The sequence below is a fragment of the Gadus morhua genome, chromosome 10, assembly GCF_902167405.1.
Source record: "Gadus morhua chromosome 10, gadMor3.0, whole genome shotgun sequence".
NCBI lineage: Eukaryota > Metazoa > Chordata > Actinopteri > Gadiformes > Gadidae > Gadus > Gadus morhua.
The window spans coordinates 6,957,458-7,029,546 of NC_044057.1; the positions used below are offsets into that span (position 1 = coordinate 6,957,458).

General features: G+C 44.7%; 3 protein-coding genes across 3 annotated transcripts in view; 1 reads left to right on the forward strand and 2 right to left on the reverse strand.

Annotated features, from left to right (window-relative positions):
• Window positions 1-8,316, forward strand: part of LOC115551870 (unconventional myosin-XVIIIa) — a 10,501-nt gene extending 2,185 nt beyond the window's left edge. The window contains exons 6-10 of the mRNA XM_030367450.1: window positions 468-524; window positions 1,105-1,164; window positions 1,341-1,484; window positions 6,668-6,732; window positions 7,609-8,316. Of these exons, the coding sequence (XP_030223310.1) occupies window positions 468-524; window positions 1,105-1,164; window positions 1,341-1,484; window positions 6,668-6,732; window positions 7,609-7,849 (567 nt within the window). The 3' untranslated portion in view covers window positions 7,850-8,316. The remainder of the gene's footprint in view (window positions 1-467; window positions 525-1,104; window positions 1,165-1,340; window positions 1,485-6,667; window positions 6,733-7,608) is intronic.
• Window positions 8,317-20,934: 12,618 nt separating this feature from the next.
• LOC115552724 (uncharacterized) lies at window positions 20,935-35,252 on the reverse strand. The gene is made up of 7 exons (XM_030369031.1): window positions 35,229-35,252; window positions 34,907-35,015; window positions 34,470-34,743; window positions 29,019-29,046; window positions 28,698-28,806; window positions 28,266-28,534; window positions 20,935-21,446 (listed from the first exon to the last, which is right to left on the reverse strand). Exons 1-7 carry the CDS (start codon window positions 35,250-35,252, stop codon window positions 21,330-21,332), a joined length of 930 nt encoding a protein of 309 aa, XP_030224891.1. The 3' UTR covers window positions 20,935-21,329.
• A 741-nt stretch (window positions 35,253-35,993) lies between these two features.
• Window positions 35,994-53,072, reverse strand: LOC115552727 (phospholipase A and acyltransferase 4-like). The gene is made up of 4 exons (XM_030369033.1): window positions 53,061-53,072; window positions 51,752-51,860; window positions 51,320-51,588; window positions 35,994-38,107 (listed from the first exon to the last, which is right to left on the reverse strand). Exons 1-4 carry the CDS (start codon window positions 53,070-53,072, stop codon window positions 37,985-37,987), a joined length of 513 nt encoding a protein of 170 aa, XP_030224893.1. The 3' UTR covers window positions 35,994-37,984.
• Between the last annotated feature and the right edge of the window lie 19,017 nt (window positions 53,073-72,089).

Below are 72,089 nucleotides of genomic sequence, written 5' to 3' on the forward strand. Positions count from 1 at the left end.
GAGGTCTCCATCTGTCCTTCCCAACAGTCGCTGTTCCTTTCCGGAATCTGCTCATGGATTTTAAGGGACGGGTATTGTACAGTCAATTTCTTTATTACTTTAGCAACACGTCTTGGCAAAACCTACCTGCAGAAATGTTGATCCAGATAGTGTAAATCTGCCCGTTTGGGAGTTTTTCCTTCATATTAAGAACGGGTGTTGTCTGGTGTTGGCATTGGCCTTCCCGAAGGCACGGTCTGAAAGCCATATCTGCAGGAGCCCAAGTTGACAGACTGGCTTGTTCCAGTGGTAACAATGACCACAGAAACCGGGCTGTATAGTAATGAGTCACACTATTACGTTTTAAGTCATATCCTAGAAAGCCTGCACCACCAGACATAGCTTTTTCACCTCTTACCTAAATAATACATGTACCTAGTTATTTTTTAACACATTTTTGTGTATGATTAACACATGCGGTTCTTCAGATTAAAATGGAAGATATTCGCCAGGAGCTGAAACTGAAGGATGAGGATATCCACCAGGTAGGGACAGTACACACCACTAACCTTCCTTCACTGGGGACAAGACAGAGCTCCCACTGTTAATCTGATTCTATATATATATTAGGGCTTTGACTTTTGCCCAAAAATCATATTCGAAGTTCGTTTGTTTATTAATATTAATATTAGAATATATTAGAATATATTTATTAATAATATTTTGACCATTAAATGCCTTCAGTAAGACCTGGATTGGGCTTTGCAAGGTTTGTTTACCGGCGTTGCTATGGTTACCGGTCTTGCGTGTTCCAATGGTTCATTAGGTTTCTAATAATTCGATGTCTAATCAATACTTCATTCACTGCCTCTTCGGTGGTCATTACAATATTATGAATAGACTGCGTCGGGTTCTCCGACGTCTCTATCTTGGCCTGCCCATAACAGGTTCGAATATTAAGGGCTGCCTAATATTCGTTCGAATTTTGATTTATTTTTTGATATTCGAATTATATTCGAATAACAAAGTTCGGAGTCAAAGCCCTAATATATATATATATATATATACTGCATTAAGTCACTGATTGATGTTAAACCACCTAATCAATGCTCAAAACTGTGATAGCAAAACTGGCAGTTGATGCAGCTTGAGGAGATGAGGGAAGAGTACACAAACATTATACGGGTAAGTCACTTGTTCCGGTCACTCGCACTTGTGGGGGGTTTGTTTTCTTCTCTAAGATGAAATGTGTTTTAAGCAGTAATTGAGGGGTTTTCCACTGCTGGAGAGCAGAAGTGCCGCGGGTTCTGCTCTTGCCTTTAAACCAAGCCTACCCTCCCCTCGCCCTCTCCCCATCCCAGGACCTGCGGCTCAGGAACAAGGACCTGGAGAGCCAGGTGGAGCTCCAGCAGGAGGAGGCCGCCCGCCTGGTGAATCACCAATCCCCCCGCAACCCCCTCTCCATCGCGGACGAGGTGGAGCTGCAGGCCTACCTGGCGGTGGTGGTGAGTCCATCTGGGCAACTTATTTAGACTAGAAATACAAAGCAGGATAAGAAGCATAATACCCCAACAACGCACCTCATCTTACATTGTGAACTCTCTATTATGTTAAGGGACCCACACACAGCCAGACTCAAACCCACGGCCAACTGCCTTTATCCCACCACTCCGTTGCCTCTCGTCTGACCCTTAGGCAGAAAAGTTACATTGAAACCTACCGCGAAGACTACTGCCAACCACACAGCGGCGTCTACGTTCTGCGCTTGCGCGAGATGCAATAAGTTTCCTTAAAGGTCGCATGACATGCTATTTTATGTATTCTTTAATATAGGTATTAGTGGGCAACTAACACAGTATTCAAAGACGTTCCCGAAATTCAGCCGCGGTGCAGAGTTACAGCCACTCCGAGCCAGTCGCACATTGAGCTTCCCCCAAATGCGCTGTTTCGGTGGGCGTGTCAAGGAGGAGGGTGGGGGTGTGGCCCTGAGCAGCTTGCAGCCACGGTACCATGCGCTAGTGGTGGATTCAATGATTCGTTTCCGTGACCCAGTTCGCGTGATTCAGTTCGCCACGAGGAGTCGTTCGCGAATCGTTCCTTCGTTCGTTCGTTCAGTCGAGTTTCCGGTAGCACTAACTCCCCTGAGTCTGACTGACTCAGCTGAGAACCGTGCAATGGGGTCCATTCCATGATGCGATTTACCGCTACCGGAAACCATTCTGAACGAACATACGATTCGTGAACGACTCCTCCACGTTCAGTCGGGTTTCCGGTGAATCTGTAAATATTCTAGAACACACGGGAGTCCTGGAGCTCTATATCTAAATATTTTCATATAGCCTACACAGATATCTATATCATATAATATATATTATCACGGCCAAAAGCTGTGTGAGCCGATATTATGAATCTCAAACAACCGCGTTGGGTTCTCCGACGTTCCTGGTTCTTCAACGTCCACATCAATGTGAATACACACACTGTAACGCAAGTGTTTCTTGTCGGTTCTTTGACGTGTCTTGTATTTCCACAACAAGACTGTCGTGGGGGTTATCTGAGCCATGGTTGAGAAGGAATTGGGGGAAAGGAACTTTGGTTTGACTCGCTGAAGTACATGAACTGCGACATGCCGCCGGTTGCCGCGAGGCACCATCGCCCGGCAGCGGGCAGCCGGCAGCCGGCAGCGCGCGGTTCAGTCGACTTCAGGTTGATGTGAAAGTGGAAGAACCAGAGACGTCGCAGAACCCGACAAAGTCGTTTGTGATTCATAATATCGTCTGGAGGCGCACACAATATGTTATATTATATAGATATCTATGTATTATATGATATTATTTAGATATAGAGCTCCAGGACTGTAACGCAACCTTGACTGAGATAACCCCCAATACGAGTCTCGTTGTAGAAATACCAGAGACGAGAGTCCGACGTGTTATGCGCCATCACACCAGCAGCAGAACGGTTATCCAAATAACAAGGAAGTGTACAACACTTGCGTTACAGTCCTGGAGCTCTATATCTAAATAATATCATATAATACATAGATATCTATATCATATAACATATTGTGTGCGCCTCCAGACGATATTATGAATCACAAACGACTTTGTCGGGTTCTGCGACGTCTCTGGTTCTTCCACTTTCACATCAACCTGAAGTCGACTGAACCGCGCGCTGCCTGCTGCCGGCTGCCCGCTGCCGGGCGATGGTGCCTCGCGGCATGTCGCAGTTCATGTACTTCAGCGAGTCAAACCAAAGTTCCTTTCCCCCAATTCCTTCTCAACCATGGCTCAGATAACCCCCACGACAGTCTCGTTGTGGAAATACAAGACACGTCAAAGAACCGACAAGAAACACTTGCGTTACAGTGTGTGTCTTAGGGATCGACCGATATATAAGTCGGCCGATATTATCGGCCGATATTCGCGTTTTTTACGTGTATCGGTATCGGCCGATACGCGGCTGATTTTCGCCGATATTTTTTCGCTTTTTTTTTTTTTTTTTTTTTACTTGTTCTACCTCACCTGTTTTTAATATTTGTTAAATATTGCTCATCTAATTTTTCTTACTTGTTTTACCTCACCTGTTTTTACTATTTGTTAAATATTGTTTTTTATATTGAAGTTCAATAAATGTTCATTTTTTTAAATTGAGACTTGTAACATTTGTTATCAGTGTAATTTTTATGATTGAGGGAGCAAAAGCAGTACCGGCTCTAAATATCGGTATCGGCGTATCGGAGTATCGGCTAAGGCTGATGAAAAAATATCGGTATCGTATCGGCCCTAAAAAATCTGTATCGGTCGATCCCTAGTGTGTATTCACACACACACATGTGGCGCTCGCACGGTCGAGTCTCATTGGCGGGCCAACGTCTCTGGGCGGGCCAGGCAGAGTAAGGGGAGGAGCTGAGATTCCTGATGACGTCATGAATACAGACATTCCAAATCAGCGCGCTTGAGCCTCCGTTTTTTCAAAGGCGAGCAGAACAGCTAGTGCTCGTTTTACACCAAACGCAAGTTTTAGCCACTGGGGGACCATAGGCAGGCTAGGGGAACTCATTTTTATGTTAGAAAACCTCACAAAGTGAGATTTTCATGTCATGGGACCTTTAAGGGTGCCATGACATGCTATTTTATGGATGCTTAAATATAGGTATTAGTGGGCCACTAACACAGTATTCAAAGACGTTCCCGAAATTCAGCCGTGGTGCAGAGTTACAGCCACTCCGAGCCAGTCGCACATTGAGCTTCCCCAAAATACGCTGTTTTGGTGTCTGTAGCTATAATGCAAATGAGGAGGAGCGAGGCGGGTCAAGGAGAAGGGTGGGGGTGTGGCCCTGAGCAGCTTGCAGCCACGGTACCATGCGCTCTGTTTACAGTGGATGTATCGCAATGGCGAGGCGCACACAGCCTTTAGCCGTGTTCTGTAAATATTCTAGAACACACGGGAGTCCTGGAGCTCTATATCTAAATAATATCATATAGCCTACATAGATATCTATATCCTATAATATATATTATCACGGCCAAAAGCTGTGTGAGCCGATATTATGAATCTCAAACGACCGCGTTGGGTTCTCCGACGTTTCTGGTTCTTCCACGTCCACATCAATGTGAAGTAGACTGAACCGCGACAAGGAGGAGAAAGGGATTGTTGCCGGGCAGCGCTTATGCACCTCCGCCTCCTGCAGCGCCGAGGCGGTGGTCCCTCGGCAGCGGGAAGCGGGGCTCAAGCGGGAGACATTCGCCACCAACAATCCCTTTCTCCTCCATGTCGTGGTTCATGTTCTTGAGGGAGTCAAAGCCAAACTAAGTTCCTTTCCCCCAATTCATTCTCATCCATGGCTGAGATAACCCCCACTACGAGTCTCGTTGTAGAAATACCAGAGACGAGAGTCCGACGTGTTATGCGCCATAACACCAAAAGCAGAACGGTTATCCAAATAACAAGGAAGTGTACAAAACTTGCGTTACAGTCCTGGAGCTCTATATCTAAATAATATCATATAATACATAGATATATATCATATAATACATATTATCACGGCCAAAAGCTGTGTGCGCCTCCAGACGATATTATGAATCACAAACGGCTTTGTCGGTTCTGCAACGTCTCTGGTTCTTCCACTTTCAGCAGGCAGCGGGCGGATAGCCTGCTGCCGGGCGGTGGTGCTTCGCGGCGGTGGTGCCTCGCGGCAACCGGCGGCATGTCGCAGTTCATGTACTTCAGGGAGTCAAAGCCAAAGTTCCTTTTTCCTAATTTTTCAAAGGCGAGCAGAACACCTAGTGCTCGTTTTACACCAAACGCAAGTTTTAGCCACTTGGGGACCATAGGCAGGCTAGGGGAACTCATATTTATGTTAGAAAACCTCATAAACTGAGATTTTCATGCCACGGCACCTTTAACATCGGCTGGCGCTAGTCTCGTGGCGCTGATTGGTTGTGTGCTAGCAGCACACACCCAATCAGTATCGGATGGCTCCGATCCTCAGACCGCCAACGCTCTCAGCCTTTGCATGTTGAATCGGACCAGACACCGTCCGCGCGGTTCCAAAGCTTCCAACACAGCTGAACACAGCGAACAAATTTGTTCCCGAACTCGTCCGAGTCTCCCCAAACGCCTCAGAAGGTCAACGGTTGGGCCAGTGTGTTCCACGCTTTACACTGTGGTTCATTATTGCTCTGTCCCATTATTATCTTTTGCCATTATCCGTTATTACCCCATGATAATGTGTCCCCGTTGCTTTCTGTTACTCTCTCCCATTACGTGAGGCTAAAGGTCTGACTGCATTTCCTTTGGACGTGCCAAATACAAAACTTAATAATTGACCGCAGCTCAGCCGCCAGCATGACACTTCATTATGCCAACGAGTGCACTTTGCCTTTCAATTTGTAAAATACTGAAGGGCACTATTAAGTTGATGAATCTTCTTCTGGGTTTGTTTAAATTACACTTTACATAGAGGTCATTAACCCGTAAGCTACGCTCGGATCTTGGCGAGTGGCTCTGCTCATTCAGACTCCCTTCTCAGGGCTGTTCAGCGTACAAATCTTTATTTCCTCTTCAGTATTTTCAGGCTCAGAAAGTACCAGCTGCATTTAAAACGAAACACTTGTTTTCATGTTTTATTGTGAAACGCTGCGAAAGGTTGAATTTGAATAAGCTACGCTAGAAGCTTCCCCCACTTCCATGCAGTGTGCTAACGTACATCCTTAGAGATCGCTTTACCGGAGGCACACCGATGGCATGGATTTGATCTTCTCGTTTGGGTTTGAGCCCATTCCCCCGGACTTAAAGTCAGCCAAAGTCGGCCTTATTGTCAATTTCTTAACATGTGACAGACCTAATCGGAAATACGTTTCTCACTATCCCACGGTGAAAGAGATAAATTGCACAGGCACAACAGATAAAGACAAGACATTTACTAACACTTAAGTAAACAATAAAGTGAACAACTGATAAAGACATTTACTAATCCTAAAAATAAACAATAAAATGTAAATTGTAATAGTGCCAGAAAGACATTCAGTCTGAAGGTCAGGGTTCAGAGTCCAGAGTGTTTTTGGGGGGGTTAATCCTGAAAGCTTTTAACCAGGGAACTATTGGAATGAACCAGTGAATCAAATGACAACACCAGTGGAGGTGGAGGTCATTCAAAGGAGACATCTCTATTCTGCCCATTCAGGAGAATTGTAGGCGAGAAGAGAAAGATGATGGGAAAAACACTGCTGTCAAGCCTTTTCCAAAGAGGTACCTTTGCAATGTTGTTATCAATGTGATCAATGTTGATAATGCAGCTACAATATTTTCATCCATAACCCTCCCACTTGGCAAATGTATATCACGGTCGAGGATTTACATTGTTGTGTCGACGTGTAACAGAATTCTCAATTTTATTAATAGGATGACTAGTGTTCCATATTCTCAGAGTCTTGCTGTATTGCATACTTTATTTGTTCTGGCTATTTTGGTTAATCTAGTCGCACAAATCCAATTTAAGAGAAAAAATCTAAAGTCTGATAGCAGACTAGCTCAACTTTGAGTTTTACGTACCAAAGTTTTACTTACCTGATATCTGTTTGTTACAAACGATCTGTAAGCTTGTAATTGGCTTACAGCGAACACAAACTCGACAACTTTTCCGTGGTAGAAAGACAAGCTAAAACATTTTATGCATGCATAATACATATCCGGACTGTATGTGCTCAGAAAAAGTGTGTGTAATGGTCAACACCATGTAGACTTACACTGAAAAAAAATACACTGACAGAAGTCCTGGAGCTCCATCCGCTTACAAACAAACCAGGGTTCGTCTTGTAGGATTATCTCTCGGCAACGAAGCCGGACCAACATTTAACTAAGCCTTTTGGGTCGATTGTTCCCCCATCATATCTCATTCCTTCCCTGTGTGTGTGTGCGTGTGTGTGAGGTTGTGTGTGTGTGGGTGTGAGTGTGTGTGTGTGTGTGTGTTTGTGTGTGTGTGTGTGTGTGTGTGTGAGGTTGTGTGTGTGTAAGAGGGTGTGAGAGCGTGTGTGTGTGTGTGTGCGTGAGTGTGTGTGTGTGTGAGGCTGTGTGTGGGTGTGTTTGAGGTTGTGTGTGTGTGTGTGTGTGTGCGTGCGTGTGTAGCCAGGGTCGTTCAGGTGGCCAGCTGCTGCACGGCGTGCTGACCAAGGGCCTCCTGGCCCTCGGAGGTGTGTCTGTCCTGGCCCTCGGAGGTCTGTCTGTCCTGGCCGTGACGGCCCCCATGCTACTGGACAACTGGGGCTACAGCGCCGACCTTGTCTCCACCAACGACCTCTGGAAGACTGTGCATGACTTGTTCTTGCGTAACTGTGACAAACAGTACAAGTGTTTGCCTCCAGTCTAGACTCCACCTAACTGGTAGGACTTGAAGCAGTTGTAGAAGATTAAATTGAAGTGTCTAACTGAGTGAAATATGTCTGGTTGGAGTTACCTTACATCATTCTTACCTGAAATACCTCCTTCGTTCGACGTTATTTTATTGGATTTTTTATAGGCTGTTATTGAACTGTTATTACTATTACTATTACTATTTCTATTACTGAACCATATATCAAATGGGCAAAAAATGTGTAAACCAACCCATAATAATAAAACACAAGAGGGACAGAGAGCTCAAATACAAACTTACAAAGGGCATAGACTAAGTATTAAATCATAGAAATATTCACATCGCATGATTACTTGTAATGTGAGATAAATAGAGAACAAAGTCCAAGTGCATGGCGCTCTTTAATTAGTATTTTACGAAGGACAAAGTCTAGTACAAAAGTGTACAAAACTTTTTTCATTAAACATTTGGTTTACATTGTGTATAGTTAGTGGTTTTTGCGAACAGCAATCATCCCCACGACCGCGGCACCAATCGTCAACACTGGATGTTGCACCAATCGCCACAACTGTGGACAGACACACACACACACACACACAAACACACACACACACACACACACACACACACACACACACACACACACACACACACACACACACACACACATACACAAACAGAGGTGTGATGATAAATATACTGGGTACTTATACAACTTTCTAGAAGGAAATATAGAATATAGAAAATCAGGCACCAAAATAAGCTAATTCTCTGTGACACATTTACTATGATGCTGTGTAGTACGTGATACATACATGTTGTCCAAAATAACAGTATAATACTAATTAACTAACTAACTCATAACGGATTTGGTAAATTGTGCTACACATAGATAAATTTTCCCATCCCTTGCCACCTTATAATGGTCGTCTACAACATTACACACCAGGAAGACTCACCTGTCGAGATTCACCCTTGCCGTAGTGTAGCCATGTAGAGAAGTCTTCGCAGTTCTGTTCCAGGAGATCGGATTGCTTCTCTGTGCCCACCAGGCTGAGGGCTTCCTTCACGATGACGTAGGCGTCCTGGGGTATGTACTTGTCGTCCATTAAATTGTTGATTTTCCACTTGCTATCTTGAATAGCATCTTTCAGTCTTTCTTTCTTTACAATGGCTTTCTTATTGGTCTGGCCTGACTCGAGAATTATGCTTGTTCCTAGTAGATCTTATAAAAACAAAAGAAAAATGTGTGCATATCCCTTACATGTCTTGTATTTTGGTGACATTAAAGAGCTGGATTATGTTTTATTGTTTAATCACTTTATACAAATATAACATGAAGACTTCTTGAAGTAGGAAGTGTGCAAAATATGTAAAGATTTCATCTTCATTTGGTTCATGATTTAAGAAATGTCTTGCGTTATTGGGCCTACTTACGGTCTGATGCGGTCGTATGAACCACAAAGATTTCTCCAACCTATACCTCCCAATGCAGGTATCAAACACGAAAGACTTCTATCAGGACCCCGGCTGTGGGGCCCTTGGATTCTTATAAATCCCTCTAAAAGCAGTCGGCAGACACCAGTGGTTTCCTTTGACAGGTTTTATTGCAGCCTTTTACTCCAACTTCACCGTGAAAACTATAGATGAACCCACAGTACAACAGAAATCACGGCATTAGCTTTGCATAAAATCATAAATTACACGGCACACAAAGAGCCAAACAAGCAAAACAAAATACAGGGAAACAACAAAAAACATACCTCATTGGCTACATGCTATTTACAGGGACTTTGAAACTAGATTCTTCTCGGCGATGCATATCACAAGCTGTTCACCTTCTCTCATGCCGCATCTCTAGCTGACAGAGTAATCTTCTAGAACATCCGCCTTACAAGTGACGTCATTCAACTAACTATTTAAATACAATTTTAAACCCAAATAACGAACACCATTATTGAATTACTAATATAAACAAAAATTAATTTCCTTAAGGCTTGTCTTATAATATGAAAATACTAATTAAATTACAGAATCTTTTTAATGATGACAGTTACACTCCCACCAAATCACAAACCAGTAACAACACTCTGGTTTTAACATTATCAGCATGTCAACCCTTCATCATGAAATGTCATGCCAACGTTAACACTCTAGTATGCCTCAAGCAGAGTAACAACCTTATGTATTGGTCTCTCAAGAAACACAGTTTTAACTGTGTGTTTCCCCTTTTTGTCAAATGTTGTGTTGCTAACCAACAATCTTAGCTTTCTGACTTTACTGTCTAACCCTGGATAGACTTCTGTCACAAGGGCCAACTTCCAATCATTGCGTGGTGCAAGATCATTTGTAGAAGGACAATGTCGTTGACCTTTGAGTCTCTTCTCTTTTGCCATTTTTGTCTTAATTGCAAGCTTAAACCCAAAACTCAATGGCCAAATACTGGACTCGACGCCACCTCTTCTGTAGATAAAGATCTTCTTTGAAAAATTGTTCGGGTGGGGGTAGAATAACAGTTGGCTTCATGGTAAGGATATGATTTGGGGTTAAAGGTTCGGGTCCAGATGGGTCATTCAAATGTTCAGTAGTTAGAGGTCTGCGGTAATAATGGCCATAACCTCGTACAGGAAGGTCCTTAGGGAGGCGCGATCAAGCCTTTTTGACGACTGGTCGAGAATAACTGTCAGAACACTTCTTACACTTCTTATTTGCCTCTCCCAGACGCCACCCATGTGACTTGCTGCTGGGGGATTCATAAGAAATTCACACCCTAGATCCTTGACCATTTCTGTGTCCATTCCTTTCACGAGTCCTGCAAACTCTTTTCTTGCACCGACAAAATTGGTGCCTTGGTCACATCTTAGCTGGCGAACATTCCCTCTGATGGCAATGAATGCTCTTAGCGCATTAATGAATGCGTCAGTCGTCATGTCATCAATGACCTCTATGTGTATAGCCCTTGAACATAGACAGGTGAGTAAAAGACCATACCTTTTGAGCTCTTTACGTCCTTCCTTAACATAGATCGGTCCAAAACAGTATGTTCCAGGAGATCACTTACGTGAAAGCACCACCTTTCACGTAAGTGAAAGGTGGTGCTGCCTCGATCCAGTCCTGTGGTAAGTCGCCCATTTTCTGTTCTTCAGTACGCCTTCTGTACTTTCTGCACTTAACACATCTGAATAGGTGTGATGAGACTGCACTGGAACATCCAATGATCCACCATCCATTAGCTCGCAGTTTGTTTATCGTCATTCCACGTCCTTGATGATAAACCTCATGAAAGTGCTTGATGAGTAAAGCTGATATGTGACCTCTACTAGAGAGTATAGCCGGATGCTTCACGTGTGGATGTAACGTGGCTTGACTGAGACGTCCTCCCACCCTTAGAATACCTTCTGTATCCAAGAATGGACTCAACTTGTACAGCTTACTGTCTTTGGACATGAGAACTTCTCCCTTTGCTTCCAAGCGCTTTTTCTCATCTGAGAATGCTTGTTCTTGAACTAGTTTGAAGATTGTTTGTTCTGCTTCTTCGCTTTCTTCTAGGCTTGTGCTTTCGTTCGTTATTTGCTTCAGACCTTTGTGTTCCTTGACTTTCCGCTTCAATCTGGCAACTGCTCTTACTGCTTTTTTCCAATCAGAGAACTTCTGTAGGCGATCCAATAATGATCTGTCTTCTTTTGAGTGTTACACACTAGAGCCTTGCGAAGTTCAGGATCGTCTTCCTTTATCTCTTCTACCTTGCATTCTCTGTTAGGAAGTTTAAGTTGCCGAAGAAACTTTGGTTCGGTGAACCAGTTTGAAGTCTTCAGCTGCTCAGCTGTCAAACCTCGAGAGGCATGATCGGCCGGGTTGTCTTCAGAAGCTACATAAGCCCATTGTTCAGGTTTTGTGCTTGTATTAATCCACTGTACGCGATTCGCTACAAACACTTTTTGCATCATCACTGATGTAGCCCAGGACAACTGTGGAATCTGTCCAAAAGAACTCTGGCAGATCTTGGATTTCAAGTTCATTTCGAAGCATGTCGCTGGTTTGAACTGCAACAACTGCTGCTGTAAGTTCTAGTCGTGGTATAGTTGTGACGCTGGTAGGCGTAACTCTCGCCTTTCCCATTACCAGACAGCAATGGACGTCGTCGGATTCGCTAATGGCTCTCTGGTAGGTACATACACCGTATCCGGAGACACTCGCATCGGCAAAATGGTGAAGCTCTTACCTTTTGATATTGCCGAAACTTGAAGGTAAGAAGCATCTTTTGATTTGCATTTCAGCTAGATGAGGTAAGTTTCTGATCCACGATTCCCACTGAGGTCTTAAGTTTTCAGGAATTTCATCATCCCAGCTTATCTTCTCTCTGCACATCTGCTGGAGAACTTGTTTCCCCAAGAGGACAAAAGGTGCGATGAATCCCAAGGGATCGTAAACAGAAGCTACCGTAGAAAGCAGACCCCTTCTTGTGAGTGGCTTAGGTTCAATGTCCACTCTGAATTTAAAAGAATCGGAGGTGATACACCACTCCACTCTAAGAGCTCATTGTGAGAGCTCTTGGAGTGGAGTGAGAGTACACTCCACTCCAAGAGAGTCAAGAGAGTACTGAGTGAGAGTACAGTCAGTTGTTCTTTCGCGGAAGTTCTCAAAGAAGTTTTCAAAGAACTCCCATAATGCACTTCAGTTCGGAGGTTGACCGAGGGCTCCAAACTTGGTATTACTTCTCTCACTATTATGTGATGGCTCACTCCAATGTTGTCACCGTAGTCCACATAGGGATTCCCGTGGCCAATAATGCTCCATCCGAGGTCTGTACGCTGTGCGTAAGGATGGTTATCCTTGCCATGAACAACTTCCCTTGGAAGTAAGGCTTGTGAGCAGTTGTACCCGATGAGCAAACCTACTTCACAGTCTGGCAGAGTTGCAATCTCTCCTTGAAGGTGGTCTAAATAGGACCAGGACTTGGCGGTTTCGTCAGTTGGTATGTGAGTTATGTTGGCTGGAATAAATTCCCGGGTGTAGACTGTTGGTAGGGCAATCTTCTTACCAGAGAAAAACCCTCGACCTTGTAGGTCGTTCACTTTTTGAGAGCTTACTACTGTTGTTTTTGAGCTCATTGTAGAAAGCTTCAGATTGACTTGTTCTTTGGTTACTTCCAAGGCTTCCACTACTTCACTCAAGGCAAAGGTTGTGTCGCTTTGCGAATCCAACAGAGCATATACAAGGATTTCTCATGCTGGTTGAGTTGTTGCTGAAATCCAAACAGGAATTATTGCCGCTGTTTGCATGTTCAGTTCATGAAATAGCACTCTGTTGGCAGTAGCAGCTGTGAATACCCCTTGGTGTTGTGTTGATTGAGTACTTTCATTGTTCCTCTCTTGACTTGGTCTGGGCTTTTCTTTACTTGGATTTCTTTCAGTGCGTGGTTGTGTTTGTTGCTCTTTAGATCGCTCCTCATGCAGACAGGTTGGATGTCGCTTGGAGCACATGTCGCAAACACTCCTACTGTTGCAGCTCTTTGAGTGGTGACCTAACTTCAGACAACCAAAGCACAGTTTTTCAGCTTGAATAAATTTTGATTCAACAGAAAATACACATTGTAACAAACTTTTCATTGGAACTTGTGGTCAGTGTCTTTGCTCCGACACTGTGTTGTCTTTGGGACTTTTCAAGCTCAGCTTGTTTCAGTGACTGCAGTGAAGTAACAGGGTTACAGGTGATTTTTACTTCCCTTGTCAGAAATCTTAAGAACTGGCTGAATGAAGGGAATTGGTTTCTATCCTCTTCTTCATCAACAACCTTCCGGTTCCATCCTGCTGTTAACCAATCCGGTAACTTTGACAGATTCTCCTGTTTTCATTACAGTCATTCAATATTTCCAGTGCTTTTATATGGACCATGGCAGCCTCGCAACTTCGTAGAAAATCTACAAACTCTCTGAGTTCAAAGTTGTCTTTAGATCCCATCTTGGGCCATGCTTGTAGCTTGTCTCTGTAAGCCTTTGCAACTGTGAATGGGTTTCCATATCGCTCTTCCAGAATCTTCCATGCACTAGCGTAGGCCGACTCAGTCCCAAGTAGGAAATAGCCATCGATTGCTTTCTTAGCTAGTCCACTTACGTACTGACGGAGGTAGTTTATTTTATAAAGTGTTTGAAATGAAAGTTTCCAGTCGTTGTACTTCAGTGGATCACCGCTGAATATTGACGGTTCAGGGATGGGAACTCTGTTAGCGCTCAGAGCATCTGCTAGCACCTTGACAAGCTCTGCTGTACTTTCATTTGAGCCGGTACTCACACCTTGTATGGGAGACCTTTGCATGGACATACGACTTGAAGATGGAATAACTGGGTTATCTGCTACCAGCTGCTGTCCCAATGTGTCCATTTGATCTTCTTCTGCGGCCCTTCGTTGATCATACACCTGCATTCTGGCTCTTGCTGCATTGAGATTCTTGACTGCCTCCAACTTCTGCACTCTTCTCCTCTTTTCTTCCAGAGCTCTTAGAAGAGCTCCATGCTCCTCTTCTAGCTGAGCTTTGATTTTAACTTCCTCTGCCTCTCGCTCTAAGCTGTGCTTAACAATTCCTGCCGTTCATTAGATATCTTCCTTTTAACTTCTGCTTCTAGACGCTGCATTTCCTGCTGTTCCTTTTCTTGTTGTTCTAACACTTTAAGAACAGCTTGGCTTGCGGCAGCCTCTGCGGCAGCTTCTTGGCGTTTTATAGAGGACCTGGAGTTGATTGAGGGAACTTTTAACTCAGTGGTGAAAGAACCTGACTTAGAGGAGCCTGCGCGTGTCTTGATCCGGAGTTGAGACATTGCGCAGCTCATCATAAATTAGCCGGACATCTGCAGAAAGACCTGCGATATCACCAATGATATCCTTGAGCAGCTCTTCAGTTAGACACTCCTTTAATTGCTACAATGACTTCTTGGCTCTATATCTAAATATTATCATATAGCCTACATAGATATCTATATCATATAATATATATTATCACGGCCAAAAGCTGTGTGAGCCGATATTATGAATCTCAAACGGCCGCTTTGGGTTCTCCGACGTTCCTGGTTCTTCAACGTCCACATCAATGTGAAGTAGACTGAACCGCGACAAGGAGGTGAAAGGGATTGTTGCCGGGCAGCGCTTAGGCACCTCCCCCTCCGGCGGTGGTCCCTCAGCGGGGCTCAAGCGGGAGACATTCGCCGCCACAGTCCCTTTCTCCTCCATGTCGTGGTTCATGTTCTTGAGGGAGTCAAAGCCCAAGTTCCTTCCCCCCAATTCATTCTCAACCTTGGCTGAGATAACCCCCACTACAAGTCTCGTTGTAGAAATACCAGAGACGAGAGTCCGACGTGTTATGCGCCATAACACCAAAAGCAGAACAGTTATCCAAATAACAAAGAAGTGTACAACACTTGCGTTACAGTCCTGGAGCTCTATATCTAAATAATATCATATAATACATAGATATCTATATCATATAATACATATTATCACGGCCAAAAGCTGTGTGCGCCTCCAGACGATATTTTGAATCACAAACGACTTTGTCGGGTTCTGCGACGTCTCTGGTTCTTCTGCTGCCGGCTGCCCGCTGCCGGGCGATGGTGCCTCGCGGCAACCGGCGGCATGTCGCAGTTCATGTACTTCAGCGAGTCAAAGCCAAAGTTCCTTTCCCCCAATTCCTTCTCAACCATGGCTCAGATAACCCCCACGACAGTCTCGTTGTGGAAATACAAGAGACGTCAAAGAACCGACAAGAAACACTTGCGTTACAGTGTGTGTATTCACACACACACATGTGGCGCTCGCACGGTCGAGTCTCATTGGCGGGCCAACGTCTCTGGGCGGGCCAGGCAGAGTAAGGGGAGGAGCTTAGATGCTTTATGACGTCCTAAATAAAGACATTCCAAATCAGCCCGCTTGAGCCTCCGTTTTTTCAAAGGCGAGCAGAACAGCTAGTGCTCGTTTTACGGGGTCCTTTATGGGACCTTTAATGCAAAGCAATTTTAACGGCGTTACATCTTTTTATCGTGTGATTAAAAGCTTTTTTTTTAATTATTATTTTTTTGCTCAAAACACAGAAGCAGTAGCCTGACTGCTATGTCCAAGGCAGTATGTTTGTTTGTTCATCGTTTAATTGCACTAAAGGCTTTTTTTTTGTATCGTCCTGTTTTGATCAGTATATGCCAATGTTGTTATCAATAAAAAAACATTTGCACAAGGCAAGCCGATGCACCTCTCCATATTGATAAGAGCATTAAAATGCGAAAAAATGTATGGGACAAAGAAATCAAGGGATATTTAGCATAGAAAAAAAATTGCGAGTTAACTATGACATTAATGTGATTAATCGTGATTACATAAACCCCACTACTCATTTTAGGATGACATACACCGAGGGGAGTACCCACTGGACCTAATGAGTTGCAGACTCTGGAGCCACTCTATTAACCCCTTCAGACCCTGTGTCCATTACAATGGACGTCACATGACGGGGGCTTTTTTTTTTACTTTTTCAACGTTTTACACCACTTGAAACCTTAAGTCCATACAAGTGGACGTTTAACAACCAATCAAACGGCAGTATAGCTTTGCTTGTTGACGTATGAAAAAAATCCACCACATGGAAGAGAGGCATGGCAGGGCTTCACCCCACACGTCGAAGTAAGGACCATTTTCAACAGTTATATTCATATTTATAGATATTTTATAGAATATTTCATAGTTTTGATACAATATTGAAAGATGGAATGTATAAATAGAAGTGTAATATCGTATGTTTCAGTGTTAGTTTTTACACAGGATTTTATCAAATATCGCTGTCCATTAGAATGGACATTGGGTCAGAAACCATGTTATTGAACTCAATTTACCAGTATTGATGAATGACCTTATTACTATAAAAACAGTACATCAGAATAAGAGAATGAGTTGATAATCAGTTGAAAATATTCCATATGCAGAATATACAGCCCTTGAAGTCCTTGAACTGATCGACAATGGAAATATCTCTGATATTGACATTTTTGGAAGCGATGAGGAAGATGGAGATGCTAATAGATTTCCAAGAGTGGGTGAGTGTAGAAAGTCAGTGAATATCATATAAAAAAATAGTCATGTTTTAGTATAAACATCGCATAATATCACATATAAGATTTTAAATAAATAAATAAATAAATATATACAGACAGATATATTTGCTAATGATTTCAGGGGAAGACAGGGATGAGGCAGAGGTACCATTGGTAGGGGAAGAAGTTGAGATTGAGGCAGTGGAAGGTCAGGATGAGGAAGACGGAGAGAATTATGAGCTTGAGGAGGCAGATGGAAACCTGTTACTTGAGGATGGCCCTTTTGCAAACATCACAAAGAAGAGTGATATTGAGTGGCGTCGCACCCCCTTTACCCCAGTAAACACGACATGGGAAAGTCCTGCTCCTGCTCCTGAACCCCCTGAGCCACTAACACCATATGGCTACTTCAAGCAGTATGTTCCCAGTGAGATGTTCCAGCTGATGACAACAATGACTAACATCTATGCAGAACAAAATGCAGTCAGGGGGTATAAACATGCATCAATTTCTGAGATTGAAGCCCTTGTTGGTCTACATTTGGCAACTGGTGCATTGGGTTTGCCAAGAGTGCGAATGTACTGGTCTTCCAGTATCAATATCGGCCTTTTCCGGGATACTCTGTCTCGAAACCGATTTTTCCAGCTTCGCTCCAACCTGCATGTGGTGAACAACAATGAGAGGCCTTCTGAAAACACTGATGTGTTCTACAAGGTCAGACCACTCTATGATTCCATAAGGAAACGCTGTCTAGAGCTGCAAATGGAAGAAGAACTCGCAATTGATGAGCAGATTGTGCCTTTCAGGGGGAAACTTTCTGTGCTTCAGTATATCAAAGGGAAGCCAGAACCATGGGGAGTCAAGATATATTTCCTCTGCGGCAAAAGTGGCCTTGCTTATGACTTCCTCATCTATCAAGGTGCCACAACAGAGCTCTCTGAGCAGAGCAAGAAGGTTTTAGGACATGGAGCAGGTGTGGTTGCCCACCTGTGCCAGAGAATCCAGAATCCTAACCACAAGCTCTTTTTTGACAACTTCTTCACTACCTACAATGTCCTTGAAGTGCTGGCTGAAAAGAAAATCCATGCGGCTGGCACAGCTAGGGTTGTCCGCTTTGCAAAGCCTCCACTGAAGAGTGACAAGGAAATGTCAAAAAAAGAGCGAGGGAACCATGATGAAGTGAGGAGTAGGGATGGAAAGGTGGTTCTAGTGAAGTGGTTTGATAACCGCTCTGTTGTGCTGGCCTCCAACTTTGTTGGTGTAGGAGATGAAGATGAAGTTGCTAGGTGGCAGAAGAAAGATGGGCAGTTTGTTACGGTCAAGCGTCCAGAGGTGGTGAAGAAATACAATAAGGCCATGGGAGGGGTGGACAAGCTTGATCAACTCATCAGCCTTTACAGGATTGCCATCCGGTCCCGCAAATGGTCACTGCGCATGATTACTCATGCCTTTGATGTTGCTGTAGTGAATAGCTGGCTTGAGTATCGCAGAGACAAAGAACGTCAGGGCACTCAGCCACCGCTAGTCATGGATCTCCTTGACTTCAAATTGAATGTGGCAGAAGCTCTTGTGCGTTTGGGGAAGCCCCACGCATTGAGAAAACGAGGGAGGCCGAGCAGTTCCAACACACCCAGTCCATGTATGAGTCCACCTCACCATGATGAGCCCCCAAAAAAGAGGGGAGCCATGGAAAAACGGCCCCTTCAAGAGGTGCAGACCGACATGCTGGACCACATGCCAAATTATGATGCAAAAAAAGAAGCAACAAGGTGCAAATTGCCAGGCTGTTCAGGAAAAACGCATGTCTACTGTGACAAGTGTCAGGTACACTTCTGTTTTGTGTCACAGAGAAATTGCTTCAAATATGCCCACAGAAAATGAGACTAAAATGACCGAAATGTGAGACCCTCAAGTTATTTTTGTTGGTAAATTGTAACCAAAAAAAAAAAAAAAAAGCTATGATGTTATATTTTAAAACTGTTGGGACCTTACAAAAAAACATCATTTGAAATGTTCAAGTTCATGTTCCATGTAATGTCCATGTTATGAGACAAAAAATAGGTATGATGTTGTCATATGATGTTCATATTTTAACAACTGTTTGGACCCGATGACCATTGAAATGGACAAAAAAAATAACAATTAAAGAGTTATGATAAAAAAAAATAATAATTTGATTCTCATTTCTGGTTGCATTAAGGATGGGAAAAAGTCATTATTATATTTTTCACAACCTTGGAACATAATTGGGGTCTGAAGGGGTCTCTATTGTCTCTATTAAGACACAACAACACGTCAACTTTCACCCAACACACACACACTCAAGACTACGGTCAACTTTCACCCATATAGGCATGCCCCCTCACGCGCACACACACACACACACACACACGCACACACACACACATACACACACACACACACAGAGGCCCCCCTCAAACACCCGCAGAGGCCTCCCAACCCCGCAACCCTGAACGGAAACAGAAGTCCTCTCGAATTGGCATTAGGGGTGTACCTTATGTACTACTAACGATAAACTCAACTTAAGCCTCATCCTAGAGAAAACCGCGGTGGATGCAGCCTATGTCTGAATTTAAATTGTTGGCCTATTTATTCAAAACTGTTTTTTTTATCTTACCTCTAGGCTTGTCAGTGTAGATCTGCGTGTAACCGAAGAGGAAGCAAATATGTGTGAAGAGCCCGGCCCATAACACATACAAATCACCTTTGGCAATCCTTTTCTCAGAAATAGACTTGGCTTATATCCAACTTACTATAGTGCTAAATCAATAAGGTGAATGCCCTAATAATTGCACTACCTGCGATTATTAGGGCATTCACTTTGCACTTTGCTGTATAACTGTTGTAATTAACTTTTGCTGCACAGATATTATACTGTAAACATGTTGCTCAAACTGATGTTTGTACTCTGGTTAGACCCACCTACATTTCGTTGCATTGTAACCTGTTACTGTGCAATGACAATAAAGTCAATCTAATTAATCTAATCTATTCATGACATAACATTCTTCACATTACTGGGATGCACATCTTAATGAAACAAAAACATTTCATATACATTTTAATTCCTAATTTGTTGTTCTTTATCAGTAGTTTATAAATGTAGATGTAATGGCAATTGATGATTTTTTAATTAATTTGGGTCCCGGGGAGACACCAAATCTGTCTTTTGGGTCTCGGGAGAGAGGGTTTGGGAGCCCCTGATACATATATCACCCAAAGAAGATGAATCAGACAATTCTAATGGTAACTCTTTATTGATATAAACACGGTTTTGTGTAAAAGTGTAAAAGAAATGTTTATCTACGTTAAGCATGTTTATTTATTCTGAAAGAATCTTTATTATGAAAGAATCTTATGAAAGAATTATCAATATTTATATATTGATAATTATATATCGACAGTCCGGACAGTTTCATGGCTGTCCCAGCCAGAGAGCAGGAGATCAAAACTTATTGTAAAATAAGTTAATTACGAATACATCTTAATCAAACCTTTTCTCCATCTAAGTAGGTTTGATTATTTCCCTTCATTAAGTTTTAACGCAGAGTGCAGTGGAGACATTATGCTTGGGCTCTGTCACATAGTTAATCTCAGAAAGTGCTTCAAACAAGATGATACATTCGTTTTCATAGGAAACTTGTTGCCAATACTTAACATAACACTCCTGCACATGTGTGCAGGAGTACTTAACACTCCTGCACATGTGTGCAGGAGTAACATATTATCATATTATGGTTGTTTCATGGGGAAGTCTGCAGTAAGAAAAACATAGGCCAGCCTCTCTTAAAATAGATTGAAAACAGGTTATATTCTCTCTATTAAAGGGTAATTCCGTTGTAAAATGGATTTGGGTTGTGTTTTGTATGAAGTGTCGGGCTACTTTTAGCCTTTTCAGTTGTTTAAAATAGCGATTTAGTTTTTACCATAACCAGTGCCCCCATCGTTCCAAGGTTATAGCGTTTTGATAGAATCGGCTAAAAACAGCCAACTGAAGAAAGCGCCCATATGCGGTTTTTGTGCTCCAAAACGAACGTTTCAACTCGTTATCAAAAAAAACATATCCCAAATCCATTTTACACCGGAATTACCCTTTAAGTGAAGGGATGGTATCATTTGGCAGCCGGTTTTAATTTTTTTCAGATGAACAATAATAACAAATAAAACCCAGGTCCTTCATTAGGTTACTTTATCTGTTGAAATCCATCTTACTCTTGTCTTATAGATATTGCATCTTCATTATTGGAAGAGATCAATAGGCTTCTGCAGAACACAGAACGAAAACACCTTCTAAGTTGTGCTGCTAGTAAAAAGTAAGTAAGCCTGTTAGTAAAAGTTAAAAGTTGGAAAATGGTTCAATCATGATTTGCTGGTGGTAATCAAGCACCTCCAGATCAACAGATGTCAATAACGCCGTGTTCTCTTCCTCTCTTCTCCCGCTTCCAAAAAGGTCTTGACCACAACACCCAAAACGACTAAGGCCCCGACTGATACTGCGGCAGCCCCGACTGCCTGGTGCACCTGTGGTGGGAGGTTCGGGGACAAGGAGAGCGCAGGGACTTTAGTGGTTAACAAAGACAACCATCACACACCAGCATAACACTACGTCGAAGGAAAACCCAAACCTAGAACCACTTATTTAAGATGAAATCTAAACAAATCTCCACGAAACAGATAAATAGCCGTTATTTGGCCATAATAGCTGTTATTTATTAGGTTATGAGTAATAGCTTAATGTGTCATGAAGTGAACTGGATTCACATGAATCTGTATCTGAAACAGAATTTGCATTTCCATGAATTGGACTTTGAATAAGCATAAGTCTTCAATCTAATATCTGTCAGGAATAACCCTGACATACATTTATTATTGCTCTTTATGATTGGTTTAAAATAGTTTGATGTGACATGTCACTTACAAAAAATAGGATAATCCCTATTGTTTGGATCCCAGTAGGGAAATGTAGGATACCATGCAAACAATGGCAATTATACTATATGCCATGAATTGTGTTTCATACTCTCATGTGTGGGTTCTGTCTCCAAAGTTATCCCCGCAACCACTTAATGATAAAATATATGTATAAAACACAAATGCAAAAGCAGTGCCATTCTGCAAGGCTTGGGGCAAAGACATGATGCTACATCATTATGGAGTTAGAATCATGCCAAAAAAAACACACACACAAAACGTGTTTTACTCACGCACAACGATTCACACACACACACAAAACGTGCTTTACTCACGCACAACGATTCACTCACAAACTCAGTGTGGTTTGCAAATACAAAACATCATTCACAAACTAATGCATTTTGCTTCAGAAACAAATACAGTATGTTTTACACATACAAAGAAACCTATTTCTTCAAATACAAAAGAATATCCTCCAAGCACAAACTAAAATCTTTCAAGTACAAAAAACTACAAGTACGGAAATCTGAAAGTTGCGCGTGGATCTGAAGGCATTTGCGCGTGGATCAGCAAGGCGGAAAAATTGTGCCAAAAGTCACGTGACAAACAAATGTCCTGTGATTCACACTACACAACAGCAGAAGGCGCTGTTGAGTCAGCTTAAGGCCGCCAGGACGATCGCCATAGTAACACGGTAAATAAATGGCAAAAAATAGGCTGAGAACGAATTCGCATTTGCGATATGTTCAATAAAACGTAATCACGGACAAAATATGTTTTTCCGAAAAACGTATTTGAGAATGCCGAATAGTTATCTGGGAACATAATTTTGATGAGATAGGGTTGCTCTCTCACTTGTCAAAAAAAGCGGATGGACGTGGTCAACGTAGCAACGACCTCAGCTACCCAACACTGATCAAAAAAATGATTGTTTCTCTCAATCAAAGCACAAAACAGGACAACTGATGTCCATAGCCTTAACCCATACATGTTGTGTAATTAACAAGGACACGTTGGTGTAGTTGTGTTGAGTAATGTCACAGATTTCGCCGTTAATGTGCAGCCATAGGGTCTTCCGTTAGCCAATGGGATGAATGCTCATAGCTTCATATATTGCCATGGAGGGATTAGGACTACATTGTAACGAGTTGGAATACCCCATGCGTCGAAAAAAGAAGCACAAGGGTACCCTTTTGCGTCAGAAGCTGAAGCCAAAGTCACTGAATATTCGTCAAAAATCGACGCGCTCTGAGAATGTGTTGCAAATAAAGATTTTGGGGAGAAAAAAAGCTCAAACTGAAACTGACTCAACAGCTGCTGTTGTGTAGTGTGAATAAAAGTCACAATAAAAGTGAATAAAAGTCACGTGACTTTTGGCACTAATTTTCCGCGTTGCTGTTCCACGCGCAAATGCCTTCAGATCCACGCGTAACTTTCAAATTTCCGTACTTGTAGAATTGTTTTTTGTACTTGAAAGATTTTAGTTTGTATTTGGAGGATATTTTTTTTTAATTGAAGAAATATGTTTCTTTGTATGTGTAAAACATACTGTATTTGTTTCTGAAGCAAAATGCACTAGTTTGTGAATGATGTTTTGTATTTGCAAACCACACTGAGTGTGTGTGTGAATCGTTGTGCGTGAGTAAAACACGTTTTGTGTGTGTGTGAATCGTTGTGCGTGAGTAAAACACGTTCTATTTCATGTAGGCTACGCCGTCTAGGCTTCGCCTTATGGGCTTGAAAATTTCAAACTATGCACCAATCAGCGTGGGCACCGGCCACATTTCCCACGGTATCGTGTCTATATTACGCGGTGTATACCGTCGCTCATCCTCCCTTTTCTTTCAGCACTTGTGCTTATCAGCGGAAAATCGAGAATACATTAAGATGACTTAGACAAAACGGTTCTCCCAAGCCGTTGGCAGCGGCTCGGGCGAGGCCTTGGACAAACGGCCCTCTTCAGGGCCACCTGAGAGCGCTCCTGGAGCTAGGTCCTTTTCAGGACCCCTATGCGCCTGCTGTCCCGCCTCCCTGGCACCAGGTGACGGGCACTTGGCGTGCTTTCGGTGCCTCGGCGCCGACCACGCCGCGGCTGCTATGGCGGCCCCCGTCTCCTGTGTCGCCTGCCGGGAGCTGCCTGAAGAGGGGATCCTCTCCAGGCATCTCTTCTTTTCTCCTGCGGTGGACCTCGCTGATGCCATCGACTGGACGATGGCATCATCGACACCGACGCCGACGCCTCCATGGACGACGTCTTCGGTGACTCGGCGTCCGGTTTTTCCCGCTCCCGGGTTACAACCGCCACCGTCGTCCAACGTGGGAAACCGCGCCGGATGGCCGATCTCTTCTGGGGATCATGGGTGAGGCGGCGGCCATCAAGGGGATTCCCATGCCTCTCGTCCCCGTATCTGATGATATGCAGGGCGAGTGCTTTCGCACCCTATCTTCTTCCCGGCGGGCTACCCAGTGCCCCCTGTTCCCGCCTGTGCAGCACCTGTTCACTGCTGCCGGTGGGGACCCTTCGACCCTGAAGGCCCCGGTGAAAATCCTTCACGGATTTCACCAACGTGGAGGGGTGGGCCGATACTCAGGGGAGGGGGATCCCTCGCCTGGAGCCTCCCCTGGCAGCGCTTCTCTGTCCGGGCGCCAGATGGCGCCCTAACGAAAAGCCGCTGCCCCCCGACCGCCTCCAGAGACAGATTGTCGGCGTCGCGTTCTACCATCGTGGTTGGACAACACGTTGAGATGGGGCCATCCCATACAGTTCAAGCGTCGTCCCCCACCCTTTATGGGGTTGGTGGAGACCACGCTACGGGACCCGGCTGCGAGCACGGCTCTGGCAGCAGAGGTGGCCCGTCTCTTGGTGAAGGGGGCCATCACTGTCGTTCCCCCCCCACGAGTCTCACCTAGGGTTTTATTCCCGCTACTTCCTGGTTTCCAAGAAGTCAGGGGAAAAGAGACCTATTCTGGATCTTCGCGTGTTCAACAGATTCGTTGCCACGAGGAAGTTCAGAATGCTCACTGTCGGAGCGTTGTTCCGGTGTGTGAGAGAGGGCGATTGGTTCACATCCCTGGATCAAAAGGATGCTTACTTCCACGTCCCTGTTCGGCAGGCGCACAGGAAGTTTCTCCGCTTTGCCTTTATGGGGATGGCGTACGAGTACCAGTGTCTGCCGTTCGGCTACTCCCTGGCTCCGCGCACCTTCTCAAAGTGTGTGGAGACGGCGTTGGAACCGCTCAGGCGTCAGGGAAAGAGGTTTCTCTTCTACCTAGACGACCTGCTTATTCTGAGCAACTCAGAGGAGACCGCGAGAAGGGACACCATGTTGGTGATAAACCATCTCTCCTTCCTGGGATTTGCCATCAACTGGGAGAAGAGCTCCCCGCTCCCCAGCCGGCAGACAGTCTACTCAGGGCTTTGCCTAGACTCAGCCACCATGACTGCGATGCTTTCGCCTCCTCGGCGAGATGCCATCCTGTCGGCGCTCTCCCGTTTTCGCGTTCGCAGAAACGTGACCGCACTGTCCACCATGCGCCTGTTAGGGCTGATGGCAGCTGCCCACCCCGTGGTCCCCCTGGGTCTGCCTTTTATGCGCAGACTCCAGCGGTGTTTTGCTCGCCAACGGTTGGACCCCAGGCGACACAAGCTCAGGGTGCTCCTCGTTCCCCGTTCGGTGTCGCCAGACCTGGAATATTGGAAAAGACCCTCCGCCCTTCTCAGGGGGGTTCCCCTGGGCAGGGTGGCGTCCTACGTAGTGGTCTTCACGGACGCCTCGTTGACGGGTTGGGGAGGAACGTGCCTCTCTCACTCGGTCGGAGACGAGTGGCGAACGCCCCCTGCAGCACACATAAATGTGTTGGAGCTCGACGCTGTGAGGAAAGTGCTGTTGCATGTCATTCACCTGGTGCGCGGCCGCCACGTTCTGATCAGGACAGACAGCGTGTCGGCGTACATCAACAGACAGGGGGGAGTCCGCTCCCCTGCTCTCCACCGAAAGGCGGTCGAGCTCTGGCTTTGGGCTCATCAGTATCTCCTCAGTCTGAGAGCCCTGCATATCGCGGGCGCCCAGAACTTTGGGGCGGACCTCATGTCTCGAGGCGGTCCCCGCCGAGACGAGTGGCGGTTACATCCCGACACTGTCAGACTGATCTGGCAGAGGTTCGGGACGGCGCAGGTAGACCTCTTCGCGTCCAGGGAGAACACGCACTGCAGGTGGTGGTTCTCCCTCAGCCCTCGGGATCTCCCCCCGTTCGGGGTAGATGCGTTGGCACACACACCTTGGCCGCGGGCTCTCTTGTATGCGTTTCCCCCGCTCCAGCTGATCCTTCCTCTTCTGGAACGGGTCAGACAGGAGAGACTGTCCCTGATATTAGTGGCCCCGGAGAACCGATCAGCTCTGTGGTTTCCAGAGCTGGCCGCGCTCTCGCGGTCGGCGCCGTGGCCGTTACCGTTTAGGCCGGATGCGCTTTCACAGGCCCACGGGACGGTGCACCACCCGCCCGATGTCTCGGGACGGCTGTTGGTTTGGCTCCTGAGAGGTTGATCCTGCAGGGCAAAGGTTTGCCTGAGACGGTTATCAACACTATTCAGAGTGCTCGTGTGCCTTCTACTTCTTCCCTCTATGTGGCGAAGTGGTGCGCCTTCTCTAATTGGTGTGATAGGAACCACACTGTCCCATCTCAATGCGAAGTGGGAAGCGTGCTTTCGTTTCTGCAAAACTTATTGGAGAAAGGTTTGGCCTTCTCCACTATCAAGGTCTATGCGACAGCCGTTTCGGCTGGCCATGCAGGCTGTGATGGTGGACCGATCATCAGCCATCAACTGGTCAAGAGATTCTTGCGTGGGGCTAGACGGGTTGGGCCTTGGTTTCTGCCAAGCGGGCCGGTGAGCTAACCGCTGTGTCTGTCAGCCCGAGTTGCTTGTTGCTAAACGAGGACAGCTCCTTCGCGTTGCTCAGACCTAATCCTGCGTTCCACCCGAAGAACATTAATAGTTATTTTCGGTCGAGGGATATTGTGCTAAAGGCTTTTCACCCCCCGCCTCATTCTAGTGAGGCGGAGTTGCATCTCCTGTGCCCGGTTCGGGCATTGGCAATGTACGTGATTCGCTCGGCCGCGTTCCGCCCCATACAACAGTTGTTTGTGTGTTATAGCGACGCTAGCAGGGGCCGCGCTCTCTCAAAGCAGCGGTTTTCTCGCTGGATATGTGAGGGTGTTTGCTTAGCCTACTCTCGGCAGGGCTTGGCGCCACCGTTGGGCGTTAAAGCTCACTCCACACGGAGCGTGGCCGCTTCAACGGCTCTACTCAAGGGCGTTTCGGTGGAAGACATCTGCGCGGCTGCGTCATGGTCTTCCCCCGGCCCCTTTGTCCGTTTTAACATGTAAGACATGTCCAGGGGTTCACTCGGCAACTCTGTGCTGAAGTCCGGGACCCCTTTTACGGCTTAAGAATATAGACATGTTCTTTAAAGCGGCGTGGTTGTATTTCCTCTTGCCGGCTGGCGAGTTGGACTTGACTACCAGTCTTACTCTCCCACCATTTTTCAAATGAAAAACAGGCTAGGGTTTTTTTTCTATTGGCCCGCCAATTGTCAGGTGGTTTTGTTTGCCAGTATGTTACTCCCGCCGTTTCTTTCAAATAAGAAACGGCCGAGAGAGACCCCTTATTGGAGAGCCGGATTCCGTAGCTCCGCCCCCGGTGGTAGCGGACCTAATGGAAACCGTGTTGCTCTGGATTTTCTTTTCCTTTTCATGGGTTCCATGAAGCACGGATTAGAGCCGGAGTCTTTATAGACTCACTTTTTTCTCTCTCTTGATCATTGCCTTGCTTGATCTAGGAGGAATTCGTTTTTTATTAAGCTGTTGTGTTTTACACTTCCTTGGCTTTTTGAGTCTTTAATGTGCTCTGGTGACTTAAGTCGTTTTGACTGGAGTCCAGCAGTACGTTGATCAGGCTCCGCTAGACGGCGTAGCCTACATGAAATAGAACGATAGTTATGTTATTATAACTCTAGTTATATGATTGTAGGCGTAGCCGTCTAGTTTCCCACCTGCTGTACCCTCCAAATGCTGAAAGAAAAGCGTGGAGGATGAGCGACGGTATACACCGCGTAATATAGACACGATACCGTGGGAAATGTGGGCGGTGCCCACGCTGATTGGGGCATAGTTTGACATTTTCAGCGCGCCCGGGACAAGCCCATAAGGCGAATCCTAGACGGCTACGCCTACAATCATAGAACTAGAGTTATAATAACATAACTATCGTTTTTTGTGTGTGTGTGTGTGTGTGTGTGTGTGTGTGTGTGTGTGTGTGTGTGTGTGTGTGTGTGTGTGTGTGTGTGTGTGTGTGTGTGTGTGTGTGTGTGTGTGTGTGTGTGGGGGGGGGGGGGGGGTTTGACATGATTCTAACTCCATACATCATACCTGTCGAGACTGGGCCTTGCCGTAGCGCAGTTCGGTAGCAAAGTGCTCGCAGTTGCTCTGGAAGACACTGTAGGGCAGCTCGGCGCCCACCAAGCGACGGGCCTCCTGCACCACCAGGTCGGCACGCCGGGGCTCACACTGGTCATCCAGGATGTTGTTGATCCTCCACTCGTCGGTCCCCACTACTTCCCAGAACCCAGCCCGCGCCACCAGGGCTCTATCGCAAACGATGGACATCATGCTGTAGGCTCCAGCCCCTGGGTTCTCCGCTACAGTCAATAGAGCACGAAAAGCGCTTAGTGAAGGATCCAATACAAATGTAATATTATCTTATTGAAGCTCATCTTATTCCAAGCTGATTTGCCTGGCTATGCACAGATTGTGTTGGGGTCCGCTTCTGGTGAAGGCTGTGTGTTCCGTGGAGTCACTCACAAGGCGGTGCCAAATGGACAACAAATCCATCGCCAATATAAACAGCCCAGTGCTGGTAGGAGCCACGGAAGATCTCTATCAGGTCTCCTGGCTGCGGCTTAACTCCAGACTAGATTTTTTTTTTTTTGCAGGGAGAAAGGATTATGGAAAAAGTTTTTAATATTTAGTATCAAGAAATACATGTTTTCTGTCGTGATGAATAGGGTCGTGTCCACAATGAAAGATGTATATCAGCTTTCCAGGCTGTGGGTACATTTGATGGTAATTAAACATAGATATAATTGAGTTTGACATTACATTGAACAGTTTGGACTTACTCACCGCGGTTGACACCTCATTGCCCATTTTCCTTAAAGAAAATAAGTTGGCCATAAAAACAGAAATAACAAAGGGTTGAATATTAAAATGAGATCTCATCACACATTAATACTTCAAATAGCAAATCACGTTTTAGACTATTCTTATTGTATGTTTGTCATCACTTCTGTGCTACAGAAAAAACTTCAAATGTAACAACTTTGATGTCTTATTTCTTCTTAAGAACATCACGTATGGCAGCCTATGTCTGAACCTTAATTGTTGGCCTATTTATTTTTGAAAAGATTTGTTTATCTTACCTCTTTGCCTGTCAGTGAAAGTAGCCTACCAGAAATGCGTGATACTGAAGAGGAATGAGATATATATGCGCAGGAAGGCATTCCTTTTCGTTTCGTGGGAGCGGCTCGCTTTGGAGGAGGTGGAGGTTTCCGAACGTCACAGAACAATTCATCTTATTGTCTTCCCAACAGTGACTCAACGTGCCCATGAAACAAACACAAATCACCATTGGCACTACTTTTCTCAGAAATAGACTAAGTTTAAATCCAACTTACTATATAGGCTACATCAATAAGGTGAATAGCCTAATAATCGATCACAAACACAGAATGTATACATTAATACAAGATAGCTGCTAGATACATGTATTTCCGAAAGAAGATGCATCACACAATTTTCACATCAATCTTTATTGATATAAACAACGTTTTTCTTTTAAGTGTAAGAAAGAACAAACTTGTCAAATTTTACCACAAGTCTTACAGTTGAATGACTCTAGTAGACCATTAGTAAGATAAAAGTTTTCATAGGAAACTTGTTTCCAATACTTGTGCAGGAGTAACATATCATCATATTATGGTTGTTTCATGGGGAAGTCTGCAGTAAGAAAAACACTGGGCCAGCCTCCCTTTAAATAGATTGTATGGGAGTAATCTACTATTGGATAATAGGTAATTATTAACTATACGCTATACAAATCTAATAAGTGTGGAGAAACATTGAGTAAACACGGTACCACTCTCCCCCAGTACAGCTGCAGTGTGCTGCCGTTACGGCTGCCAAGTTGCGAGGTGAACGAGTGGGTGGGCCTCTGGAGCTGCTGCTCCTTTTACGGTGAGTCCCAGGCTGGAGCACAGAGGAGAACCACGGGGAAATGCCATCATAGGAAAGTTATAGTTACACTTTCAGTTTCTATAACTGCTATTTGGTGGGTGTGCCTTTTCTCTGACCCCCTTGGGGCGGACAAAGGTAAAATGATCCAGTTGAGGAGTCACCACTACGTCTCCCCAAATTATAATGGTCAATGATCTCTAATCCAATAATGTTTATCTAAAGGTGAGTTTCCTGTGTTCAGATCGAGTAGCAGAATGCATCAGGGGATCCCTGCTCCCTTGTGACCGGTTTACCCCAGGACGTGAATCCGTGTATGGTTCTTTTTGTTTTTTTCTGATTTTGTTTTAAATCGGAATATTCAAAGAACGAACCATACACGGATTGAATTGAAGACGAAATTGTTGTTGTTGTGTTTGAAACTGGCGCGAGGGTTCTTCTGCGCGCCTAACCTGACGCTTGATCATTGTGTGGTGGTTCAACCTTCAACGCGTCAACGCGCCAACGCAGCTAGATGAGTCCAGGTCCATGCAAGTGAACGGAGCGTTCCCTCTTCGTCATAAGTATCAACCCAAACATCCTTCACATTCACCGAGCGAACATTATGAAAGTAAAATGCACATTTCTCGCTAAAAAATCTTTCCATAAACGCATTTAATGGCGTGACTATGTTACTATTTCCACCCAGAATAAAGAAAGATGTCGGCCGTATGCTTCTGTCCAAGCTCACTAGCGGAGACGTTTGCAGTGACGTCATGACGTTGCTCACGCCGGCTCCATGGCTGGCTCTGGCCGGTGTGAAACCAACTGGTTCTTAAGTGGGATAAGGCTGGAACCTGTTTGGAACTGGCCCTACAGGGGCGGATCTACTGGGGTGGCATGGGGTGGCAACTGCCACCCTAAAAAAAGCCTTGCCACCCCAGCGCAAAACTCTTTTCTTTTTTTCTTTTTTTTTGCTTTTACAAGACATTTACAAAAGCGAGTTTCAAAAGTCAGACTTCAAGTGAATGCAACCAGGAAATATTGCCCCATCCCGCCTGCCCCCCCCCCCCCCCCTCCCCGAGACTCCCGCCGGCACTGATTTTGAATACAAGGAAGGCACGAGAGTCCTCCAAACGAACGATAGCGATTGGTTATGGCATATCCAGAGTGGCACTGGGCAGATCCAATCATTTTAAACTTCAAACGTCTATCTATGAAGAAATAATAATTAGAAAAGAGCAGGGCTGTGTGTTACAGAAACATCATAGTTAAAGACTTAAGTTAAGATTGGAATGCCTTATAGCTGCATAGCAGGCGCGTGCCGTATGGGCAGGTGGGGCGGCGAACTCCTTGCAAAAGCATTCTCCCAAAAAAATAGTTCCTCAGTAAATCATTGCTCCAAGTTTATTTTTAATAATGTGATTGTCACATTAACTATCTATAGTTTCTGTAGGCTTTCCGACTATTTTTGTTCTGTTGATATCAAATTGGTGGTGGCGATTCTAGTTGAGTTTTCATGCAATGAGGGGCGGCGGAGCTCAACGACCGCGTCCCTCCGTATGTTTCTCGCATAACTCTGCAGGCTGCAATAAGAATTGCAATCCGCGCTAACAAACACAAACCCTTCTACACTCAGCTGGTTTTCCTGACCGTTAACTTCATGTGCCTCCTTTTGTATCAACAGTCATTCGATTTGATTATATTAAACTTTATTGTCATTGAACCAAGTAACACTTGGACAACAAAATGCAAGTCATCTTCTGTAAATTATTTACAAATGGCCATCTCTAATCTACTTGGTTGCACACCTGTCTGAACTTTTATAAACCAATATAAGTCATCAATAATTAATAATAAAACAAGCTTCACATGAAGAGCCAAAAAAATAATAAGGTAAACCCAAAAGGTCTTAAATACTTAGAAATTAAAGATATAAAAAAAGAAAGAGGGAAATCTTTGATAGCACTTCCCCTGAATCCCCATTTGGCTCTTCCAAGCATGCAGGTAATACACTCTACTTTGGGAGTTATTCTATGTCACCGCACTTTGAGGGTGGCATTGTATGTAAATTATTGGAATCGGTGAATAAAGTGATATTTGCACTCAAGTTGGACTGATGATTGACATCTGATAGGAATATCTCATGGACCAATACCAACTTATTGTTAACTAAAGTACATATACTCTCTTTGCATATATTTTTAGCCCCATGCCCCTGCGGTTGTAATAGTGCAGGTGTTTGTTGTAAGGCAGGTTGATTTTGTAATTATTCAGTAATAATTTATTACATTTTGTCTGAAACCTTTTATGTTTAAATGTAAGGCTTTACTCATCCCACAATAAATTAAATATAATGTTATTGAGTCAAAATATCTAAATGTGGGGGCTTTCCAAGTAAATATTGATTGATATGGCATTAATTAAATCGGCATACTGTAGTGTATATACTTCTGCCAGAGTGTGCCACCCCTCAAAATCTCCCGTCCCCCTCTTGCCACCCCATGAATATTTTTCTAGATCCGCCCCTGCGTCCATTGTATACTTCGGTGTTTTAAAAAATGCCGGTCTTCGTGTTTATGAAGGTACGGATAACTCCGCCCCCTGCCCCCGGCGTAAAAGCGGTTCTAGTTCTAGCTCAGCTCAAAAGTGGGGCCAGAGTTGAACCGGTTTTTAGGGGCCGGAGCCGGTTCTTTGGCGGTGTGAAACCAAAACACTGGCCCTAGCTCCGAACTGGCCCGGAACCGGCTCAGATTTTGCGGCGGTGTGAAAGGGGCAATTGATGTGGACGTTGAAGAACCAGGAACGTCGGAGAACCCAACGCAGTCGTTTGAGATTCATAATATCGGCTCACACAGCTTTTGGCCGTGATAATATATATTATATGATATAGATATCTGTGTAGGCTATATGATAATATTTAGATATAGAGCTCCAGGACTCCCGTGTGTTCTAGAATATTTACAGAACACGGCTAAAGGCTGTGTGCGCCTCGCCATTGCGATACATCCACTGTAAACAGAGCGCATGGTACCGTGGCTGCAAGCTGCTCAGGGCCACACCCCCACCCTCCTCCTTGACACGCCCACCGAAACAGCGCATTTGGGGGAAGCTCAATGTGCGATACTCCAAGTGCCCCTGACTGCAGCCGAGGTGGGTCTGTCTGCATCCTGCAAGACGGAGGCGTAACTTGTAGTAGGAGGCGTAACATGTAGTCGGAGGAGGCGTAACTTGCACTAAGAGGCGTAACATGTAGTCGGAGGCGTAACTTGTAGTCGGAGGCGTGTCTAGTACTTTTCTAAATCGCGGAAGTGATCTGTGTGTCAGTGGTGCGCGGGTACATAAATGACCGCAACTCGGACCTAAAATATTAGGCCTTAAATTGACTTACCGTCATGAATATCGGAAGACCCGACTTCAATGAAGATCTCGTGTGAACCGTGATTTACAACGCTTTTTGTTTACCGCGATTTAGAAAAGAACAAGTTACGCCTCCTAGTACAAGTTACGCCTCCTACTACAAGTTACGCCTCCGTCTTGCAGGACGCCGACAGATACTATTGCTGCAGCCCGCAGATCGAGGAGGAGCTAAATGTGGGCGGGCTTAAACGTTTAAGCCAGCCCACATTTAAGGAAAATTCCGCGCAGTATCATGGACCAGACGGAAATACGTTCTCCCGCTTCTGTCTTTGGTTTATTTGACTTAGCTAATATAATTGTGTACGAGTGTACGAAATAATATGTGTCTATACTAAAAAAGACAATTGAAATGACAAGTTAAAAGTAGGAATGTCTAAGTCTATCAAATGCATGAACCCTTTTCCATATTACCGGTAAGTCATTGTGCTGTGCTGTGCTGTATTGATGTTTGAGAATGTGCTGCCGGATCTCCGCCACCAGATGGCGCCCGAGAGGATAAAACCATGGGTTAAACATTTAGACCCGCCCACATCTAGCTCCTCCGCTCGAAAGCTGGAGAACGTATGATACTGCGCGGAATTTTCCTTAAATGTGGGCGGGCTTAAACGTTTAAGCCCGCCCACATTTAGCTCCTCCTCGATCTGCGAGCTGCAGTCAGGGGTTACTCCGACTGGCTCGGAGTGGCTGTAACTCTGCACCACGGCTGAATTTCGGGAACGTCTTTGAATACTGTGTTAGTTGCCCACTAATACCTTTATTAAAGAATACATAAAATAGCATGTCATGGGACCTTTAAGAGCTAAAGCTTAATGGGTCATGAAGTGATCTGGCTTCACAAGAATCTCTGTATCCGTAGACACCCTTCTTGACAGTATCTGCCATGAATTGTGGTTCATACTGTAGAGAGAGAGAGAGAGAGAGAGAGAGAGAGAGATGATTCTACATCATACCTGTCGAGACTGGGCCTTGCCGTAGCGCAGGTCGGTAGCAAAGTGCTCGCAGTTGCTCGTGAAGACACTGTAGGGCAGCTCGGTGCCCACCAAGCGACGGGCCTCCTGCACCACCAGGTCGGCACTCCGGGGCTCACACTGGTCATCCAGGATGTTGTTGATCCTCCACTCGTCGGTCCCCACTACATCCCAGAACCCAGCCCATGTCACCCGGGCTCTATCGCAAACGATGGACATCATGCTGTAGGCTCCAGCCCCTGGGTTCTCCGCTACAGTCAATAGTGCATGAAAAACGCTTAGTGAAGGATCCAATACAAATGTAATATTATCTTATTGAAGCTCATCTTATTCCAAGCTGATTAGCCTGGCTATGCACAGATTGTGTTGGGGTCCGCTTCTGGTGAAGGCTGTGTGTTCCGTGGAATCACTCACAAGGCGGTGCTAAATGGACAACCAATCCATCGCCAATATAAACAGCCCAGTGCTGGTAGGAGCCACGGAAGATCTCTATCAGGTCTCCTGGCTGCGGCTTAACTCCAGACTAGAGATTTTTTTTTTTTGCAGGGAGAAAGGATTTTGGAAAAAGATTTTAATATTTGGTATCAAGAAATACATGTTTCCTGTCGTGATGAATAGGGTCATGTCCACAATGAAAGATGTATATCAGCTTTCCAGGCTGTGAGTCCATTTGATGGTAATTAAACATAGATATAATTGAGTTTGATATTCCATTAAACAGTTTGGACTTACTCACCTCGGTTGACACCTCATTGCTCATTTTCCTTAAAGAAAAGAAGTTAGCCATGAAAACAGAAATAACAAAGGGCTGATTATTAAAATGAGATTATCATAAAAAACACTCGTCACACATTAATACTTCAAAAAGCAAATCACGTTTTTGACTATTTTTATTGTATCTTTGTCATCACTTCTGTGCTACAGAAAAAAGTTCAATTGCTGCAGTTGAACTTTGATGTCTTATTTCTTCTTAAGAACATCACGTATGGCAGTCTATGCCTGAACCTTAATTGTTGGCCTATTTATTTTGAACAGATTTGTTTATCTTACCTCTTTGCCTGTCAATGAAAGTACCAGAAATGCGTGTTATTGAAGAGGAATGAGATCTATGCTCAGGCATTGCTTTTCGTTTAGTTTTCGTTTCGTGGGAGCGGCTCGCTTTGGTGGAGGTTTCCAAACGTCACAGAACAATTCACTTGTCCTTAAGGATTGTAAGGACCCCCTCGAAAATGAGATGATACATCTCAAGGGGCTATCCTTGAAATAAAGAAAGAAAGAATTACTTAATGTCTTCCCAACAGTGACTCAACGTGCCCATGAAACAAACACAAATCCCCTTTGGCACTACATTTCTCAGAAATAGACTAAGTTTAAATCCAACTTACTATATAGGCTACATCAATAAGGTGAATAGCCTAATAATCGATCACAAACACAGAATGTATACATTAATACAAGATAGCTGCTAGATACATGTATTTCTGAAAGAAGATGCATCACACAATTTTCACATCAATCTTTATTGATATAAACAACGTTTTTCTTTTAAGTGTAAGAAAGAACAAACTTGTCAAATTTTACCACAAGTCTTACAGTTGAATGACTCTAGTAGACCATTAGTAAGATAAAAGTTTTCATAGGAAACTTGTTTCCAATACTTGTGCAGGAGTAACATATTATCATATTATGGTTGTTTCATGGGGAAGTCTGCAGTAAGAAAAACACTGGGCCAGCCTCCCTTTAAATAGATTGTATGGGAGTAATCTACTATTGGATAATATGTAATTATTATCTATACGCTATACAAATCTAACAAGTGTGGAGAAACATTGAGTAAACACGGTACCACTCTCCCCCAGTACAGCTGCAGTGTGCTGCCGTTACGGCTGCCAAGTTGCGAGGTGAACGAGTGGGTGGGCCTCTGGAGCTGCTGCTCCTACGGTGAGTCCCAGGCTGGAGCACAGAGGAGAACCACGGGGAAATGCCATCATAGGAAAGTTATAGTGACACTTTCAGTTTCTATAACTGCTATTTGGTGGGTGTGCCTTTTCTCTGACCCCCTTGGGGCGGACAAAGGTAAAAGGATCCAGTTGAGGAGTCACCACTACGTCTCCCCAAATTCTAATGGTCAATGATCTCTAATCCAATAATGTTTATCTAAAGGTCAGTTTCCTATGTTTAGATCGAGTAGCAGAATGCATCAGGGGATCCCTGCTCCCTTGTGACCGGTTTACCCCAGGGTCAGAGGTTAACGTTAGAGACTGGGAACAGGCGGGTTGGCTGGACAGTACAAGGAATAGGAGACAGGGCTTGGATGATGGAGGGGAAACAACGTGTGGATTATTCCATCAAACATCATGAGCAATACGCTAGATTAATGGGGAGCAGAGCAGAGCTGTTCTCAGCGTCCTGGGCCCTGTCTGCCACTGAATTGGAAGGCCTTGCTTTGGACAGTGCATTGGAGTTCTCCTTGAGAAGCTCTTAGAGAGACGCAGTGCAAACTCCAATCTGAGGTCTCGGATTATTGTATGTTTGTTGAATGTAATTGTATGTTTATTACTCAAATAAATTAGCCTTATTGTTATCAATTCGGATTACTCTTTAGTCTTAAATAGTTTATGCAAAAACGTTTGGAGTGGTGAACATTCCCACCACAGTTACATATTATCATGTTATGTTTGATTCATGGGGAAGTCTGCAGCAAGAAAAACATTGACCAGCCTCCTTTAAAATAAATTGAAAACAGGTTATATTCCTTTTATAAAGTGGAAAGTATGGTATCATTTGGCATCCAGTTTTAGATATTTTTTAAATTAACAATAATAACACTCAAATGAAAGTCCTTCATTAGGTTAACTGTTAAAAATCCATCTTACTCATGTATTAAAGATAATGCATCCTCATTATTGGCAGAGATCCACAGGCTTCTGCAAAATGCAGAATGGAAACACCTTCTTAGTTGTGCTGCTAGTGTACTAACTGTACAATAACACCAAAAGCTGTAAAGCGATTTTAGCGATAAGCGCCCATTCACTTTCTATTAGACATGAGCGCTAAAGCCATAGGAGCGATAGGTTTAAAGCTGTAAAGCTGTAAATGAGAGTTGAAAACAGCACAACTCTATGCAAATGAGCTAGTAGCATTTCGGCTGTAACGACCGCCAGCCAATCGGAATAAAGAGGTCTCTCGCCGGCGTGGGTCTGAGTAAATATAGGCCTACGCGCCAGAGCGATATGAGCTGTAAATATTTTTGACAGCGTTGCGTTTTGAGCTATTCTGCGATTTTGCATCTTTTACAGCTTTTGTCGTGAACGTACATTAAGAGGTAAAAGTTGGAAAATTATTGCACCTTAATGCCAGAAAGCACAAATCCTTCATTATTAAAAAAATCTTTTTTTTCTTTACAATCCACCCACTGAATTCGAAAAAAATCAATGTGTAAATCATGTTCTGCTGGTAGTAATCAAGCTCCTCCAGATCAACAGATGTCAATCACTGCGTGTCCTTATTTTCTTTGCGCCCGCCTCCAAAGATGGCCCCGGCCAGAGCCACGAGACCCAGGACCACCACTGTGCCCACGCCCGCTGCGATGACAACCTCGCCTGCCCTGCGCACCTGTGGTGGGAGGTCCGGGCACAAGGAGAGCGCAGGGATTTCAGTGGTTAGCCAACGACTACCATCACACACCAGCACAACACTACGTCAAAGGTAACCCTAACCTAGAAACACTTATTATAGATGAAAAGGGAAGGAAGTGGATACACAGTATAGTGCTAAGGATTGATCCTGATCCAAATCTGATATAGATAAATAGCCGTTATTTAGTAGGTTGGAGGTCCCATGGCATGAAAATGACACTTTATGAGGTTTTTATGAGGTTTGTTTACATCGCCTCCCCGGACAAGGAGGCTCCGTAGGCGGCGGAGAAGACGCCGGCAAAAGAGAGGCTGCAGAGGAGGCGCCAGAGAGAAGCTAATCCAGGCTCCCCATCGCGCCCCACTCCCCAGCCTTCTCCTTGCTAATGTGCGGTCTCTGGCGCACAAAATGAACGAACTACGATTGTGGGTTACAACCAGCAATAAGATTACGGAAACAAACATTATGTTCTTCACTGAAACATGGTTGCGCGACGGCGTTCCAGACTGCGCTGTTGGACTACAAGGACGTCACTGCATCCGCTCGGACAGAACAGCTGACTGCAGTAAGTCACGTGGAGGGGGTCTGTGCATCTGTATAAACAGATCCTGTTGTACAGACAACCTTACCATCGCTAAGCACTGTTCTGCCAACATTGAATTTCTCATGGTTAAAAATAGGCCCTTCTACCTTCCAAGAGAATTCAACTCCATAATAACAATCGCAGCTTACATACCACCTGATGCTAATGCCAAGCTAGCTATGAAAGAACTACATGCAGCCATTAGCAATCAACAGACACAACACCCGGAGACTGCTTTCATCATTGCTGGAGATTTTAACCACTCCAACCTAAAAGCTGTTCTAGCCAAATTCTACCAACACGTTTCCTGCCCCAAAAGAGGAGATAAGACCCATGTCTACACTATCATCAAAGAAGCGTACAAGGCCCTACCTCTCCCCGAACTGGATCAGTCAGACCACATCTCTCGGTTTCTCCTACCCAAATATCACCCCCTCATGATGCAAGTCAAGCCCTCAGTCAAGTCAGTGAAGGTTTGGCCCGAGGGAGCAGACTTCAAACTTCAACACCGGCTTCACACTAACTGGTCTGACTTTGCTGTAACAGACACAGTAGACCCACACACAGACATCGACTCCTACACCTCCTCTGTTTTGGATTATATCAAGAATAACATAAACGACATCGCCACCATAAAACGGATTACAATCTTCCCCAATCAGAAGCCGTAGATGGACGGGCAGGTCCGCCTTCTGGTAAAGGCACGCAACATCTCGTTCAGGTCAGGGGACACACAAGCCTACAGTACAGCTAGGGCCGACCTGAAAAGGGGCATTAAGCGGGGTGAGCATAGCCACAAACTAAAGGTTGGGGAGCACTTCAGGAACTCTGACCCCCGGCGCATGTGGCAGGGCTTGCAAGACTTTACAGACATTACAGACTCAGGAACTTTGACCCCCGGCGCATGTGGCAGGGCTTGCAAGACTTTACAGCCATTACAGACTTCAGACCCGCTCATGCCTCCACCCTGTCCATGACCACTCCTTTCCAGATGAGCTAAATAAGTTCTATGCTCGTTTTGACTGAAACAACAATGAGATGGCCACCAAGGCCACTCTCCCTGCAAACCACTTGCCCCTCACACTCTTGCCTACAGAGGTGAAGGCTGCACTGAGCAGAACCAACAAACGCAAGGCTGCTGGCCCAGATGGCATCCTCGGACGTGTACTCAACACCTGTGCAGAGCAGCTGACCGGGTTCCTGACCAGCATTTTCGACCTGTCTCTAACCCAAGCAAAAGTATCCGCGTGCTTCAAATCCACCTCAATTGTGCCTGTCCATAAACACAGCTCCCCAAAGAGCCTGAATGATTACCGACCTGTGGCACTCACTTACACCATCATGAAATGCTTCGAGGAGCTGGTCTTAGCCCATCTGAAAACCAAACTTCCACCCACACTAGACCCCTATCAGTTTGCCTCCCGTCAGAACAGGAGCGAGGACGACGCCATCACCAGAGACCTACACCCAGCCCTCACCACCTGGATCTGTGTAACACCTGCGTAAGGCTGCTGTTTATTGATTTCACCCCGGCATTCAGTTCAATCATCCCCTCCAAACGAATCAATAAAAATATATATCATCAGTCACAGCACTCACAGCAGGGGAATTCGGGTAAGTCGAGTAATTTAATGCCAACCGTAAATCTTGCAAATCAAGTAGACTAGCAAACATCGTTGCCATTCAACTCAGTGTCCGCTGAAAAGTACAGAGTAGGCACCGATATCGGTAAAAACCCAAACGATACCCAACCCCTAGTGCTGAGTCCCCTCCTCTACTCCCACTTCACACATGACTGCAGTCTTTTTCATGCTTCAAACAGGAAGTCGGACTCGGCATACAGGGAAGAGGTCCGGCACCTGGCAGAGTGGTGCAGCAACAACAACCTGGCCCTCAACACAAGCACGACTAAAGAGATCATCCTGGACTCCAGAAGGAACAGAATAGGCACACACCGCCCTGTCCATATGAATGGGGAGGAGGTCGAGCGTGTCACCAGCTTTAAGTTCCTTGGAGTCCACATCTCTGAGGACCTCTCCTGGACCCCCAACATCACAACCCTGATCAAGAAGGCACACAAGCGCATGTTCTTCCTCAGGAAATTGGCTAAGGTCCATCTATCCCCCCCAAGTGCTGCTGAACTTTTACCGCTCTGCTGTACCATCGAGAGCATCCTCCCCACCTGCATCACAGTCTGGTACGGCAATTGCACCATCAAGGACAAAAAATCACTGCAGAGGGTGGTGAGGATCGCCCAACGCATCACCAAGACCACACTCCCTACCATAACCTCAATATACGAGAAGAGGTGCCTTCGAAAAGCACGCAACATCATAAAGGACACCTCTCACCCCAACCATGGACTGTATACCCTTCAACGTGGCACCCGCTCTGGGGCACACTACCACAGCCTCCCAGGCAAAACTAACAGGACTAAAAACAGCTTCTTCCCCTCAGCTGTCAGACTGCTTACAAAATACCCATCCATATCTCATGCTGCCTAGTCCTTACTGCTAAATCGCACTTTTCTGCACTACCTGCACTGAATAACTGTTGTAATAAAATTTTGCTGCACAGATATTATACTGTAAATATATTTATACATGTTGCTCAAACTGATGTTTGCACTCTGGTTAGACCAACCTAAATATTGTTGCATAGTAACCTGTTACTGTGCAATGACAATAAAGGGAATCAAATCTAATCTAATCCAATAAAGGGCCAAGTTACCTCCCCTTTCTCTGCATTGCTCGCCCAAAGAATTTGGCCCGGCAATGAGACAATGAGCTACGACCGTGCGATTGCAACGTGTGTGTGTGTGTGTGTGTGTGTGTGTGTGTGTGTGTGTGTGTGTGTGTGTGTGTGTGTGTGTGTGTGTGTGTGTGTGTGTGTGTGTGTGTGTGTGTGTGTGTGTGTGTGTGTGTGTGTGTGTGTAAATAAACATACTGTTACGCAAGTGTTGTACACTTCTTTGTTATTTTGATAACCGTTCTGCTCTTGGTGTTATGGGCATAACACGTCAGGTTCTCTGACTTCGCTGGTATTTCACAACGAGACTCTTGGTGGGGTGTTATCTCAACCATGGTTGAGAAGGAATTGGGGGGAAAGGAACTTTGGCTTTGACTCCCTGAAGTACATGAACTGCGACATGGAGAAGAAAGGGATTGTTGCCCGCGATTGTCTCCTGCTGGAGCCCCGCTGCCCGCTGCCACGAGACCCCAGCGCCACAAGGCACCACGCAAGGCACCACCGCCGCAAGGCACCACCGCTCTGGGGCTGCGGGCCGCGCCAAGGCGGTGGTGCCTCGTAAGCGGGTAGCGGGGCTCCGGCGGGAGACAATCGTGGGCAACAATCCCTTTCTCCTCCATGTCGCGGTTCAGTCTACGTCAGATTGATGTGGAAGTGGAAGAACCAGAGACTTCGCAGAACCCGACGCAGTCATTTGAGATTCATAATATCATCTGGGGGCGCACACAGCCTTTGGCTGTGATAATATATATTATATGATATCGATATATATGTATAATATGATATCATATAGATATAGAGCTCCAGGACTCCCGTGTGTTGTAGAATATTTCCAGAACACGGCCAAAGGCTGTGTGCACCTCGCCATTGCGATTCATCCACTGTTAACAGAGCGCATGGTACCGTGGCCAAAAGCTGCTCAGGGCCACATCCCCACCCTCCACCTTTACCCGCCTATAAAAAACGGCACGTTGTGGAAAGCTCATTGTGGGACTGGCTCGTAGTGGCTGTAATTCTGCACCAAGGCTGAATTTCTTGAACATCTTCAAATACTGTATTAAGGGCCCAATAACACCTATATATAAGCATCCATAAAGTAGCATGCCATAGGACCTTTAAAGGTCCCATGACATGAAAATCTCACTTTGTGAGGTTTTCTAACATAAATATGAGTTCCCCTAGCCTGCCTATGGTCCCCCAGTGGCTAAAACTTGCGTTTGGTGTAAAACTAGCACTAGCTGTTCTGCTCGCCTTTGAAAAAACGGAGGCTCAAGCGCGCTGATTTGGAATGTCTGTATTCATGACGTCATCAGGAATCTCAGCTCCTCCCCTTACTCTGCCTGGCCCGCCCAGAGACGTTGGCCCGCCAATGCAAGTGCCCCTGACTGCAGCCCGCAGATCGAGGAGGAGCTAAATGTGGGCGGGCTTAAACGTTTAACTCCGGCCACATTTAAGGAAAATTCCGCGCAGTATCATACGTTATCCCGCTTTCGAGCGGAGGAGCTAAATGTGGGCGGGTCTAAACGTTTAACCCATGGTTTTATCCTCTCGGGCGCCATCTGGTGGCGGAGATCCGGCATCACATTCTCAAACATCAATACAGCACAGCACAGCACAATGACTTACCGGTAATATGGAAAGGGGTTCATGCATTTGATAGATTTAGACATTCCTACTTTTAACTTGTCATTTCAAATGTCTTTTTTAGTATAGACACATATTATTTCGTACACTCATACACAATCATATTAGCTAAGTCAAATAAATCAAAGACAGAAGCGGGAGAACGTATTTCCGTCTGGTCCATGATACTGCGCGGAATTTTCCTTAAATGTGGGCTGGCTTAAACGTTTAAGCCCGCCCACATTTAGCTCCTCCGCTCGAAAGCGGGAGAACATATGATACTGCGCGGAATTTCCCTTAAATGTGGGCGGAGTTAAACGTTTAAGCCAGCCCACATTTAGCTCCTCCTCGATCTGCGAGCTGCAGTTAGGGGTTACTCCGCCAATGAGACTCGACCGTGTACCTGTAACGCAAGTGTTTCTTGTCGGTTCTTTGACGTGTCTTGTATTTCCACAACGAGACTGTCGTGGGGGTTATCTGAGCCATGGTTGAGAAGGAATTGGGGGAAAGGAACTTCGGTTTGACTCGCTGAAGTACATGAACTGCGACATGCCGCCGGTTGCCGCGAGGCACCATCGCCCGGCAGCGGGCAGCCGGCAGCAGGCAGCGCGCGGTTCAGTCGACTTCAATCACGTTTGTGATTCATAATATCGTCTGGAGGCGCACACAATATATGATATAGATATCTATGTATTATATGATATTATTTAGATATAGAGCTCCAGGACTGTAACGCAAGTGTTGTACACTTCCTTGATATTTGGATAACCGTTCTGCTGTTGGTGTGATGGCGCATAACACGTCGGACTCTCGTCTCTGGTATTTCTACAACGAGACTCGTATTGGGGGTTATCTCAGCCAAGGTTGAGAATGAATTGGGGGGAAGGAACTTTGGCTTTGACTCCCTCAAGAACATGAACCACGACAAGGAGGAGAAAGGGATCTTTGCCGGGCAGCACTTATGCACCTCCGCCTCTGGCGGTGGTCCCTCAGCGGGGCTCAAGCGGGAGACATTCGCCGCCAACAATCCCTTTCTCCTCCATGTCGTGGTTCATGTTCTTGCGAACGTTGAAGAACCAGGAACGTCGGAGAACCCAACGCGGTCGTTTGAGATTCATAATATATGCTCACACAGCTTTTGGCCGTGATAATATATATTATATGTTATAGATATCTGTGTAGGCTATATGATAATATTTAGATATAGAGCTCCAGGACTCCCGTGTGTTCTAGAATATTTACAGAACACGGCTAAAGGCTGTGTGCGCCTCGCCATTGCGATACATCCACTGTAAACAGAGCGCATGGTACCGTGGCTGCAAGCTGCTCAGGGCCACACCCCCACCCTCCTCCTTGACACGCCCACCGAAACAGCGCATTTGGGGGAAGCTCAATGTGCGATACTCCAAGTGCCCCTGACTGCAGCCGAGGTGGGTCTGTCTGCGTCCTGCAAGACGGAGGCGTAACTTGTAGTAGGAGGCGTAACATGTAGTCGGAGGAGGCGTAACTTGCACTAGGAGGCGTAACATGTAGTCGGAGGCGTAACTTGTATTCGGAGGCGTGTCTAGTACTTTTCTAAATCGCGGTAGTGATCTGTGTGTAGCAGTGGTGCGCGGGTACATAAATGACCGCAACTCGGACCTAAAATATTAGGCCTTAAATTGACTTACCGTCATGAATATCGGAAGACCCGACTTCAATGAAGATCTCGTGTGAACCGTGATTTACAACGCTTTTTGTTTACCGCGATTTAGAAAAGAACAAGTTACGCCTCCTAGTACAAGTTACGCCTCCTACTACAAGTTACGCCTCCGTCTTGCAGGACGCAGACAGATACTATTGCTGCAGCCCGCAGATCGAGGAGGAGCTAAATGTGGGCGGGCTTAAACGTTTAAGCCCGCCCACATTTAAGGAAAATTCCGCGCAGTATCATGGACCAGACGGAAACACGTTCTCCCGCTTCTGTCTTTGGTTTATTTGACTTAGCTAATATAATTGTGTACGAGTGTACGAAATAATATGTGTCTATACTAAAAAAGACATTTGAAATGACAAGTTAAAAGTAGGAATGTCTAAGTCTATCAAATGCATGAACCCTTTTCCATATTACCGGTAAATCATTGTGCTGTGCTGCGCTGTATTGATGTTTGAGAATGTGCTGCCGGATCTCCGCCACCAGATGGCGCCCGAGAGGATAAAACCCAACCCAGTCGCCAAGAAAAAACGTTGATGGTGTACGTTTCCATGAACACTGGATACGTAGAATTTCAACGTAAAAAAATAGCGTGTTATACCTACAGTATCCACGTGTGCCGCTGTGGAGGCGGGTTTCGGGGTTTGGGTTTCACGGCTTTCGCGGCAAATTGTGGACACGATTGTTTAGGGGGGGGGGGGGAGACTGTTGTTGACCGGGGAGGGGGGGGGGGGGGGGGGAGACACGTTTGTTGAGGGGGTGGGGGGGACACACGATTGTAGGGGGGGGGGGGAGACACGTTTGTAGGGGGGGGGGGCACGCTCGACAACGAGAGTTGGTTTTTATTGAACGCTCGACAACGAGAGTTGTTTTTTATTGAACGAGACTTCAACACGGAACAGCTGCACGAAACGATGGTCACGTCACTCTCGGTGACGGTGTCGACAATAATGAACACACGAACAATGTTAATAGAACAACACACAACCACATAACATCCCGAACCCATTAACCCCACTTAATCCTAACAACAAAACAAGTTAACAAAAGCCCCATTTGTCAACTGAGAACCCTAATTCCCAGAATCCCCCGCGGCTCCGGAACACGGCGTAGCTTATATTAATCTTTATTATCTGAATGGGAAATGCAATATTTTAGGACAGATACACCATTAAACGCGTTTCTAATGACATTTCCCTTACATAATCTTCAGTCAGTGAATGTGTATGATCTTTATTAATCTTTATTATCTGAATGGGAAATGCAATATTTTAGGACCGATTCACCGTTAAACGTGTTTCTAATAACATTTCTAGCGAGAAATATACTTTTTACTTGCATAATCTTCAGTCAGTGATTGTTTCTGATCTTTAGTTTTATAGTTATTAGGATTTGATCGGCTCGCTCGCATGTTTCAACGACGTCAGGTTGCTTTCGCTAAACTAGCAGCTCACGTGCCTCCTGCGTTTGTGTTATTAAACTGTTACTTTATGTAACTTTTAATGATATCATCTTGTTAGAAACACGTATATCTGAGAGCCAACCCAGTCGCCAAAAGCATACCTACGTTGACAGTGTACGTTTCGTGAACACTGGATTACGTCGCATTTCAACATAAAATAGACACACACACACGCACGCACACGCACAGACACACGCACACAAGCACACACAAGCACACACAAGCACACACATGCACGCACAGACACAGACACAGACACACACACACACACACGCACACACGCACACGGTGCATTTCACTGCTAAAACAACAACAAAAAAATATTCCCTCAAATATTATTACTTTCAAAACGTTGGCCAAAATGGCCAATAATATCATTTTTTATTTGGGATGCTTCTAGGACATTTTGGGTGGATTTTGAACGGTATGTGGGGGGCACGTTTTTTGCAGGACCTGGCAACCCTGCGCTGTTGCCCGAGATCTGGATCCATCCCGGCGTGGTGCCGTCTCCTTTTGACCTTTTGACCCCAGACTTCTGGGGGAATAGCTGAATCAATTCATTAGTCAATCAGAAGCATGTAAATATCTTCCCGGTGGCGTAAGAGGACGAACAAGGTGTCCTTCAACATCTACGCTTCCAGGCGATTGCAACGGTGCCACACATGAGCATATTCGAACATGTTTAATGGTAGTAATTAGCTGTCGAAATTGGAGGCCTTAATCAATACTGAGCAGCTATTGATTTGCTTCCCGATAAAGATTTGTCACAAATGACATGTTATTTAGCATCTACACGTTGAGCTGAGTCCAATGACACCAAGAACGACACTCTAGCTAATGGTAACATGTATTTTACATGGTACACCTAGGTCTAGGACATGATCTCGGTGTAGCAAGAGGCCGAGCTTGATCTCATTGGACTCAGCTTAACGTGTAGATGCTAATTAACATGTAATTTGTCAAAAATCTCCATCGGGAAGCAAATCTATAGCTGGTCATTATTGATAAAGGCCTCCAAAATCGACAGCTAATTACTACCCCGAAACATATTCAAATATGATCATGTGTGGCACTGTTGCAATCGTCTCGAAACGTAGATGTCAAAGGACACCTTGTTTGCTCTGTTGCACCACCGGGAAGATATTTTCATACTTCTAATGGATTGATTCATATTTTAAGGTTCTCGGAGTGAGACTTTAAGTGGCTGCAGCAGAAGTGTTGAGGCGAAAGATGATATCAAGAGATTTATAGAATATTCCCATTCACATTATGATTCTTCGTCGTAACATCCGACCAAACATCGGAAAGTCCAGGCTCAGCAAGTGCTCCATCTCGTTGCACCTGCACCCAGCGGCTCGCTTGCAAGATTTTGGCCTGAAGTTCTTCCCAGACCTATACCCTAACAGTCCAATATGCATATCTGAGAATCAGGCCTCTCTTCAATAATGACAAAATGTAATGAGAGAAATACAGATTCACTTTTTGTTATCTCATAAGCGGCGTGGTGCCGGCTCCTTTTGACCTTTTGACCCCAGACTTCAAAGACGTGGCCACAGGCCAGCGGTGTCTACACACATTAAGCCACAAATGTACACCTCCATCCCGCAAAAAATGGGGCCGAGAAACTAACCTCTGTCTTATGTACATTGACTGTACTGTTGGAGGTCACGCCCCTTTTCCAGCCTTTTCGAGATAGCTAGGGATGCTAAAATGTTGACACACATTTCCCGGGGCCCCGAGAACGACATATGCAAGATTTGGAGTTCTAGCCCATAGAGAAAAAAAGTTTTCCCAAATGGACTGTCATTTGGACAAAGCCCCTTCAGAAGTGTTGCCTGCGAGACCTAATGGTTCAGAATGTGGTGGAAAAAAAGTTTTTGAGATAGGAAGGTCCTACCGCCCTGAAATTTGAATACCATATTCTAGGGCCTAACTGGGACCCCCGCACCGAAACTTGGCCCGGTCGGACCCCGAGTGCAGGAAGGGGGGGCCTGGACTTTCATAATCTTCGCTCTGTGAATGTAAAGGATGTTTGGTCGGATGTTACGACGAAGAATCATAATGTGAAGGGGAATATTCTATAAATCTCTTGATATCATCTTTCGTCTCAACAATTCTACTGCAGCCACTTAAAGTCTCACTCCGAGAACCTTAAAATATGAATCAATCCATTAGAAGTATGAAAATATCTTCCCGGTGGTGCAACAGAGCAAACAAGGTGTCCTTTGACATCTACATTTCGAGACGATTGCAACAGTGCCACACATGATCATATTTGAATATGTTTCGGGGTAGTAATTAGCTGTCGATTTTGGAGGCCTTTATCAATAATGACCAGCTATAGATTTGCTTCCCGATGGAGATTTTTGACAAATTACATGTTAATTAGCATCTACACGTTAAGCTGAGTCCAATGAGATCAAGCTCGGCCTCTTGCTACACCGAGATCATGTCCTAGACCTAGGTGTACCATGTAAAACACATGTAACCATTAGCTAGAGTGTCGTTCTTGGTGTCATTGGACTCAGCTCAACGTGTAGATGCTAAATAACATGTCATTTGTGACAAATCTTTATCGGGAAGCAAATCAATAGCTGCTCAGTATTGATTAAGGCCTCCAATTTCGACAGCTAATTACTACTATTAAACATGTTCGAATATGCTCATGTGTGGCACCGTTGCAATCGCCTGGAAGCGTAGATGTTGAAGGACACCTTGTTCGTCCTCTTACGCCACCGGGAAGATATTTACATGCTTCTGATGGATTGATTCATATTTTAAGGTTCTCGGAGTGAGACTTTCTCGCTAGAAATGTTATTAGAAACACGTTTAACGGTGAATCAGTCCTAAAATATTGCATTTCCCATTCAGATAATAAAGATTAATAAAGATCATACACATTCACTGACTGAAGATTATGTAAGGAAAATGTACATTTCTCGCTAGAAATGTCATTAGAAACGCGTTTAATGGTGTATCTGTCCTAAAATATTGCATTTCCCATTCAGATAATAAAGATTGATATAAGCTACGCCGTGTTCCGGAGCCGCGGGGGATTCTGGGAATTGGGGTTCTCAGTTGACAAATGGGGCTTTTGTTAACTTGTTTTGTTGTTAGGATTAAGTGGGGTTAATGGGTTCGGGATGTTATGTGGTTGTGTGTTGTTCTATTAACATTGTTCATGTGTTCATTATTGTCGACACCGTCCTTGAGAGTGACGTGACCATCGTTTCGTGCAGCTGTTCCGTGTTGAAGTCTCGTTCAATAAAAACCAACTCTCGTTGTCGAGCGTTCAATAAAACCAACTCTCGTTGTCGAGCGTGCCCCCCCCCCCTACAAACGTGTCTCCCCCCCCCTCAACAAACGTGTCTGTCCCCCCCCCCCTTCAACTAACGTGTCCCCCCCCCCCCCCCCCCTACAATCGTGTGTCCCCCCCCCCATCAACAAACGTGTCTCTCCCCCCCCCCCCCCCCCCCCCCCCCTCCCCGGTCAACAACAGTCTCCCCCCCCCCCCCCTAAACAATCGTGTCCACAATTTGCCGCGAAAGCCGTGAAACTAGGGATGGGCGTGAGGAATCGATTACTCGAGTACTACTCGTTACAAATGAACTCGGTTGGTGGACAGGCAAACTCGAGTTTGCATATACACACACAAACAAAGTTTTCTGAAGCAAATGTATCAATTTTCTGTCGGCGCCACTAACGCATGACGTGGGCACAAAGAAAATTAAATGCATCCATTTCCATGGCGCGTTCCGTGCCGTGTGCAGGCACGCCAGAATTCAAAAAGTTAAGAGATGGCGGTTAAAGCAAATCGCAGCGAAGAATTTAAATACTTTAAAGAAATAGGAGATCATAAGGTGAAATGTAAAATATGCCAAGCGAAATCGAGCTACCAGAAAGTACTATGCGGCAACATATGCTCCTGAAACACAACGGTGAGTTCGGGAAAGCAGACCCGCAGCAACGGTGAAAGTGAAAGTGTGTCGGCTATTTTCAACGCCGCAAGACGCAGCTGTAATCCCGGGAGTGTAGAGAAGATCACAACTCTGAGTATTTCGATAGTCCATTTGCTGCCGTTTTATTTGCAGCTTTAAGCATTTATTTGCAATGGTTAGGCTACTTGTTTCGTTTTTTTTAAACTGTTACAGGCCTTGGTTCGACGTGATTTAAATTGTGAGACGCTGCGCATATTTATTTTTGTAAGGAAAATGTGTTTTGAACGTTTGCAAAAATAAATAATGAATACTCTGATAACTCTGACTGTTTTGATGGAGAATAAGCATTACATGTTTGGTTGGTAATATTGCCGTTTATCATCGGGCCTGCCGCCTATTCCTGCTGCAGATGCGTTGCATTCTAAAAATAGATTTGATTTAACAAGTACTCGATTGATCCTCGAGGAATTCCTTCGATCACTCGAGTTTGGAATTTACTACTCGTGCCCATCCCTACGTGAAACCCAAACCCCGAAACCCGCCTCCACAGCGGCACACGTGGATCCTGTAGGTATAACACGCTATTTTTTACGTTGAAATTCTACGTATCCAGTGTTCATGGAAACGTACACCGTCAACGTTTTTTCTTGGCGACTGGGTTGTAAAACCATGGGTTAAACGTTTAGATCCGCCCACATCTAGCTCCTCCGCTCGAAAGCGGGAGAACGTATGATACTGCGCGGAATTTTCCTTAAATGTGGGCGGGCTTAAACGTTTAAGCCCGCCCGCATTTAGCTCCTCCTCGATCTGCGAGCTGCAGTCAGGGGTTACTCCGACTGGCTCGGAGTGGCTGTAACTCTGCACCACGGCTGAATTTCGGGAACGTCTTTGAATACTGTGTTAGTTGCCCACTAATACCTATTTTAAAGAATACATAAAATAGCATGTCATGGGACCTTTAAGAGCTAAAGCTTAATGGGTCATGAAGTGATCTGGCTTCACAAGAATCTCTGTATCCGTAGACACCCTTCTTGACAGTATCTGCCATGAATTGTGGTTCATACTGTAGAGAGAGAGAGAGAGAGAGAGAGAGAGAGAGAGAGAGAGAGAGAGAGAGAGAGAGAGAGATGATTCTACATCATACCTGTCGAGACTGGGCCTTGCCGTAGCGCAGTTCGGTAGCAAAGTGCTCGCAGTTGCTCTGGAAGACACTGTAGGGCAGCTCGGTGCCCACCAAGCGACGGGCCTCCTGCACCACCAGGTCGGCACGCCGGGGCTCACACTGGTCATCCAGGATGTTGTTGATCCTCCACTCGTCGGTCCCCACTACATCCCAGAACCCAGCCCGCGCCACCAGGGCTCTATCGCAAACGATGGACATCATGCTGTAGGCTCCAGCCCCTGGGTTCTCCGCTACAGTCAATAGAGCATGAAAAGCGCTTAGTGAAGGATCCAATACAAATGTAATATTATCTTATTGAAGCTCATCTTATTCCAAGCTGATTAGCCTGGCTATGCACAGATTGTGTTGGGGTCCGCTTCTGGTGAAGGCTGTGTGTTCCGTGGAATCACTCACAAGTCGGTGCCAAATGGATAACCAATCCATCGCCAATATAAACAGCCCAGTGCTGGTAGGAGCCACGGAAGATCTCTATCAGGTCTCCTGGCTGCGCCTTAACTCCAGACTAGAGATTTATTTTTTTTGCAGGGAGAAAGGATTATGGAAAAAGTTTTTAATATTTGGTATCAAGAAATACATGTTTCCTGTCGTGATGAATAGGGTCGTGTCCACAATGAAAGATGTATATCAGCTTTCCAGGCTGTGGGTACATTTGATGGTAATTAAACGTAGATATAATTGAGTTTGATATTACATTGAACAGTTTGGACTTACTCACCGCGGTTGACACCTCATTGCCCAATTTCCTTAAAGAAAATAAGTTAGCCATAAAAACTGAAATAACAAAGGGTTGAATATTAAAATGAGATCTCATCACACATTAATACTTCAAATAGCAAATCACGTTTTAGACTATTCTTATTGTATGTTTGTCATCACTTCTGTGCTAGAGAAAATACTTCAAATGCAACAACTTTGATGGCTTATTTCTTAAGAACATCACGTATGGCAGCCTATGTCTGAACCTTAATTGTTGGCCTATTTATTTTGAAAAGATTTGTTTATCTTACCTCTTTGCCTGTCAGTGAAAGTAGCCTACCAGAAATGCGTGATACTGAAGAGGAATGAGATATATATGCGCAGTCAGGCATTGCTTTTCGTTTCGATTCGTTTCTTGGGAGCAGCTCGCTTTGGAGGAGGTGGAGGTTTCCGAACGTCACAGAACAATTCATCTTATTGTCTTCCCAACAGTGACTCAACCTGTTGCGCATGAAACAAACACAAATCCCTAGGGGTGTGACGATACACTCAGCTCACGAGACACGATATTCGGTTCACGAGAACGAGACGAGACGAGTTTTAAGAAAACTACAATGACAAAATATATGACTGGACCAACAGACTTTTTTAATTAACCGAGTTACACATTCATTTTGAAATGTTTTATTATAACTCTTTACATACATGAAATTGAAACTAAAACTAAAATTTATAAAAGTTGAAGTAAATTAAATAAAATTAAATTAAAAAAAAATTCAAACGCAAACAATATTATGTGCAAAACCAAATCAAAGTTCTACTCCGTCAATACAGAGTGCAAATAGGGCATCAGAGTCTGACCAAGTATGTCACAGACAACTTGGTATTGTCTTATCAGTCACTCTACTGCCATTCATCATTTCCGCCGGGTACCCAAAATGCTGCCAAACAAATGAATCGGGTGGCTAGAACCAGGTGACATGGTGATGGCAGATAAGGGATTCACTATTCGTGACATTTTGCCTGAGGGAGTGTCACTGAACATTCCAACATTCCTTGTCAATGGACAGTTCACAGTGGAGGAAGTAAACCACAACAGACTCGTTGCCTGTGCAAGGATTCATGTAGAGCGTTCAATTTTTTTGGAAATCTGCCCCGACATCACATTTGGGCGTGTCCACCTAGATGTGTGCTGGATAGATCAGTCTACCAGCCAACACAGTAGACTGCAGCAAACGTTGCTCATCTATCCGCCATACATCTAGGTGGATACGCCCACCTGTGATGTCATAAGGGGCAGATTTCCAAAACGGCTTGTAACGGCTAATCACACCACACCTGATGGCATGTCATGGGACCTTTTAAAGAGACTAGGTGTATCAGTGTAAATGGCATCTGACTATGTGTAGTGTGTTATGTACTGTGTGATGAGAATGTACAACAAAACAAAAGGATAAATACTGTGGGGGGACGTGCAACGTCTGTCCTGCAGGGGGAGTATGGGCAGGTTGGGAGAGCACCGGATTGGCTGGGTGATTGGACCTGAGTGCAGCAGGTGTCGGCACTCAGGCCAATCAGGGAGTGTTTGTACTAATGTGCCTGCTTTTGTCTTGTAGTAAGGTGGGGAATCCAGGAAGGATTGGCAGCAGAGAGAAGGCGCCGATCGCCAACGGAGATCACGTTGAGCAGACTATAATTTACATTTTGTCAAATTGTCTTTGGTTGCACGTTTTTGAAAGACAATAAAAGGACTTCCTGGTGGAAGAAGCCAAGCCTGCGTCCAAGCGCTCGTTGAACTCCTTACAATACCTTGGTGGCCCGGCAAGCTGCAGAAGAATGAAATCCTGCACTAGAACAGGTCATGAATGCAGAAGTATGCGAGGAAGGAAACAATCCTTATAAAATGTTTCCAGAATGTTAATGTTGCTAGCCCATGCTGGGTCTTTAGGGATAAGCAGGATAACAAGGTCAAGAGGAGTCCACAAGATGACAATTGTTGGCTCCTGTCAGGTGCAGATTGCCCTGAATCTGATGCCAGTGGTTGGGTGTTTGCTTGAGCTTCAGTAAGCCAGTGACTTCATCCAGTGCAGGTTGGTCTTGGTTCTGGCTGAATAGGGACATTTCACCTCAATGATGAAGTCATCAGCCACCGTCCCATCTGGAGAGCCACCGAGCAGGCCGCTGTCAGAGAGGAACACTCCCCTCTCCTGGATGGTCACACCAGTGCGCTCCATGTATTCCTGCTTTGCCTTTGGCTCATGGAGGATTCCCCAATCACAAGCCTGGGGGCAGGGAAGGAAAAAATATGCAATCGTGAAGACTATCCCTGCATTCCGTATCGCATTCTACACGACACAAAAGTGGTGGCTTTGCATCCTACAAAATTTGACTGGACGTAGTATGCATTCCTATACTCTAGGCATAACATTGACATAGTATTAATATTAATTTATGTATTCATGTATTTTCAAATGCATACAATTATATGTATAATATGGAAGTATGCTTCAATTCAAAACACTTAGTGCCCACCACTTACATGAGATCCTTGTTTGAGGTTGTACTGGCCAAGCAGGGTTTTGAATAAGGAAGGAGGGTAAGAGTTCCGCTTCAATGCTGCCAACACCAAACCGAAGTTGCTGGCTGTGATTCTTTTGTGGCAATATGCCATCCTGTTAAAAGAAAACCATAACAGTTAACCTCATGCCACTTGCAACACAGGTGCATTTTGACCATGTAGCACACAGGGATGTTTCCAGCACTAATGGAGAGAAAGCTAGTCAATACCGTACACCTGAAATCAATAGAGACTATATTTGTATGTATCACCATAAGTTGAGGAACCAGGAACCGGTCACGTAAAACGTGACCGGTTCCTGTGCTGCTGTAGCCATCGTTGTTAGCGAATGGACACGGTTTAGCGATTGGACACGGAAGTGGACGTCTGACGTTATCCCTATGGCTGCTTCCCCTGCTTCTCCTCTTCTTCTTTTCCTTCTCCTACGTTAGGTTCTGGCAGGCTAGACGTAGCAAAGGCGCATTACTGCCCCTACAGGCCACAAATAGATGTTTGGATAGCTCACAAATCTCGCGCGAGAGATTTTTAACCCGACGGGTAATATCTTCGAGTTTAATCTCGCGAGATCTCGTAGCACGAGATCTCGTCACACCCCTACAAATCACCTTTGGCATTACTTTTCTCAGAAATAGACTAAGGCCCAATCTCATTCTTTTCGTACATAGAAAATCTCAACCCTAACCCTCGCTGTTGCGCGTTCACGCGCCGTGGAGCAACGTCCCAATACCACTTTAAGGTAGCTTGAGGGGTAAGGGGGAGGGCTAACATCCCCTCAAAATTGAGATTTTCCATGGGCACCCTCAAGCGCTTCAGTTGTGACTTGCTCCCACAATACCTTGCGAGAAAACGGAAAATCAAGAAATATCCTACACAAGATGGAGGGCGAAAAGATGCGACAGGATTGGAAAAACCCAAATGTAAGTGTTTTCTCTGTAATTAACTAGTAATTATTTTATTAATTATACTCTGCAGCCCGGCCGCGGGCTTCAAAGCCCGGCCGTGGACTCTCGGAAGATCGCGAAAGTCCGCGGCCGACTTTCGCGGAAGATCGCAAGGCCGACTTTCGCGGGCCGCCCGACCCCGGTTCTCGGCCGGCAGCCCGGCCGTCGACCGGGCTGCAGACCGGGCTGCATATCATGTCGTATGATATCCAGATCTTCCATGTTCTAGTGTCTCCAGGTTAAAAATAAGATTTATACTAATATATTATATTATATTAAGTCCGCGGCCGACTTTCGCGGAAGATCGCGAGGCCGACTTTCGCGGGCCGCCCGACCCCGGTTCTCGACCGGGCTCTGCAGCCCGGCCGTCGACCGGGCTCTGCAGACCGGGCTGCATATCATGTCGTATGATATCCAGATCTTCCATGTTCTAGTGACTCCAGGTTAAAAATAAGATTTATACAAATATATTATATTATATTAGTAATATTCTATAAGTAATATTATATATACTAATATATTATATTATATTAGTAATATTCTATAAGTATTATTATATATACTATTATATTATATTAGTAATACTACATGGTTAATCAATGTATTTTTTGGCAGTACTATATTGTGTACATAGCTATTATATATTGTACATACCATATGGCCATATCAACCAGTTCTGGCATATAATTCCTAATTCCTTCTTATTCGTTTTCTTTCAGGACTTCGTTGAGTCCACTGCCACCAGCCCCCCCCCCCCACCTCTCCCTCATGCTCCTCCACCCCAGGCACCTCTTCCACCACCCCAGACACCCCTTCCAAGAGGAGAGTGCCAGGGAGCAGGCGAGGCATGAGGAGAGCGAGGCAAAGTTGGCGGAATGGTTGAGAAGATGTGATTCTCCACCATTCTCTCAAAAGCTGAGAGAGAGAGTGTGTGTGTGTGTGTGTATTTTTAGGTGTGCGTGTGTGTGTATTTTTAGATGCGTGTGTGTGTATTTTTAGATGTGTGGTTCAGTGTTTCTTATTTAAATAAAGTGTTTCTTCTAAAGTGTTCTTGTTCATAACCGATTATTATCTAAGGGTGCACTCACACTAGGCCATCTGGCCGTGGCCGTGGCCTAACCATGCTCAAATCTGCCAGTGTGAGTGTGGCCAGTCTGGCCAGGCCGGGCCAATTGGGCGAGGTGTGCTGCTACGGCACGGGCTGCTACGGTACAGATGCTAATGAGCTGACATGCGCACACGCACGGCTACGCAACCTGAGCTGGATGACGTATAGTCAATGCGACGACCACGGACATAATAAAGGCGACGAGCCTTCTTTCCCATTAAACGGTAAACATCGCGTCAAGCAGTTCAACTGTTGGTGTGTTCTCTGTGTTGTTAAAACTTTGACTGGCGGCAGACTTTATTATGGTCCATGCAGCGGACGCTTGGTGATGACGTGTTACTACGTGATGACGTATGTACAAGAGCCTTCCGCGGCCAGGCCACAGCTGCGACAGCCAACGGCCACGGCCAGATGGCCTAGTGTGAGTGCAGGCCAGAGAACAATGGGGCCATTTGAGCACGGTTAGGTGTGAAAACGGCCAACGGCCACGGCCAGATGGCCTAGTGTGAGTGCACCCTAATACCACCTTTAACATGTAGCTAAGTGACATTCAAAATAAAGGTATATTACGAGAGACAAATAGTATTAATTTTTTTATTTTTTTTTAATACTTTATTTAAACATGCCAATTACAAAATATAAATACAATTTCAGGTTAAACATCTTTACAATGGGTCTTGCTCGTTGCCCGAGACAATGCCAGCCAGTCTGTCTCTTGTAACATTACCAGGGGTCTGGTTATCTGCTAGGGGGCACGGGGAGGCCATGATGACGTCACAGGGTAGGGTTGTCCCATTTGGTAGGGGATCGGTTAGGGGTAGCAATGAGGGGTAGCAATGAGGGTTAGGGTTGAGACAGTGAGCAAAGAAACGGGATTGGGCCTAAGTTTAAATCCAACTTACTATATAGGCTACATCAATAAGGTGAATACCCTAATCATCTATCACAAACACAGAATGTATACATTAATACAAGATAGCTGCTAGATACATGTATTTCTGAAAGAAGATGCATCACACAGTGTAACGCCCATTGAAATACTCGAGGCTCCGGCTCCTTTTACTGATGGTTTAATCACACCGTAGAACTACAATACAATACAGACATGAAATTAGTTTAACACACAAACAATTACCCAAGAGCATACAAATCCTTCACGGCAAACAAAAGGTAACAAAAAACACAACACTAACCACTTTGCCTGCTTGTAGCCAATGGGGTTAACTTAAATCTTTCTTGTTGCCTGCTTTACACATAAAACCTTAGAACGTTTATAGAACGTGACTTGTCTGCAGCTGCGACACTAGCTTCTTGAAGCTTCCCGACAAAACCAACGAACAAGAAATAAAACGGATACATTTACGAGAAATAACATACATTTACGAGAAATAACACGAGTCCACCTTGAGGTCAAAGACCGAATTACATACAATACCCCACAGAGCAGGAAAACACTGCCTGCAGTTACACACAGTTTTCACATCAATCTTTATTGATATAAACTGGGTTTTTTTAAGTGTAAAAAAAACAAACTTGTCAAGTTTTACCACAAGTTGAATGACTCTAGTAAACCATTAGTAAGATAAAAGTTTTCATAGGAAACTTGTTTCCAATACTTGTGTGCAGGAGTAACATATTATCATATTATGGTTGTTTCATGGGGAAGTCTGCAGTAGAAAAACACTGGGCCAGCCTCCCTTTATTATCTATACGCTATATGAATCTAATAAGTGTGGAGAAACATTGAGTAAACACGGTACCACTCTCCCCCAGTACAGCTGCACTGTGCTGCCGTTACGGCTGCCAAGTTGCAAGGTGAACGAGTGGGTGGGCCTCTGGAGCTGCTGCTCCTTTTACGGTGAGCCCCAGGCTGGAGCACAGAGGAGATCCACGGGAAATGCCATCATAGGAAAGTTATAGTTACACTTTCAGTTTATATTACTGCTATTTGGTGGGTGTGCCTTTTCTCTGACCCCCTTGGGGCGGTCAAAGGTAAAAGGATCCAGTTGAGGAGTCACCACTACGTCCCCCCAAATTATAATGGTCAATGATCTAATCCAATAATGTTTATCTAAAGGACTGTTTCCTGTGTTCAGATCGAGTAGCAGAATGCATCAGGGGATCCCTGCTCCCTTGTGACCGGTTTACCCCAGGGTCAGAGGTTAACGTTAGAGACTGGGAACAGGTGGGTTGGCTGGACAGTACAAGGAATAGGAGACAGGGCTTGGATGATGGAGGGGAAACAACGTGTGGATTATTCCATCAAACGTCATGAGCAATACGCTAGATTAATGGGGAGCAGAGCAGAGCTGTTCTCAGCGTCCTGAGCCCTGTCTGCCACTGAATAGGAAGGCCTTGCTTTGGACAGTGCATTGGAGTTCTCCTTGAGAAGCTCTTAGAGAGACGCAGTGCAAACTCCCATCTGAGGCCTCAGATTATTGTATGTTTGTTGAATGTTATTGTATGTTTATTACTCGAATAAATTAGCCTTATTGTTATCAATTCGGATTACTCTTTAGTCTTAAATAGTTTATGCAAAAACGTTTGTGGTGAACATTCCCACCACAGTTACATATTATCATATTATGGTTGATTCATGGGGAAGTCTGCAGCAAGAAAAACATTGACCAGCCTCCTTTATAATAGATTGAAAACAGGTTATCTTCCTTTTATAAAGTGGAAAGTATGGTATCATTTGGCATCCAGTTTTGGATATTTTTCAAATTAACAATAACTCAAATGAAAGTCCTTCATTAGGTTACTTGAACTGTTAAAAATCCATCTTACTCATGTATTAAAGATACTGCATCCTCATTATTGGCAGAGATCCACAGGCTTCTGCAAAATGCAGAATGGAAACACCTTCTTAGTTGTGCTGCTAGTGTAACTGTACAATAACACCAAAAGCTGTAAAGCATTTTTTCACTTTCTATTAGACATGAGCGATAAAGCGATAGGAGCGATAAAACGCTTGAGCGATAGGTTTAAAGCTGTAAAGCTGTAAATGAGAGTTGAAAACAGCACAACTCTATGCAAATGAGCAAGTAGCATTTCGGCTGTAACGACCGCCAGCCAATCGGAATCTAGAGGTCTCTCGCCGGTGTGGGTCTGAGTAAATATAGGCATACGCGCCTTGAGCTATTCGGCGATTTTGCATCTTTTACAGCTTTTGGTGTGAACGTACAGTAAGAGTTAAAAGTTGGAAAATTATTGCACCTTAATGCCAGAAAGCACAATTCCTTCATTATAAAAATACTTTTTTTACAATCCACCGACTGAATTCGAAAAAAATCAATGTGTAAATCATGTTCTGCTGGTAGTAATCAAGCCCCTCCAGATCAACAGATGTCAATCACTGCGTGTCCTTATTTTCTTTGCGCCGGCCTCCAAAGATGGCCCCGGCCAGAGCCACGAGACCCAGGACCACCACTGTGCCCCCGCCCGCTGCGATGACTCTCCTGCGCACCTGTGGTGGGAGGTCCGGGCACAAGGAGAGCGCAGGGATTTCAGTGGTTAACCACAAACTACCATCACACACCAGCACAACACTACGTCAAAGGTAACCCTAACCTAGAAACACTTATTATAGATTAAAAGGGAAGGACGAGGATACACAGTATAGTGCTAAGGATTGATCCTGATCCAAATCTGATATAGATAAATAGCCGTTATTTAGTAGGTTGGAGGTTCCATGGCATGAAAATGTCACTTTATGAGGTTTTCTAACATTAATATGAGTTCCTCTAGCCTGCCTATGGTCCCCCAGTAGTAACAAATTTCGTTAGGTGTAAAAGAAAATTAGCACTAGGTATCCTGCTCGCCTTTGAAAAATGAAAGCTCAGATACTCAGATTTCAAAATTTGGCCCCATATGTCGTCATAACATGGCAGCGCGTGTATAAGCTGCGGCTTTTGGTCTCACCAGTTTTGGAAAATTAGTTTGTGTTTATATGCTCATCCTCAGTCTGTTCGCTCAGTACACTCGTACCACCCAGTGTACACCAGACAAGAGCTTCTGGACATCGGATTCCATGTCGGATCGCTTGACATTACCACTACTCGCGACATCGTCGGAGTACCGGGCTCTCCGGGTTTGTTTACATCGCCTCCCCGGACATGGGGGCTCCGTAGGCGGCGGAGAAGACACCGGCAAAAGAGAGGCTGCAGAGGAGGCGCCAGAGAGAAGCTAATCCAGGCTCCTCACTGCGCCCCACTCCCCAGCATGGACATAATAAAGGATGGACCACGGACTGGAAAATGGCCGCCCATTCATTCCTATGCAAACTGCTCAGTGGCGCATGGTAACATACAGGAGCGATTTGCTTCCGCGTTATGGGGCCAAGACACGTGACCTATTCCGTGACGTACCGGATGCAGAGATCTTCTTCTTCTTCTGGTTTAGTGGTGGATCATAGTTTTTCCCCATATACCGCCACCTACTTGACTACTACACAGGAGTTTGTGACAAGGACGTTGGCAAATGATACTTTAAATCGTAAAAAAAAAAAAAAAAAACGAACGAAACAAAATAAAACAAACTAACAAAGAAATGAATAAATAAAAAATAAAATAAAAAAAGGTGCTGGTCAAATTATTAGAATATCATGAAAAAGTTGATTTATTTCAGTAATTATATTCAGAACGTGAAACTTACATATTATATCAATTCATTACACACAGAGTGATATATTTGAAATGTTTATTTCTTTTAATTTGGATGATTAGTACTGACAATTACTGAAAATCCCAAATTCAGTATCTCAGAAAATTAGAATATTAGTTACGACTAGTACAAAAAATGATTTTTTAGAAATGTGGGCCAACTGAAAAGTATGAACATGGAAAGTTTCAGCATGTATGGCAATCAATACTTAGTTGCAGCTCCTTTTGCCTGAATTGCTGCAGCAATACGGCGTGGCATGGAGTCGACCAGTCTGTTGCACTCCTCAGGTGTTATGAGAGCCCAGGTTGCTTTAATAGTGGCCTTCAGCTCTTCAGCATTGTTGGGTCTGGCATCTCGCATCTTCCGCTTCACAATACCCCATAGGTTTTCTATGGGGTTAAGGTCAGGTGAGTTTGCAGGCCAATCAAGAAGAGGGATACCATGGTCCTTAAACCAGGTACTGGTAGATTTGGCACTGTGTGCAGGTGCCAAGTCATGTTCGAAAATGAAATCGTCACCTCCATAAAGTTGGTCCGCGGCTGGCAGCATAAAGTGTTCTAAAACTTCCTGGTAGACTGCTGCATTGACCCTGGACCTCAGGAAACACAGTGGACCAACAGCAGCAGATGACATGGCACCCCAGACCATTACTGACTGTGGAAATTTTACACTGGACTTCAGGCAACGTGGATTCTGTGCCTCTCCTGTCTTCCTCCAGACTCTGGGACCTTGATTTCCAAAGGAGATACAAAATTTACTTTCATCTGAAAACATAACTTTGGACCACTCAGCAGCAGTCCAGTCCTTTTTGTCTTGAGCCCAGGCGAGACGCTTTTGACGTTGTCTCTTATTCAAGAGTGGCTTTACACGAGGAATGCGACAGCTGAAGCCCATATCTTGCATACGTCGGTGTGTGGTGCTTCTTGAAGCACTGACTCCAGCTACAGTCCACTCTTTGTGGATCTCCCCCACATTTTTGAATCGGTTTTGTTTGACAATCCTCTCCAGGGCGCGTTTATCCCTCTTGCTTGTACACTCTTTTCTACCACATCTTTTTCTTCCCTTCGCCTCTCTATTAATGTGCTTGGACACAGAGCTCTGGGAACATCCAACCTCTTTGGCAATGACCTTTTGTGTCTTGCCCTCCTTCTTTAAAGTATCAATGGTAATCTTTTGGACAGTTGTCAAGTCAGCAGTCTTCCCCATGATTGTGTGTCATACAGAATCAAAACGAGAGACCATTTAAAGGCTTTTCCAGGTGTTTTGAGTTAGTTAGCTAATTAGAGTGTGGCACCAAGTGTCTTCAATATCTGACCTTTTCACCATATTCTAATTTTCTGAGATGTTGAATTTAGGGTTTTCATTGGTTGTCAGCTATAATCATCTTCTTTTTGGCAAAAAACACTTATAATGTATCAGTCTGTTTGGAATGAATGTATACATTCTACAGGTTTGACTTTCTAAATGGAATTAATGAAATAAATCAACTTTTTCATGATATTCTAATAATATGACCAGCACCTGTATATACTTAAGGTTAAATTCTTCTAATTAGGTTAGTATCTTTTAGCTAATTTATCAGCAATTTCATTGCCATATATTCCATGGTGGGCTGGAATCCAACAGAACTGAATAACTAAACCAAGGCTTATAATATTTAAAAGAAGATGCTTTACCTCTATCACCAAATCTTCACGTATTGAATTATCTGTTATAAAACTTAGTATCTACAACCCATCTAAGAGCGGTTATTATTGTGGCCATCTCGATTGAGTATACTGATAAAGTCACCCACTCTATATCCATATCCTTTTTCAAATTCTGGCATATATATGCCAATACCACATTGTCACAAACTTAGTATCTACAACCCATCTAAGAGCGGTTATTATTGTGGCCATCTCGATTGAGTATACTGATAAAGTCACCCACTCTATATCCATATCCTTTTTCAAATTCTGGAATATATATGCCAATACCACATTGACACCATTCTATGATAGCTGATAACCAAGGTACACACTATAATACAATAATCAAGAGGACATACAGGCAGTTCAAATAAAAAGAGATAGAACTTTATTGATCTGGAAACTTCATAAATATGTAAGATTGCTCCATATAATACCATAGTAACATAGTAAACGTATGTAGGCCTAAAAAATTCAGTTCAATGTTATTGCTTAAGAAACAGATTCCTTCCAACTAACTATTTTACGAAGAATGCAATCAATAATTTATATAAAAGTAAATGTTTACATATCGACCAGCAACAAAGTTGGAGTAGCCTACCCAAATATTGAATTGTAATACACCAACATTGTCAATTGTCATACATAGCTAACCATAACCCTGTCATACATAGCTAAACAAGCAAATGAAAATGAAATACCTACCAACGCAACTGAAATGTTAATATTAGACAATTAACAATATTATGAAAATTACGTAGGTCTCCCATAATCATTCAGGTAATCAATACGTCCGTGCCTGTTACAGCTATTTCAATGATGTGTGTTATATATCCGTGTTCAACGCCATTCATGTTAAGTAAAAGGACAAATCTCAGACTTTGGAAGTTAATGGAGTTAATTCGGAATTTAATTTAATTCGGAAGTTAATGGAGCCGTGGACTTCAAAATAGGTCCATAGCAAGGAGCCGTTTGTTTCAGTACGGCTCCTTTCAGCTGCCCACCCAACATCAACTGCTAATAAAACGCTTGAGGAGGCGTTTTGAAAAGAAAAAACTTACATTTTTTTAGAACAGGGTAAAAAGATAATTATGAGCCTTTGATTGATATCCAGACATTTTTTGCGGAGACACAATCCTGTTCCCCACTTGTATTGGAGTGGACGGCGACATCTACTTCTGGGCCACATGAAATGACGGACCCCCGTCCACTCCCAGCTAAAACAGCTGCAATACCAGGCTTGGCCTCTGAGCACGGGTGGATTGCGGAAGTATATGCCTATCCTGGGGGCCTGCTCCCCAGCCCTCTCCTTGCTAATGTTCGGTCTCTGGCGCACAAAATGGACGAACTACGCTTGTGGGTTACAACCAGCCATAAGAATACGGACACAAACATTATGATCTTCACTGAAACATGGTTGCACGACGGTGTTCCAGACTGCGCTGTTGGACTACAAGGACGTCACTGCATCCGCTCGGACAGAACAGCTGACTGCAGTAAGTCAAGTGGAGGGGGTCTGTCCATCTATATAAACAGAACCTGGTGTACAGACAACCATACCATCGCTAAGCACTGTTCTGCCAACATTGAATTTCTCAAGGCCCTTCTACCTTCCAAGAGAACTCACCACCATTGTAACAATCGCAGCTTACATACCACCTGATGCTAATGCCAAGGTAGCTATGACAGAACATGCAGCCATTAGCAATCAACAGACCAACCCGGTCTCACGAAAAGTCGTGACACTGTCACGTTATTTAATCTATTGAAACGTGATCAGGATCACGTATTTTCAAAATCTTCGTGTTTTAAAGCACAAATTTCAAACCCATGTATTTCAATTGGAAGTATTTGTCGTGTCACAAGCACGACTTCCAAACTAAGGTTCTGTGCTGGAGCGTTCTCCCTAATGTCCCTTAAGGAGCTCCGTACAGAACATTTATTGTTAAAAATTGTCTGTTGATAACTAACAATATGACAGCTTTTGGCCACCCATTTCTACTTAAACTTGTCTGTGAACAATATGACAGCTTTAGGCCACCCGTTTCTACTTTCACCTTTGATTCTGAGAAATTGTGACAATTCACGGATATATTAAAGGTTGTATAGGTGATTTGCTTTTTTGGCCATTTTTGCAAAATTACTTGAAATCCTTATCATAACCCGCTTACAGCCACTGAGTTAGAAGTACTGACATGAAAATTAAACAAGTCAATCATCTGTGGAACGGGCAGGGCTCGAAAAACTCCAGCCAATCATTTCCATTGCCACCGAGTTGCATTGGACAGTAAGTACGTCAATCAAACGGTCGTACTGCACTCCCCCTCCCCCGCGCCCCGCGCGCGCAGTACTCGTGACCCAGAGCTCGTGACCCAGAGCAAGCTCCTGTTTGTTGTTATCCTGCGGTAGCTACTGGAACTAGTTAATCCACATTTGGACCTAGCAGTAGAAGACAATTTCCATGGCAGACAAGACGCCACCATCCCCACCACCACCACCACCACCAGCAAAGAGAAGGAAAACTCTTTTTCAGAGAGTAATTGATAATAAAAACGCTGAAAGAGAAAAACTGAAATCAAGAATAATCCTAGGCGCTGCTTTCGAACGTTGGCGGCAACTGAAGGACGAGAAGGGTCTAAAAACCGATGCTTGTGTGGCGGTTGACCTAGTTTCAAAGTTTATACCGATTATACTCGGTAATACCGGTGTGGAGACGAGTGTATTACTCGGTGTGAAAATGTCCACACCGCGGCAACCCTAGTGAAAACCAGGACTTCCAATACAATTATATGAAACAAACATACATTTTCTAAAAATAGTAATGATTTATGTGACCGTTTAATGTTTATAACATCTGGTCCAACCATTGCAGCGAGAACGTATTCTCAGCAGGGGGTGCAGGGAAAAAAAAAAATTCAGCCTGCACTAGACTCGCAACTCGTTACATTGATAAAAAAAAGATGTATAGCAGCGCAGCTCAATTACACCAGTGCATGCGCGGACAGTTGAAAATCGATCGTTCACATCCAGCTGCTCACAGAACAAGTTTAGCGCACCACCGCTACCCTCACACTTTTTCATATAACCTTTTTTCAGCACTAGGTCATATGAGCATTAAATAAATGCTGCGTCTCAAAATGCCTTGGACAGCAGCGAGGATGACTCGCTTTGCCACGGGCCGAAACAGTTCGGAGCGACCACAGCCAGAGCGAACACAGCGGGGCAGAGGAGTGTCAGGAATAGTCTTTGGTGTACACATCAGTACGGCCTATTTGCACTACTGTTTAGTGGCAATGCAGTGTTTTATTCGATGCCTTTTTATTTTCGTATATTATTTCAATGAATACAATTTATTTATTCATAAAAAACGGATCTGGTCTTCAAATCTTTTTTCCAAATATAGGTCGTCTTACAATGGGGTTTGTGTTTATATTCGGACCAATACGGTACAGCGGGCGCTCACATGACGTTAAGCATTTCCTGGTGCATAATGTGACGCTTCAGAACCTAAAATCCCGTTTCTCCCCGTTGACACGACAACACATAACCGGCGTTTTCAGAAATCTCCACTTTGGCCGGAGTTTTTAGAAATGATCGTTTTCTGTGATAAGACAGGGCCTCGGACAGGGGGTGTTGCAGCACCCCCAGCACTCCTACTTCCCGCGGTACTGGGTGCAACTTACAGCTGAATGTAGTGCCATGTTGTTAAACGAAAACCTACGCTAGCCTGGCTCGCTCTCGCGCATCTCTGTTCGCGCTCGTGCATGATTGCGCGTCCAGGTACTTGGAATGGGTGGAGTCAGAGTCAGCGTTGAAGGAGAGGGGGTAGGACCATTTGAGTTGTGTATTTTCAAAATCTGCTGGCGTTTCGCAAATCACCTACCCAACCTTTAAATGCAGGTGCGCTGTATGTCTTGATGTTTATTTTATCTAGCCATCTACTGTCTTGTTTTTGGTTATGTGAATGAAAGTCCGCGTCGACGCCTCGCAAGTCCAGTGTCGCGAGCGGACGTTGCCATGACATCTAGAAATCATATCGTATTTAATGGGTTGTCACTAATATTGATGTGTTGGGCTTGATTATAACTCTTGAATAATATTGTTTGCACCACGGCCTGGGGGGAATACTCGTATTCTGATACCTGCTGAGTAGTTCCAGTCAGCGTTTGGATTCTCTGCCCGAACCCGAGCCCGGCCAGACCCGACCCGCGGGCCGGGTCTGGCCGATATTTCCCACCACTATCCTCGGGCCGGGCCTTTGATCGAGCTTTTTTATTTTTATTTTATCATTGGTTTATTGGCCTAATCTGAGGAGTAATCTATGCCATGGCCCGTGGAACACTCCGTTCACTTGCATGGGTAGTAGTCCGGTGACTCGTCAACCCCAGCGTCTTCCGTTGCTAAGCGACGTCACCGTCTTTGCGGACAAATTATTTCTCTGTTGATCAACACTACGAATGCTGGAAACGAATAAATTGTAAAAAAAAAAAAAAAAAAAAAAAGACACAGCATGTGAAGTTATTTTTTCGTTTTGGCAAGTTCCAGTCAAATTGTCTTTTCAGCCTTCCAAACGAGAGCTGGTAAATTGTGAAAAATGCATTAAACTGTAATCAGAAAACGTGGATATGCTGTTGCAACACAGTCTCACTCCGAGAACGTCAAATACCGACTGTTGGCAAAGGCCCTTTATGCCGCGTTTCCACTGCAGGGTGCGGAACGGATCGGATCGCAAAGGGGCGGTAGGGAGGGGGCGGTATAGCCCAGCTCAGTTCCGAGGTCACGTTTCCACTGCCGACAGTACCCTTTGTGGTAGGCCGGATGTCGATCGCCGCGGCAGCTACGTAAACATCGTAAACAACGTCTTCCTCCGCAAGAATGCAGACGAACGCCTCCACCTCCTTGTTCGCCCAAGCAAGCTTTTTACGCGACATGTTAATTGTAAAGAATAATACCTCAAGGCTACTGTTTGTTTGTTTTTATCCCCGCGTCACCCGGAAGTGACGATTCTATCGACCAATCAACGGAGGGGGGGTGTAGCTAGAATTCCAGGGTACCCTTTCAGGCGTCTGGTCTCGTTTTGGGTACCGCAAAGGAGGAGTCCCTAAAATGGGGTCGGAACGGGTACGGCAAAGTCCGGGTCACGCCCACTTTTGGCGGTGGAAACGCGATCCGACCCGCACCTTTGCGATCCGATCCGTTCCGCACCCTGCAGTGGAAATGCGCCATTAGCGTCGGTGACTGACGGGAAAGGTACCCTTTGCCGTCAGTCGGTGACGTTAAAGGTACCCTTCGGCGTCTTCTGCATACGGAATGGGGGGGTGCCTCACTACGTCTCTAATAGACGCTGTGAGCATCTTTCCTATTGGATCGTTTTTAGGATATTCTGATAACTAAGAATATGACAGCTTTTCCAGTCTCACCAATATGCGCACAGATCGCACGGTTTGACACTTTCAAAATGCGTGCAGTACATACGCCAAAAGACCATTTCGTGTGCACAGGGCCGACGGACTGCGGGGACAAAGGGGACAGTTGTGGGGGGGCCCAAGGCAGAGGGGGGGCCCATGAAAAAAAAGAAAAAAAAAAAAGAAAAGAAATTATAATAATTATAATTACGTATCGGTCACGTCCCCAACCCCCCCCCCCCGCATACGATACGCAAAACCCAGCATTAACTACTGTGGAGGGCGGATACGTCCATTTCGCGTGCATATGATACGCAAAACCCAGCATTTACTGAATGGGAGATGCAATATTTTAGGACAAATTCACCATTAAACGTGTTTCTAATGACATTTCTAGCGAGAAATGTACTTTTCCCTTGAATAATCAGTGATAGTCAGTGAATGTGCATGATCTTTATTAATCTTTATTATCTGAATGGGAAATGCAGCTCACGTGTTTCCTGCTTTTGTGTTATTAGACCGTTACTTTATGTAACTTTTAATGATATCATCTTGTTAGAAACACGTATATCTGAGAGCCAACCCAGTCGCCAAAAACACTGGATTACGTCGCATTTCAACATAAAATAGCGTGTTATACGCACGCACGCACACACACGCACACACACACACGCACGCACGCACACACACACACACACACACACACACACACACACACACACACACACTGCATTTCGCTGCCAAATAAATAAATAAATAAATACTTAGGCAGAATAAAGAATAAATTAATTCATTATCATTCAACTTCAACATGCGTTATTACAGTTTATTCTACTTCATTTAAGAATGCTCGATTCTGATTGGCTGGGAGGGGTGCATTAATCCGGCATATTGCCCGCTGACTTGTCGGTTCTACTTGCTGCTGACTGAGCACAGTAGATCAATACGCCGCTTGCATCGTTTTCTATCACATACATTTCCAACATGAGGTCCGGGGGGGGGGGGGGGGGGGGGGGGGGGTTTGTATCATTGTCCAACGGACTTCAGTGGGGGTTTCATTCCGTCTATACAGGCAGAGGTGTGCGCCTGCAGCCAGGGAGAGCGCAAAAATACCTATTCCCCACACAATGTTATGTCGTACTTCATTGATAACCGCTACGCAGCGCATTTACTGCATTTACTGCTCGTTTTCACATTACCAACTGTTGTCAATTCAAAAAAATATAAACTACATTATATATTTCAAATAAATATGCATAATAAAAATTGTCTTAGGGGTGGCAAATGGGGTGGCAAAGAATAATTTTGGGGTGGCAGTAGCCACCCCTTGCCACCCCATGGTGGCGCCACTGCCGGCCTCTCGGTGATTATTCCTTACATAGTCGTGGAGGGGTGACGTATGTTGGCCAACCCGGAAGTGAGCATCGCCCTGGGTTCCCTTGACAAAAAGCCAACGGGTTTTTCCATTTGATTTTGGATTATTGCAGAAAAATTAGCATCTTTGAAGCACCTCCTCAAAAACTGAAAATAAATAAAAATAACTGTGCTCCAAAGAAAGAAATGTAAACCAATGCATTCCGAATGGGAGTGTTTCTCCGATTTTTCCATGCTACACAGAACGAAATGTAAACCCATGCAAATAAAGACTTCATGGTCATAATCATTTAAATATCATTAATCTCCTGAGGGTGGTATTCTAATTTTTTCAACGGGGCTGAATCCAGTCACTTGACCGTCATGGTTGCTATGGTGGTTGCTATCCACCAGCCCCTCTAATCCTTACATGGCTCTAAAAACCACGCGGCAAATGAGCTGCCGTAAATTGTGTTGTTTTTGTCGTAAACTAGGATATTCCAAGGTATCCTTAAAAGGCAGCTTGGATGTTTTTATTTTCTGCAGTTTAGACTTCTTCTATAACCTATTTTTGAAAGCAAAACACCAAGCTCATTGATTTAACGAGGCAGGGTTATTTGAAACAATTTATTAAATAAATATTTATGAGAGGTCATTCCTTCTCCTGAGTTTTCTTCCTATTTATGTCTGGTGTAAACCCTACTGTCCACAAGCATCACCCCCCCCTCCCCATATGGATTTGGAGAATTGTTGCCACGTCCCAGTGGTGGAGGTATCATATATATGAAAGAGGGCATTCAATTATACTACAATGATCAATTAGGAGGCCGAAGCCCTAAAGGAAGTGATGCAATAGGTGACTGGGTCGACAACATTTAAGTAAGCTTTACTTTGATGTCTCTTATATATCAAAGGGGGTCTCAAAGGACGCATACGCTTCAACCTGTGGCTCCAGCCCTACAGGAAATGACTCAGCAAGTGCTCCATCTCGTTGCACCTGCACCCTGCAAGATTTTGGCCTGAAGTTATTCCCAGACCTACACCGTAGCCATCCAACCTGCATATCTGAGAATCAGGCCTCTCTTTAATAATGACAAAATGTATGAGAGAAATACACATTAACTTTTGACTCATAAGCGGCGTGGTGCCGGCTCCTTTTGACCTTTTGACCCCAGACTTCTAGGGGAATAGCTGAATCAATTCATTAGTCAATCAAAAGCATGTAAATATCTTCCCAGGTCCAGTGTCCCTAGCCCCGGAGATGGAGGGTGACAATCTGGAACCCTGTTATAAACCGTTCATGTTGGACGGGTTGGTTTCTCTCAGGTTTTACATGCTCAAACGGTTCCCCTATAGCTGGGACAGGGTGAAGAGGCGCAGGCTTTATAACCTGATTAGGCTTCCCCGTGACCTGACATACATGGCATGTACGGCAAAACAACGACACATCTCGCTTCAAACCTGGCCAGAAGAACTGTCGCAACACTCGGTCATAGGTTTTTGTAATACCTAGATGACCAGACCAGAGATGTTCATGAGCCAGAGATAGAACGGACTGTCGGTACGGTGTAGGCACAACAATTTGAAAGACATTAGTCCAGTCATTATTAAACTCAGCGCGAGATTTCCATCTCCGCATCAAGAGATCATTTTCAACAAAATAATCACTTTCTTTATTTTTAGCGCTCTCTGGAGCAAGAGCCGCATCAAAACACTTCGCCAAAGTCACGTCCTCTTTCTGAGCAGCAATCAGATTACTTCTAATCATAGGCAACCTAGTTGTCTCTTTGGTGGAAGTATCACATTGAACCTTAGGCTGGACACTCGGCTCAGCAGTAGCCTGAGGAAACACAGGTGGAGAAACAGTCTGGCCGGTCAACTCGCGAACAGAGTATCCGACAAAACAACTGCTTCACCCAAACTACGTGCTTGAGCACGAGTGACCACACACACAGGGAACACTTCAGGGAAGTCCTGAGCCAACACATCAGGCTGCAAAATCTCAGGTCGTTCTAGAACTTCTAAAACTGGCATCACTTTGCCACCAGCGATGTCATTCCCTAGTAGAAATGTGACGCCTCTCACAGGCAAAGACGGGCGCACACCCACTTTAAACACTCCATTTGCTAAGTCACAGGATAAATGTATCTCATGGAGAGGCACAGACACAAACCCCACACCCTCCATCTCCGGGGCTAGGGACACTGGACCTGGGAAGATATTTACATGCTTTTGATTGACTAATGAATTGATTCAGCTATTCCCCCAGAAGTCTGGGGTCAAAAGGTCAAAAGGAG

Excerpts from the sequence above, each read along its gene's own strand:
- LOC115552724 (XM_030369031.1), bottom strand. The coding sequence starts at position 35,252 with ATGAGCAATGAGGTGTCAACCGAG. Across the intron at positions 34,744-34,906 it reads TGTCCATTTAGCACCGCCTT|CGGAGAACCCAGGGGCTGGA; the intron begins GTGAGTGATTCC and ends TATTGACTGTAG. Across the intron at positions 28,535-28,697 it reads TGTCCATTTGGCACCGCCTT|CGGAGAACCCAGGGGCTGGA; the intron begins GTGAGTGACTCC and ends TATTGACTGTAG.
- LOC115552727 (XM_030369033.1), bottom strand. Across the intron at positions 51,589-51,751 it reads TATCCATTTGGCACCGACTT|CGGAGAACCCAGGGGCTGGA; the intron begins GTGAGTGATTCC and ends TATTGACTGTAG. Across the intron at positions 38,108-51,319 it reads GCAAGGCCCAGTCTCGACAG|GTGCGCAGGGCAGGCGAGGT; the intron begins GTATGATGTAGA and ends CTCCCACCACAG.